This window comes from Sus scrofa, chromosome 18 (genome assembly GCF_054392235.1).
Source record: "Sus scrofa isolate SSC_HxYL_T2T_F1_AM1 chromosome 18, Sscrofa_HxYL_maternal_Yorkshire_Landrace_v2.0, whole genome shotgun sequence".
Lineage (NCBI taxonomy): Eukaryota > Metazoa > Chordata > Mammalia > Artiodactyla > Suidae > Sus > Sus scrofa.
Genome location: NC_139400.1, coordinates 41,822,391 through 41,894,479, shown reverse-complemented (window position 1 = coordinate 41,894,479; position 72,089 = coordinate 41,822,391). Strand labels below are relative to the sequence as shown.

Below are 72,089 nucleotides of genomic sequence, written 5' to 3'. Positions count from 1 at the left end.
TAAGAGAACACTTTAAATGAAAGGACAGATAATTTAAAGAAAGGCAGTGAAAATGATATACCACAGTTAATAGCAATCAAAAGAAAGCTGCAGTAGCTATATTAATCTCAGAGAAGGAAGACTTCAGAGCAAGGAAATTAACAGGGATTATTACAGGGATTATTGTAAAGAAGGGCATTATATAATGATAAAGGGGTCATTTCTTCAAGAAAATATACAAATCCTTAATGTCTACTTGCCTGACAATAGAGGGTCCACACACATGAGGCAAAAGTTGATAAAACTGCAGGGGAAAACAGATAAATCTATTGTTATAGCTGGAGACTTCAACACTGCTCCATTCGTAAGCAGTTGCAGCAGCCAGAAACTCAGTAAGGATGTAGTTAAACCGAACAGTACTGTCAATCAACTGGATCTAATTTATAATATCAAATATTTCATCCATCAGGAGTAAGATACATATTCTTCTCAAGCTCGCATGGAACATTCACCAAGATAGACTACATTCTGGTAATTAATACAGATAAAACACACCTCAACAAATTTGAAAGTATAGAAATCATGCAAAGTGTGCTCTTAGACCACAATGAAATGAAACTAAAAATCAATAACAGAAAGCTGGAAAATACCACAATATTTGCATATTAAACAACAGACTTGTAAATAAAACACGGGTTAAAGAAGGCTCAAGAGAAATTTTAACATTCTTTGAGCAAATTAAAAACAAACACAACAAAAATTGTGACATGCAGCAAAAGCAGTGCCTGGAGGGAATTTTATAGCATTGAATGCATATATTATACAAGAAAGACCTTTAATTAGTAATCTAAGTTTCTGCCTTAGGAAACTGGACAAAGAAGAGTAATATAAACCTAAAGCAAGAAGAAGAAAGTAAATGATAAAAAATTACAACATAAATCAGTGAAATTGAAGATAGGAAATTAATAGAGAAAATTAATAAAATCAAAGCTGGTTCTTTGAAAAGATTTATAAAAAATTGATAAACCTCTAGCCAGGTAACCAAGAAAAAGAAAAAAAGGGCAAGATACACATTAACATTCTTTCATTTCTACTATCAGAAATGAAAGACAGGCCATTACTGTCAATCCTGTGGCCATTAAAATGTTCTGTTTCTGGAGTTCCCCTCATGGCTCAGTGGTTAACGAATCCGACTAGGAACCATGAGGTTACAGGTTCGATCCCTGACCTTGCTCAGTGGGTTAAGGATCTGGCATTACTGTGAGCTGTGGTGTGGGTTGCAGACGCGGCTCAGATCCCACGTTGCTGTGGCTCTGGTGTAGGCCGGCAGCTACAGCTCCGATTCGACCCCTAGCCTGGGAACCTCCTTGTGCTGCGGGAGCGGCCCAAGAAATGTCAAAAAATAAATAAATAAATAAAATAAAAATAAATAAAATGTTCTGTTTCTGTGGTACAATCCTGAATAACACAGGAATATACATTAAGTTCATACATGTTTGTAAAACACTCTATGTGAAAGAACCAAGTCAACAAAATGGTTGTTTGGAGAGGACCAAGGATAGACTTTGAACTTAGAATTGGGTTTTAATCACTCACACACACACCCCCAAAGAAGATATTCATATATTTCTTGTGCAATTAAAAAAGCATTTTTCAAAGCAAAGAACAGTGGAAAGCCTGGATAACTGTCTAATCAACACCCCCCAAGGCAAAGGGAAGTTGCTGCTAACATCAGTGCATGCAGAACAAAGGTGGAAAAGAACAGTTTTCTATCAATTCCGAGAGCATAGTGGACCTTTGGTAGGTGCTTGAAATGGGCCAACAAGATACTAGGAGTAAAAAAGGAAGCAAAGTGGTGTCTGCCTTCCTGTGAGAGAGGGAGCCTCAGGGATGCTATGCTCTTCCCACCAGCTTTTATTCCTAGACATCAACATTTATTGGGCGCTAACCAAACGCCAAGCACGGCTCCACATGTCTGCCCTGTTTTACATGTGATTTTCCAGTCAATCCTCATGCAACCACATGGGCATAGGCATTATTTTTATTATTCCTGTTTTAAAGATAAGAAATTAAGCACGACGGGTGAGTTACTTGCTTAAAGTCCTTCAGCTAGAATCTGGGGTTCATCCCACCCAGGCCAGGAATGGAACCTGAGCTACAGCAGTAACAATGTCATATCCTGAACCCACTGAGCCACCAGGGAACTCCCAAAGCCTAGCTTCCTTTTGTGTGTGTGTGTGTGTGTGTGTGTGTGTGTGTGTCTTTTTAGGGCCATACCCACAGCATATGGAGGTTTCCAGGCTGGGGTCAAATCAGAGCTATAGCCACTGGCCTACACCACAGCCATAGCAATACCAGATCCAAGCCATGTCTGCGACCTACACCACAGCTTACAGCAACACCTGATCCTTAACCCACTGAGCCAGGCCAGGAATTTAACCTGCATCCTCATGGATGCTAGTCAGATTCGTTTCCACTGAGCCACGACAGGAACTCCAAGCCTAGCTTCTTAACCACTGTCTTTTGCCTCCAATACTCCTTTCTTATCTCATTGAATCCTCACCCAGACCTGGCCACACACTACTCATTGTGTATACCCGAGGAAACCGAATCCTGACAAGGTTGTAGATTTGGTGTAGGTTGGCAATGGTGGATGGCAGAGCCAGATTTTAACCCATCCCTTTCTCCAGTGTTCTTCATGAGGTTATCAAATAAGTGTAGTAATGTCACAGGGGTATGGGTCACAAACACCTCCTGGTGACTGTGCAGTGTCTTTGCCACAATTATTTCTCCTGTACCTTAGTTCCCTTCAGTGTCCTTCCCTTTGCTCCTGCTTTTCCTGCGGTTTCTCCGCAGGAATTTCTCTCCTCCTCTTGGTGGCTGCCGTCTGCCAGCCTTTCTCCCTTTCCCTTCTGTTTGCCCACCTCTCTTAACGCCTCCTTCAGAACACGTATATCACACTCTGTTAATAAACAAAACTCTTCTTAGTTACCCATCGAGAGAGGGGCAGGAGAAGAAGCCTTTATTCTCTTGGTTAAATTCAGGTCCTTGTTGATCAATTCTTCCCTGAGGGGTTAACAGTGTTTTTCTTCCTGTTCACGTTCACAATTATGGTGCGTACAGTGGCTTCATATGTGCATCTGTGTATCCTTCGACATGACAAACACAAGTGTTGACAGAACACGGCCTTTCTCGGTAAGAATTGCCAGCTGGTGCCTGGGTGCTAAGCCCGACTATTGCTCTTGAATCTTGTGCTGAAAACTTCATAATGAAACCCCCAAATCACAGCAGCATAAACACAGCTGCTTATGCCTCGAAAGTAAGTGGTTTCCGAGGGAAAGCCTAATCAGTAGAATCTAGTGTTTAGTCAATTACATTAACAGCAGACAAATAGAAATCATACATATTTGACAGGAGGACATTTTAAGAAACTGTATATTTGCATGCTGCCAATGTAATGAGACATCTTACAAGAAATGGGATCCATTATTCATGAACCTGAATAAAAGTCAAAGAACTCTCCTGAAAAACCAGAAAATTTAAATTCTGTTAAAAATGTGAGTTTTTTCCAATTGAAATATACTTGCTGTACAATATTATATAAGTTACAGGGGCACAATATAGTGATTCACAATTTTCAAAGGTTATACTCCATTTATAGTTATAAAATATTGGCTCTATTTTCTCTCACGTATACTATATCCTTATAGCTGATTTTATACACAATAGTTTGTACCTTTAAGGTTCTACCCGTAAAAGCTACCCTCCCCCACTTCCTTTTCCCCACTGATAACCACTGGTTTGTTTTCTATATCTGTGAGTCTGTTTCTTTTTTTTTGTTTTATTAAAAAAATGTGAGGGTTTTATTTTGGCAGTTCATTATATTTCTTAAATCGATTCATAGGTGTTTTTAGTAAGTGATTACAAGCAAAGAGATTTAATATAGCTGAAGTATGCAGAGATATTTTGAAAACACCATATTTTGGGAATTTCCAGGACTAAGATACACAGTCAATATCAGAACTTGAACTGAGTTGGAGGAGGGCCGTAGCAAATAGAGCCAGCAGAAGATGGCAGGTGATTAAGGCAGTTCTCTTAATGGATGAGAGACTGTGATCAGTGAAGACAGCTGGACCACTGGGGGAATCTTGTAGCACCTGAAGGTCAGAGGTCAAGCCAGAAAGCTCAAAAGACCCTTTGCTGGCTCATGGGTGGAGTTTCAGCCCTTGGAATCGGTGCCTGTTGAAAAACATCTGATGAAATTGAAAAGGAATCTGGAAAGACCCTTGTGCTGGGACACAGGTATGAGGATTCTGCTGTTGGAGTTAAGGCTCAAGGTAAGGAGTTGGTACAAGGACCACTTCCAGGACATCTAGACATAAGGTACAGTGGCGATCACGTGTTTCTTAAATTCTCTTTATGGACTGCTGTGAGAACCTGGAGTGTGGCTGAGTCTTCAGGTTCCAGGTACACTGTCATAGTTACAACTTCTTTGGGAAGGGGGGGAATGCAAGTTGCAAATGAAATTTATTAATCTGGTATAACTGCCATGGTGATAAATGAATAAATGATAAAGTAACAGTGTGAACAGCTAGTAACTGCAAATTTCATCAAGCATTTTTGAAAACATTCTTAGATTCCAATGATTACAAGACTGGAAGTCCTTAGGGTATCTGTTAATAAATAATAATAGTAAATTGATGGATAAGATGCACTGCTGTGTAATTCTGCAGAGTTCCGCCAGCACGGGTGCCTGACTCAGATGCATTTGAAACACCTGCTGGCGCTTTAAGATTAAAGTCTCAGGCCCACGGACAGCCTGTGGACAGTATCTGAGAAAGCCTAGGGATCTAAAATTTCTCCAGTCTTCCCAGGGAACTATAGCGTGGATGACACCTTCCCTTTAGAGACCTGCCAAGTTTATTCCACGTGGTGATTCAAGTGCTCCAAAGAATTGGGAAGTTTGAAGATATTGCTTTCACAAATAGGTTTAAGCATTCCTTTCCCCAAAGTATCCTATAAATACATAGATAAATACAGCTTCTTGTTAAACTCCAATGTGTAGTTCTAGTTCAGTGCTTCCTAGAATTGTCATGACATCCAATTGAATAAGCATTACCTGGTGCATTTTTAATTCCTGAAAATCATCCATAATCCTATTCCTCTGCAACTGCAGCACCCACCCCTGCTGTGCAGCTGCCCATGAGACAGTGTCCTTGAACAATCCAAACCGTATCTTTATTTTGTGTATCTTATTCCCCACTCTCCTCCCTAACATGCTGAAGTGAGTTTTGTCTGGGTGTCATTGAGATGGGAGGAGAAGACTTGATCCATTTCATCAGAAGGCAAGGTCTCTACACCCTGGCAGGTTATTGCCTCAGGCTGTAGATGAAGACACAGGTGCGTAAGACGTTGCCACCTGAGTCCATTTCCTACCTTTAGCCCGCTGGGCACGTCTCTCTGCCCTGCTGGAGGCTGAGAATGGTTTTTAGGTCTGTTCACAAGCCCAGACTCCTGGATGGGGAATCAAGAGACCATAGTCTTGGTTTTGCCTCCAGGACTAGCCAGCTGTGTGTCCTGACACAAAAGCATGACTTCTCTGAGCTTTGTTTTCTTTTAGTGGTAGGATCAAGGGTTTGACTCATGATTTCACTTTCTATTTGTGTCATTTGGGGCAAATTATCCAATGTCTAGTGCCTCAGTCTCTTCACTTGTAAAGGAGAGAAAAGGACCCATCTCAGAATAGTGGCAATTCGCGCAGATATTGCCTGTTAAGGACTTAATACAGTGCCTGGCACAAAGTAAATATTCTATAAATGTAAACTAGGAAGATGTGAGATAATAGATGGGGAAAGCACTTTGAAAGGGTTGAAAGTCCAGATGTACATTAAATAAGTAAGGAAGATACAGTATTAGCTGTCTACTGCTATATAACAAATGACCCCAGTAAGTTAGCAGCTTAAAATAGCAAATATTTATTATCTCACACAGTTTCTGAAAGTAAGTGGTTTTGGCTCAGGATTCTCAGCGTCAGGAGCTTAGCTAAGCTAGAAAGAGAGCTGAGCTGTCAGACATTGGAGTAGCAGATTAAAGCACAGGCTCAAAAGGAATTAACACAGAACCGTTTAATCACTTACTGCAAGGGCAGAAGGAAGAGTCCAAACCCAGAAGAGGTATCAACTGTCCTTATTCCATCTGCCCCCTTGGGGGATGTGCTGGTCATGCATGAGGCGGGGAGTGGAGAAGTCCAGGGTACTGAGTCAGAGGCAGAAAAGTGTCTTCCAATACCTCCTCCTTCTTCCACCCCACATAGAGGCATCTGAAGAATGCCTTGGCCCAAGCGTGCCTGGGCTGGCCAGAGGGGCTTGAGTCCTTGACTTGAAACTGCCTTCAGAGACTGAAATGCATTGATTGTGCACCAAGTCTGGCACGGAGAGGGCATCGATCCCTTGTGAGGCCCACCAAGCAAGCCTTGGTAATTGCTATAGTCAGGCCTCAGAGTCACATGTGGCTTTTGGTCAGGAACTGGACTCCTCAGCTACCCCAGAGTCGTAGCACTAGGCTCATGCAGAAGGCGGGCCTCTGTTGCAGGGCAGCTGGAGCAAGGACCTACAACCCAATTAGATAAAGGCTGCAGGGGGAATGGAGGGCAGGGCCAAAGAGAACAGATAGACAGACACAGGAGGTCAGGCAAGGTGAGCAAATACCAGAGGGCCAAGAGCCAGAGCAGCTCCACAGGTAGCCAGAAACAGGGACCTGAGAGTGTTTCTGCATGTGCAGTGCTGGGGTCAGCTCTCTGTCACCTGAGAAGCTCATGAAGTCCTCCATGCCCTTCCTTCAGTTTCTCACTTGCTAGTTTTAAAGTGGAACCAGGGCTTTTTTTTTCTGAAATGTTTCTAGGAAGTTCCCATGTGATCTTGATGCAGACAATTTGAAAACCACTAGATGAAGGGCTCAGGAAGGAGCAAGAGGGCGGGTCAGAAACAACCAGAGAAACTGAGCAAGGCCAAGGCCAGGCCAGAAGAGCTGTCTGAGCACCATGCCTGCCCTACCAGGTTTTATTTCCCTTTTCCAGGTGTGAATATTCCATCTTTAGTGAGATGGAGCCTAGAAACACACAGGAAAAGGTAATTGTATGGGGATTCCCATTTAATTCCCATTCAATGTAACTGGCTAAAAAATGGCTTGAAAAAAAAAATAAGGACAGGTGTGGCTCTTAGTACTGATGCCTGAGAGTAGCCCAATAATCCAAGCACCCAGCCTGGGCTTTGCCCTCTTTCTGGCCTTTTCACCACAGGTGGGAAATGCAAACTTTTATTGCTGTGTGAACCCTTTGGTTGCTTCTCGTGCATGATCTGCCATCATTGTGACAGGTTGACTTGATTTACGTGGTTCAATCTCATAGGAATATTTGGGGTTTCACTGAACCTGTGCTTACGCTAAAGCAAAGGTTGTATTGTGCTGTGAGAAAGCCATCTGGACTTAAGTAGTCTTCTGAGCTAGTCCATTGTTTCAGTGGTGTAGTGATGGTGGTTACTGGTTATGATGCAGCGAGTGAGTGATCGATAAAGCGTGCAAGCCTAATGATCAGTGGCTGTCTAAGCAAGAGAGGAGACTGCTCAAACCTTGAAATTCACAATTCTCATTCTTGGTAACATGCTGTAGCGCACCATAAGCATTTGGTGTGTTTGTGTCTCCCATCCCCACTGGCCATAATCAACAGTTTATAAAATAATCTAGAAAATAATCCTAGGTTATTCATAAAACCCTAAAGATTCTTAGAATATTAAAAAGCCCAAGGGCATAGTGTAGGGAATGTGGACAAGACTTCTACTCATCTACTGATTGCTTTCTGACCAGACTCTATGTTACAAAAGGGCCAGTTTAATGAAGAGATTTCCACTTTGAGCTCTTTTATGGGCCAGATATTCTAAAAAGCTATATTGCTGAAGTACACATATGTCCTGAATAACAAATATACTTTAAAAAATGACCAAGTTGCTAATAAGTATATTGCCAAGAACCAAAAGGAAAAACTGTGAGCTGAAATCAGGATTGCGAGTAAACATAAAATTCTGCTCTACCCCAAAGCAAATGCAGATACCTGGAATCTAAATTCTTAGGGTTTATCATATGATATCATGTGTATGTGGAATCTAAAATATGGCACAAATGAACCTATCTACAGAATAGAAACAGACCCACAGACATGGAGAACAGACTTGTGGTTGCCAAGGGGTAGTGGGGAGGGAGTGGAATGGACTGGGTATGGTCTTAAAAAAAAAAAAGAAGAAGTTTTTCCTCTTTAGCAACTGAAATACTATGAAAAGTTCTCATTGCATATTATTTTAGGAAAGAGAAATTAAGTGTGAAATGTATGCTGAGTAATAAAGGGTATAGAGATGAGTTCCTGGCTAAAAATGTGCCTACATTTTTAGGTACATTAGATGTGGGTCCTGATAGCTGCAAAGGGTCAAGCGTGCAATCTGTATCTTCCATCACCGATTCAGCATCATCTTTCATTTTATAATGTAACCCATTTGACTAATTTTTTTCCCCCATGCATTGCTCTTGAAAGAAGGCGTAGAAAGAGAGAAATGAAGCCTTCGTATTCCTATGGGACAGGTCCAAAGTGAAATGTCATGGGAGATACTGAGGCCTGAACATCTTCAGCACATGCATGTGCTACACTGGGTCTCACAGAGAACATGAGGAGTATGGGTCCATGCTTAGGCAACCACATGCTGCTGCAGAGAGTTATTAGCAAGTGGGCTGGGCACCAGTCCTTGATCTTGACTTTCCCACTCTTCAGCCTTCTCCCTGAGGAGCTCTCTGTTATCCCAGCTTCTGAGAGAGTCTACACTGTACATCCCACATTTTTAGTACCAATGCAACCTCTCTTCTGAGATGCAGTTGCATATAATCTCACTGCCTATTCAGCATCTCCACTTGAATGTCCCAGGAGGAAGCGGAGGCAACACCGAACAAGACAGGCAAAAAATATGTCATCTTGGAACTCACATTCTAGCCCATATTCAAAACTGTCCCAAGCAGAAATCAAATACCCTAAACCTGTGTAAGCCATTCAATTGCTTTGGCTCAAAACCACATCTCATTAACTTTAACTTTAAGGTATTTTTTTCCTCTTCAGTGCCAACCCAGTCATCCAAGAGATCCATCATTCCTCTCCTAGGCATCTATAAGAGGCTCCTAATAAGACTCCTTTGTCCATTCTTCTTCTCCCCTCATTCAAGTCAAAAAAATGTTTACTTATTTCATTTTCCAGGAGTTATCCTTTTAAAGTGTAAAGCTGATCATGGCAATCCCTTGCCTAAAAATATTTCAAATGCAACTTGACTAAATAAAATTCTAAGCCTACTAGACTCAGCAGGATCTGGTTTTGGCTTTCTGCAGCTTTCTCCCCTTCATGCTTGGAGTTCCAGTCACAGCGCTGTTCTGTGAGTTCTTAACTATGCCAAATTCCTTTTCCTTCTAGTGACCCACTTCCTCTTCCATCTGTCTCTGTTAACTGCAAATCATTTTCCGATCTCAGGCTGAGCATCATTTTTGATAGCCTCCAATTCCTGCCAAATTATTAGTTTCTTTATGTGTACATTTGAAGCATTTTTTTTCTCATGCTTGTTAGCATTGTACTTAATTACTTGTGTGATCTATTAAATGTCTCTCTTTACCATTAGGCTATAAGTTCCATCAGGGTAAGATCTATATCCATCATTTTAACCACAAAATTTCCAGTGATATCATGGTGAAAATAGTACACCCTTGTTGAATATGTATTATATTTATTGGATATAAGGAAAGGCCACAACTCCTTCAAATAAGCCAGTGTTATTACACAGCTAAGAAATGAAAACTCTTAATTATGGGTGTTGTTACAGGAAGGGAAGGAATTCTGGACTAATTAGAAAAAAATAATTTAAATAAAATTTATATTTTCTGGATACAGAGAGTGAATTAATACAAACTGCTGTAGGAGAAAATAAATATTGATGATTAATAAATAATAGGAACAAAGACAGACATTATAGCAGCTCCAACCAGGATAGAATGAGGAGGGAAATTAAGGATGAGAATTTTTGTCTGTATGAAAGGAACAAGCCGACCTACAGTGATGATAAATAGGACTTCTGGGGGCCTTCCTGCACCAAATGTCTTGGGAGCTATGATCTCCGGCATTCAGATACTCAGATGTGGTAGAACAGAGTTGTGAAGAGAATAGTATGAAATGCTAGAGGGGAATGGGTGGGATTCCAGGCAGCTGGCATGTGGAGAAGGCAGAAAGCACTAGATAGTTTGCCTGCAGGGAGATGACCATGAGGCATTCAGTTCAGGATGCACAAATATTTCATGAACTGAAGCTTTAAGGTTGGGAGTGGTCCTGTATTGGTTGTCTTCTGCCCAGAACTCCTACTGACTTCAGATTTTCAAAAGAACAGATTGGGCCAAAGTTACTTATTGTGTGGTAATGATTTCATAATGGGAATATTATGTCTCAGGGTTTACAATCTTCTAAATTATTCAAAAATCTTCTGAAAGTTGTATTTTTTTCAGCCTCATAGAATATGGCTTATTTTGTTTTGAAGAAGAGCACATGAATCTGTATTTCTGAGAGCTTGTTCTTTTATAGAAATAAATCAAGGTAAATAGGTTTACATATTTGGGAATGTAGGAAGTATATCTCCCAATTTTTAATCCCAAAATGCTGAGTAAAACATTCAGAGTCTTATCACCAACTATTTCATCAGTAGACCATGAATGTACTACTGATACTGAGCTCCCAGTTCAATGCTAAACATAGCTGTGAAGTTTTAAGTGGCTTTTATTAACAAGTTGCCTTTTCTTCAAAGGCACCGTGATAATAAGGCACTGCACCTTTTCTCATTAACTAAGCTCTGATAAGACAATCTGAATAGACTTCTAGTTTCCTATCCTGGTAAAAGACCGAAGCTTTAATAAAGACATATTTTCTTTGTTTTTATCTTGTCTGGTTAGTCTTAACAATAAACAGAACTTTTGATTTAATTTTTTAAAATTAAAATTTAATTTAATTACACTGTGTCAGTTTCTGCTATACAGCAGTGGCCCAGATAGGTATTATCTGTGTATATATTTATATAAACAATATATATGTTATTTTTTATCATGTTATCTTCCATCATGTTCTACTCCAAGAGATTGGAATGAGTTCCCCATGCTATACAGCAGGACCTCGTTGCTTATCCATTCTAAATGTAATAGTTTGCATCTACTAACCACAAACTCCCTGTCCAGCCCACTCCTTCCCACCTCCCTGTTGGCAACCACAAGTCTGTTCTCCATGTCTATGAGTCTGTTTCTGTTCTCAAGATAGGTTCATTCGTGCCATATTTTACATTCCACATATAAGAACTACCTTTTCTTTCTTTTTTAAAAATTGTGTAACTATGTCCGACTTGCTTGTTTCGTTGGTAAAGGGGACATGGAGTTAATAATATGAACATTGACACAGAAATTGACATGTTGTAAATCAGCTGGGGCCTGAGGTTGGGAAGAACACCCTCCCTCCCCCACACATGCCCACTGCCCCAAAGCAAACATCACCAACTTTGATTGGTGGGAAAGCTGCTGAGGGGCAGGAGTAGGAGATGGAACTCAAGGCGGCAGAAGAGACCATGTACTAACAAGTCTCTATTTCTTCCACATAGGTCTGTATAAATATATAGAGAGAAGTTATTTGCCTTTTCCCCTTCTCTCCCTTCTGTTCCATGCTGCTTGCTGCAGTTCCAGCTCCTTTTTCCAAGTAAGGGTGAAGGGAAGGGAGATGATAAGCAAGTCATCAGTGAATTGCAGTCAGACCCACATCCATTAGTTTCTGTATCTTCTGTGCTATTATAGGATTCTTAAAGTGTCTGCCGAGTACCTGGGGGGTCCTTCTGCATCTGTTCCAGAATGAACTGCATGACTGGGTCACTCATCTGCTATACCCTAGGATGCGTCTTTGGGGAGGTCTTATTGGTTGTACTAGACCATCATGTAGCCATAGTAACCTTCTGCCACCTCCTTACACCTCTCTCCACTGCCTGGCAGACACCTGTGGCCTTTGCATAGTCCTTCATTGTTAGGGCAGCTGATTTCCATGTATAACACTTGGTGAAGCTTGGTTCTACTTGGATACATTCCTCACAGTCCCAGAGTGGCAGCTGAAACCCCAGGAGTTCAAAGGAGCAGGCAGCTTCATTGCTGTACAACTTGGCATCTCTTGGGTTCTCATTTGATGGCTTCTGCATACTACTTCCTGGTCTGGGAATAGTCCCCTTTCTGAAAGCATGCATTGCCTTTGTTCTTCTCCAAAGCCAGGCCAGGGATATAGGCCAGCCACTCTGGCTCCTTGAGGATTTTCTCTGCCTATTAGCATTTCTTTCTTTTTTCCCCAGGAATTTATCATTATCTTTGTTATTGATTATAACAATAATTGTTACTCTTTATGTAACATTAACTTTGTGTGAGGCAGTGTGCTAAAGCATGTTACATGTACAATCTCTTAATTCTCACAACCTATCCTTGAAATAGGTATTGTTCATCCCCATTTAAAAGAGAGGTAAACTGAGGCTCAGATTAAATAAATGCCCCATAGTTAGTGGGATGCTGTTGGCATTTCTTGAGCACATCTGGGATTGGTGTTCTGCAGGGACTTGAAGAAATGGATGGCATCCTGGCACTTTTCTTCTGTGAAATAGGAGCTGCCAATTCCAACACAGGCTTTGGAACCTGTTGCTAATTATCTTCTTGGTTTTCTACCCACCTTTCAATGGCCTTCACAGAAAGCTCCTGGCATTCACTTAAGCACCTTTTGTGACGTACATGGCTGCTTGATTGGTCAAGTCATGTTGGTTGGGGTCCTGGGCATTGGCTTTATCATAGTGCTTCAAGGCTGCAAAATCTTTTTTTTTATAGGCATCATTCCACAACCCTTTTTCTTTCAGTGCCTGCTGCTCATTCTCTGGAAGATCTTCTTCCATTGGCTCTGGCTTGGTCTCCTTTTGGGAGAAGGTGACAAAGATGTCTCAATGTCATGCTCCTTATCCATACTCTCCAGATGGGCTTGGAGGGGGACACTGAGGGTAGTCATGGTTTGGGGATTTTGCAGTTCTTGCCCAGGTCAGACATCTTGTTTCCTGTTGCTCTATCAGTTCCCGGTAGGTAGGATCAACGAGCAGTGTCCTTGTCCTAGGATCATGCTTCAACTTCTGGAACAGACTGGGTACATTGAAAGGATTCATGGATTTTCTCTATTCAGACTGGGGCTCCGTTTTCTGAAAAGCTTTTTGGGGGTTGAGAATTGTTTGCTTCTTGTTTTCAACTCTCCCCATAGGTTCAAGTGAAATATCTTCAGGAATAGGCCTTGTCTCAGTCAGGCTTTAAGTCAACGGTTTTGCATCCTCAAAAGCGTCCTGGCGGCCTCCATTCTTGGCTTCATACTTAGGTCTGGGTATCTAAATTACTGCTTCACAGCAGCTCTGTAATGCACCATCCATGGCCTAGGGGCCTTACTGCCCTTCCTTTTAGCTCATTTACCTTCTCCATAGCCTGGCCTGAACTCCACTCAATAGACCTGATCTGCTACCTGTTCCCAGCCCAGAACTACTTTTCTAAAAGATAATTCCTAGCCACTGGGGAAAACAGTTGGCAGTGTCGTTAAAAATGAAACATGCAACTACACTAAGACCCAGCAGTTATACTATTGGGTGTTTATCCCAGAAAAATAAAACTTATCCTCACACAAAAACTTCTAAACAAATGTCTATACAGCTTTATTCCCCAAAATCTGGGGAAAAGAGCAAATATTCTTCAGTGGTCAATGACTAAAGAAACTGTAATTCCTATCCTGGAGTACTACTCAGTAATGAAAAGAAATAGATTGATACACGGTTTGAATGAATCTTCTGGGGAATTATCCTGAGTGAAAAAAGCCAATCCAAAACAATTATACACTATCTGTATACTTCTATAATATAGTATTCTTGAAATGATGAAATTATAAAAATCAAGGAGACATCAGTTGTTGCCAGCAGTCAGGGCGGGGAGTAGAGGTGGATGCTTAGTGGGGAAGGGAGTTGAGTGTGATTACAAAAGGCAGCATAGGTGTCCTTATAATGAATACATTCTGTATCATTGTTTATCCATCCACTAGCCAATGGACATTTGGATTGTTTCCAATCTTTGTCTACCATGAATAATGCTGTTGTGAATATCATGTGTGAGTCTTTATGTGGACCTAAGTTTTCATTTTCTTAGGGAGACACGTAAGGGTGAAATTGCTAGATAATGGTAAGTCAACTATGGTAATAGTACGTTAATGTTTAACTTTTGAGGTGGTTGCCAAAATGTTTCCCATTAGCAATGTATGAGGATTCCAGAGTCTTCTCATACTTGCCAACACTTGGTTATTGACAGTCTGTTTCATTATAGTTATTCTGATTGGTTTGGAGTGGTATTTCTCACTGTGATTTTAATCTGCATTTCTCTAATGAGCATCCTTTTTGGGGGCTTATTAGCCACTCATATATTTTTCAGTGAAATGTCTGTTCAAATTTATTTTCCATTTTTTTAAATTTATTTTTCTTTCTTCCCTTCTTCCTTCCTCCTTCCCTCTCTTTCCTTTTTTCTTTCTTTCTTTCCTTCCTTCCTTCCCTTTCTTTCTTTTCTTTGCTTTATTTTAGTTGTTTACAGTGTCATGCCCATTTCTTCGATAGAGCAAAGTGACCCAGTCCTATATATATGTATATGTATATATATATATATACACACACACACATTCTTTATCTCATATTTTCTTCCATCATATTCTATCCCAGGAGATTGGATATAGTTCCCTGTGTTATACAGTAGGACATCATTGCTTATCCATTCTAAACGTAATAGTCTGCATTTACTAACCCCAAACTCCCAGTCCATCCCACTCGCCCTATCCTCTTGGTTTGTTGCCCATTTTTAAATTGGGCTACTTAAAATCTTAGAATGGAGTTTTAAGAGCTTTGAAAAAATATATTTTGGATTTAAAGTCTTTATCAGACATGTGATTTGCAAATGTTTCCTGCTAATCTGTGGCTTTTTATTAATGATGCCTTTTGAAGAGCAAACATTTTTAATTTTATGAAGTTGAATTTATTAATTTTTTCTTTTATGGATTATGTTCTTGGTGTTTAAGAAATCTTTTCTAACCCAGTGTCACAAAGATTTTCTATGTTTTCTTCTAGAAGTTTTACATTTTTAGCTCATATATTTACTTCTATGATCCATTTTGAGTTTATTTTCCTCTATCATATGAGATGAGGATCTGAGTTCTTTTTTTTTTTTTAATATGGAAAGCCAATTTTTGTTTGTTTGTTTTTCTTTTTAGGGCCATACCCGTGGCACATGGAGGTTCCCAGGCTAGGGGTCAAATTAGAGCTGTAGCTGCCAGCCTGCATTACAGCCACAGCAATGCCAGATCCAGGCTGCATCAGCTACCTACATCACAGCTCAAGGCAATGCTGGATCCTTAACCCACTGAGCAAGGCCAGAGATCAAACCTTCGTCCTCATGGATATTAGTCAGATTTGTTTCTGCCGAGACACAACGGGAACTCTGCCAATTGTTTTAGCACCATTTTCTATAAAGATTTTCCTTTCTCTATTGAATTGCTTGACATTTTGTCAAAAATCAATTGAGCATAAATGTAAAGGTTTATTTCTAGGCTCTTCTATTGCATTGATATATATGCCTATTTTTTTTAATTTTAAAAACAATTTATATTCAAATTTCATTTTTAATTTTGCTAACAGACCATACTGAGGGATGATTTCTGGAAAAAATAATTGATTAGGAAAATGCATAATGGAATGCTATCTGTCCATATATGTCTACTAAAATACATAATGTTAACATAATCCCTTATGTGATTTCTGTTTTGTTTTTAAAAATCTAGATAGTTCTGTATATAGACATTAAAAAATATGGAAATACATATACAAAAAGTTCACAGTGATCATTTTTAAAGAGTAAGATTAAAGAAGTACTAACATTCTATTTTATTTCTGTATATGTTGATGTATATATGTGTGTGACTGGGTCACTTTGCTGTACAGCAGAAATTGACAGAACACTGTAAACCAACTGTAATGGAAAAAAATAAAAATTATTAAATAAATAAATAAATTCCCAATTAAAAAAACATATACATGTGTATGTATATACATATATATATACATTAAATTCTTTAAAAAATATATTTGTACTTTATCTCACTTAACCTTAATACATACTCATTATATGTCTATTCTTATGTCACTACTACAATATCTTGATTACTAAAGCTTTATAGTGTGTTTTGAAATAAAGTGTAAGGCCTCTAACTTTTGTTCTTCAAAAGTTTTTTAAACCATTCTAGGTTCTTCATATTTCTACATAGGTTTAGAATTGGCTTGTCCATTTCTACAAAAAAATTCCTAAGTTTTTGATAGGGCTGACCTTCACTCTATAGATCAATTTGAGGGAAATTGCCATCTTAACAATACTGAGTCTTCCAATCTAAAAAACTAAGTCTCTCCATTTATTAGATCTTCTTTACTTTTAGCAAAGGTCATGGGGTAAACTGTGTTTCTCTTGCTAAATTCGTTCCTATTTTATTTCTTTTGTAGCTATTGTGAATGAAATGGTTGATTTTATTTTCAGAATGTTCATTGCTTTCATACAGATACATAATGGATTCTTGTGTATTAATTTTATTTATATCCTGAAAACTTGTTAAACTGATTAGTTTTATTAGGGTTTATTTCTTTTTTTGTAGATTCTTTAGGATTTTCCACATATAACATCATGTTTTGTGCAACTAAAAAGTTTTATATCTTTCTTTCTAATCTACCTGACTATAATTTATCTTATTATGTTGGCTAAACTGCTCATAAAACATTGAAATAGAAGTAATTAGAGTGAATATCCTTGACTTTTTCCTGATTTAGGGAGGAAGCATTCATTTTTCTCCAGGAAGGATTATATTAGCTGTATGGGTTTTTTGTTTGTTTTGGGGTTTTTTTTTGTTTGTTTGTTTTTTGTGGTATAAAGCCTAAAATATCTCAGAATTATGGACTATCTTGACATCTGGTAAAAATGGGAAGGCTTCAAATGGCCAAACCACAGCTTCCCCTCCCAATCTGTTGCCATGAAGAAGGTCACATAGCCAAACAATTCTCCTTCTCAAACAGCCCAGGTGCAATTAAATTCCTGTTTATCTCTGAGTAGGGGGTTTCAGTTCCCTGCCAGCCCATGGAATTATTCAAATAAGCCACCCCATCTTCTTGCATCATCAAGGGTACCTCATTCTCTTGATACTACAAAGCCTGCCTCCTACAGTCCCTGGTTGTTCACTCTGTTCCCTAGTGCAACCACTGTATAGCCCTGCATGACATGTAGTGTCCTGGGCTGTGAGCATATATGACTAATAAACTACTGTTGCTCACATCTGCCAAGGACCAAGTGTTGTGTATCAGTCATCCCCAGAACCCTAGGGTAAGAATCCCTCCCTCACCAAGGGGGTAAATAGGAGGCAATTAATATATTTCTGTAGACTCTTTTATCAGGCTAAGAAAGCAATCTCTTTCCAGTTTAAGAGTTTTTAATTATGAATTGTTGGATTTTGTGGAATGATTTGTCTAAGTCAATTGAGATAATCATGTGATTTTTGCATTTATTTTATTGATACACTGTTTTACATTAGTTGATTTTCATTTGTTAACCAAGTTTGCATTCCTGGGATAATTCCTACTTTGCCATGGTTTGTAACACTTTTTCAAGTTGCTGGATTCAATCTCTTATATTTTGTTAAGAAATTTTGTGTCCATGTTAATGCTGGTCTCTTTTTCTCCTTTCTGGCAGTTTCTGTCTGATTTTGATGCCAAGCCTCTTAAAATGAGTTGGGACATTTTCTCTCCTCATTATTTTCCTCCTCATTGTTTTTTGTTTGTTTGTTTGTTTTGTTTTTCTCCTGCTTGTTTTGGGTTTAATTTGCTCTTTTTTCATTTGTAAAGTAGAAGGTTAAATTATTGATTTGACATTTCTTTTTAAATAATGGTATTCGGAGAGGTACATTTTCTTTTAATTACTGCTTTAGCTGCATTCTCTATTTTGAAATTTTTTCAGATTTTTTAAATTCAGGTCCAAAACTTTCTAATTTGCCCCATGATTTCTTCTTGGTTTCACAGATTTTCATAAGCATATTGTTTAATTTCCAAATATTTTGGGATTTCTCAAATTTTCTTTTGCAATTAATTTGTAATTTTATTCATTCTGGTCAGAGGGCATGCTTTGCTTTATGGCTTACTCATGGTCTATCCTAGAGAATATTCCATAGGTACTTGAAATGAATATGTATTTCACTGGTGCTGCATAAAATGTAAGTGGCTATATGCATCTTAATGTATCACAGCCTACACTAGTTAGGTTATATGGGTTAATAGCATTGTTTAATTCCTCTTTACCCATTTCTATTTTGTCTGTTCTATCCAATATTGAAGTCTCTAATTATACTTGTTTAATTCTTTTTCACCTTTGAGTTTGGTTCTATAAGTTTTTTTCTTATGATTTGAGTCTCTTTTGTTAGTATAAATTAAATTTGCTTTCTCTTCATGATATGTTGACTCATCACTATGAAATGTCTCTGTCTCTTGCCTAAAAGTCTATTGGTCATAATGTAGCCTCTCCAAGTATATTAATATTCTTTTATTTTTCAACAGTGTGTCTTAGAATCTGTGTTGTGTCTCTTAAAAACAGTATATAGTTGATGTCGCTTCTTTATCAGTCTGACAATCTCTGCCTTTTGATTAGAAGGTAATAATGTTAATGCAAGTATTAATTTCACTGAAGATATATCTGCATTTTGTTATCTATCCTTTAGATGTCACATGTATGTTTTTTAACTTGAGATAAAATGGATAAATATTACATTAGTTTCAGGTGTATAACATTCAATATTTATATTTATTATGAAATGATCACAAGTTTATAGTTAATATTTGTCACCATAGTTACAAAATTTTTTCCTGTAATGAGAACTTTAAAGACCCACTTTCTTAACAACTTTCAAAAATGCAATGCAGTTTTAGTAACTTTAGCCACCCATGTTGTATATTACATCCTATGATGTATTTATTTTATAATTGGAAGTTTGTACCTTTTGACCCCCTTCATCTAATTTGCCTTCCCTATCCCACCTCTGTCAAACACCAATCTGTTCTCTTCATCTATAAAGATGTTTGTTTTTTTTTTGTTTTTTTTTTAGTTTTTAATACTCCACATATAAGTGAGATCACATGTTGTTTCTGACTTATTGCACTTAGTGTAATGCCCTTAAGGATCATCTATCCATGTTGTTACAAATGGCAAGATTTCCTTCTTTTTTCTGGTCAAAGAATATATTTCATTGTATACATATGGCACATCTTCTTTATTCATTCATCTATTGGACATGTAGTTTGCTTCCATATCTTGGGTATTGTAAATAATGCTGCAGTGAATATAGGGATGCATATCTCATTTCAAGTTAAAGTTTTTACTTTTTACTGATAAATATCCAGAAGTGCAATTGCTGGATAATATGGTAGTTCTATTTTTAACTTTTGCAGAACCCTCCAAACTCTCTTCTATAGTGGCTGAACCAATTTACATTCCACCAGCAGTATATGAGGGTTCCCTTTTTTCCACATTCTCACTAACACTTTTTGTTATTTTTTATCTTTTTGATACTAGCCATTCTGACTATTGTATGAATGACATATTTCCTGTTTATCTGTTCCTCTTTTACAGCCTTCTTTTTTGTTAAACTGTATTATTTTAATTCCTCTGTCAAAATTTTAAATATACTTTTTGAGTTACTTTCTTAGTGGTTGTGCTAGGTATTATATGCATCACAATGTATCACAATTTACATCAGGTTAATACAGATTTAATTCTGATAAAATATAGCAGCTTTACCCCAATATGGCTTTTTCCCCTCCCTTCTTCTTTGTACTAATATATTATCAATTTATATTATAAACCCAATAATACAATGTTATATTACTGCTTTATACAATCTTATGTCTCTTAAAGCAATATAAGAAGAAAAGAAAAGGAACATTTATACATTTTGGGGGGGGTAGTTACCCATATATTCACCATTTCTAGTGTTTCTTCCTTTCTTCCTGTGGATTCAAATTACCATCCTGAGTCATTTCCTACTTGTCTGAAGGAGTTTCTTTAAAATTTCTTGTTAGGCAGATGTAAGTTCTCTCAGAATTTGCAGGGTATGGAATTCTTGGTTGATAGTTTCTTCTTCCAGCATTTTAAATATGCTATTCCTCTGTCCTCTGCTCTCCACTGTTAAGGTAATTCTACGTAAGTTTGGCTCCTACCTTCTTTTTGAACTCAAAATCCAAGTCCTTTCTGCCTCATAATCTTGGCATTTATTTTGTCCTTTTTTGGACTCTCTTGGCCATATATTTCCTTATCTCCTGAAAACCCGTAAGCCTTTGTGATTGTGTTTTCTTACTATTAATGGACTGATCTCCGGAAGAAAAATTGAGCTTTATTTTACTTGTCCATAAAAACAATACTATTACCATGATTTGCAAGCTGCTAAAAGTTAAACTTCATGTAAAAAATAATCACTGTCTCTTGATATAATCATTTCCTTCTTTATAGAACTAGCCATCTTTCTAGCAACTTTTGTGTGTGTGTGTGTGTGTGTGTGTGTGTCTTTTTAGGGCTGCACTTGCGGCATATGGAGCTTCCCAGGCTAGGGGTACAATTGGAGCTGTAGTCATCTGCCCATGCCGTAGCCACACAGAATCCGAGCCAAGTCTGCAACCTACACCACAGCTAACGGCAATACCCTATCCTTAACCCATTGAGCGAGGCCAGGGATCGAACCCACATCTTCATGGATGCTAGTTGGGTTTGTTAACCACTGATCCACGACAGGAGTTCCACTAGCAACCTTTTAAATATTTTGTTTTTAAATATTCTGAGAGCAAATCATTAAAGAAACCAGATTTCCATTTGGGTTTAGTTTTTAAGCTGCTAGGACCACCATCCTTATTTTATTTACCAAGCTATCGCATATAGAAAAAAGCCCTGGTGTGGGGCTTTTCTAAACCAGATGTGAATCATACCATCAGGGATGTGACTAATTTGGTTCATTTACACATTCAAAGGAAACAAATTACAAGCTTTACAGTAGCATTTTACAAAAAAATTAAAAGGGAATAAAACAATGCTTCATAAGCTTCCTTAATAAAAATTGTATTTTACAAAAATTGGGTATCCTGGAAAGGCTTTTCCATTAATAGCTCAGAAAGAGTGTGTGACTGTCATTAGGAAGCACACCACTTCAAGTATGTGAAGCTATGAAACACGGCCGGGTAGTCACTGTATCCATTAAGATACAGTTGAGAGACAGCAGTCAGACTAGTCATTTAACAGAGAAAAGAGAACATAAAGAATTTTTAATTAGGTATAAAGTTGGTTGGTGACTGCAAAGGCAAAAAAAAAAAAAAAAAAAAAAAAAGAGAAAATAAGGAAGTAACTACCTCCCCTAGGGCCGGAGGAATTAAGGAGAGATGTTGGATATATATAAAACTTAAAGGCTTGATTAAGAAGCCTCATGGAACTGAAACTTTGATCTCTGAAGAGGAGTGTCCAGGCAGCTGGTATGGTGTTGTTGCTGAAACTCAGCCTCTATCCACCAGTACTGAATAGAAATGCCAAGACAGAGTTTTTGGTGAAGGAGACAAAGACAGCTTTTATTGCTTTGTCAGGCAAAGGGGGCCACAGCAGGCTAGTGCCATAATAAGTGAACCCCCTTCAGAGAGTTTGGGAGGTTTTATAGTTTAGAAGTGAAAAGTAGGGCTACAGATAAGGATCGGGGTAGATGCAAGCTTTCATTGTTTTTCAAAGCTGGCAATCCTTCTTTCACGAATGAAGAATGCTTCATTAACATCTCCCATTTGTTGGGGGTTTTAGTTCTGCGGAAGATCTCAAAAGATATTGTTATCCATATTCCTTGAGTAGGAACCAGGACCCTGCCCCAAGGCTGCACACTTTTCTCTTGCCTGTTCCTCCCTGGTCTCTGCATCCCCACTCTTCCTTTATTAGCAACTGTTTGAACCTGCCCTTTGGAACTCAGGGAAGGTCATGGAGGCTGAAACTTATTCTTAAAAACAAGAATTGGAGGACACAGAAAGCCGTAGGGCCCTGCTCAGTTTCAGTGTCTCTGAGGAAGTGCGAAAAGGCTGGTTCTACAAGTGTACTTACTGGGTAGGATTTGCTGTCTTGGGGTGCGATGAAGTGTTTGAGGTCGAAACTCCCAGGAAACAGACAGAAAGCAAGTAGCTCCTTCTTCTGTCTTCTACTTTGCTCTCTCCCTCTATTAATTCCCCCCACACACAATCTCTCTCTCTCTCTTTTTGCTTTTCTTTTTTTAAAAAATGATTTTTATTTTTTCTATTGTAGTTGGTTTACAGTGTTCTGTCAATTTCTGTCTCTCATTTATACACACACCACGATTAGCAGAGCTTAATGGAGAGCCAGCTGGCAAAGCAGAACTAAGGTTTGCTAAGTCCTCACTCCAGTATCAGGCAACATGATTGATAAGGTAGATCTGATGCTGAGAGACAAAAACTTAGTAACTGGCACATTCCTTTAATCCCAAATAAAATCTTTCCCTACCTATCCGGTTTCCCTTTGCCTGATAGCACCAGAATGTTCTGATACGAAACAAACAAAAGTTAGTGTGGCCTCTGGTTTCCTAGAATTTCGACAAATGTTGATTCAAAGTTGACTTTTACTTTTTTTATTATTGGGATGGATTAGTACAAAAGAGGGGAATTTTTAAAAAATTTATTATTATACTTCTTATTATGGACATAGTTTTATTGTTGACCACCTCAAATGTTGGCAATACATGGAGTATAAATTGTTGTGCCAACTAATAAAACTCAGTTGTGCCAACTAATAAAACAGATTCCCAGCAATTCCTCAGTTTTCTAACCTGAGAAGAGGAGTGAAGTTTTAATAGCTGACCTTTCAAGCTAGATAGCAGGACTTGGTGGAAGACAGAGCAGTTTGATCAGACACAACATTTCCTCAGTCTCAACTGCATTTCTCATTCACCTGAGGGTCACCCACCTAAGAGCGTGCCTTCCAGTTTGGGGATGAAAAAACTGCTTGGGAGACATAGAAAATTGTCGACAGAGTACATACATATTTAAACTAAGAGAGCTAAGATTTCTTTAAAAGCAAAATGGAAATAATTTTACTCTGAAAACCTTCAGAGAATTAGGAGGAAACTTTACTTCTTTTCAGATTTTAAAAATTAACAGCATCTTTGTCAATTTAGATATGAATCTTGAAAATTGCTGCAGGAGTTTCCCATCTTGGCCCACGCAGCAGAAACAAATCCAACCAGGAACCAAGAGGTTGCGGGTTGGATCCCTGGCCTTGCTTACTGGGTTAAGGGTCTGGCATTGCCGTGAGCTGTAGTGTAGGTCGCAGACGTGGCTTGAATCTGGCACTGCTATGGCTCTGGCATACGCCAGCAGCAACAGCTCTAATTAGACCTCTAGCCTGGGAACCTCCATATGCCATGGGTGCGGCCCTCAAAAGACAAAAGATTAAAAAAGAAGAAAATTGCTGCCAAAAATACATACGGATACAGCTCATGCGATAGTATTTAACATAAAACAGGATGCTTTTACTTTCTCTAAGGAAAGTTTGTTACATAAGTGCATTTAAACATAGAACCCTCCCTTCCATTAAAAAAAAAAAAAGTCTATAAATTCCTAATGATCCAGAAACTCTTGTTTGAGTTTAAAAGTTTCGAGGAAATAGGGAAACGTAGTTTAGAATCCATTTTTTTTTTTTCTCCCAAGAATGGTGATTTTCAACACAACATAGTCTTACAAAGGGGAAGGGTAGAGCGGTATGAGTTGTTTAAAACTTTTCCTTGGTGACTTTGATATTCTCCCTTCTCGCACGCCAGCTTTAGAACCTGGGGAAAAGGCAAACATGGAGGTAGAGAATTGCAATATCTGAAAACATGTTACATTTAAAAAAATATTTTCCACATGATTGTTTATGATTATTTTATTGCTTTACATTATAAGCTAGTGTACATCATGATAACCAGAGCACTAACAACTGCTACCACTACCAAAAAAAAAAAAAAAAAAAATCCTTATTCTTAACTGAGGATTAAAATGGCCCATCAAGGAAGGCAGCTCAGTGTGGCTGGAATCTGCCACAAGGAATATTAGATTGCACAAAACAATAGACTAGGAATGAGGACAAAATTTAATTAAGCAAGGAGTAGTCTTGGCTAAGACAAAGAAATCAGAGCCTTTGGAGCTGCCCTCACAACAGACACAGGAGGCACTGGACCTGCCAGAAGCCAAGAAATGCTCCAGGCTGGGGTGCCTCTCTGGGGAGATAGTGGTAGGTATAGACTTTTGTTGCAAAATTTTTTGAAATACAGCTAAAAATTCCTGTTGCCAGGTCACCAGCCCAGCTGAGGTCTTTTTCTCTTCCTTTTTCTATTTCTGCAATTTCAAATCCCCTTGACCTGAAAAAAACAGCCTTGAACCAACTCAGATTCCACATTATCTGAACATCAGTACCCCATATTAACTGTATTAACTTTCCTATGTTAGAAAAACTGTTTAATGGATAGACCTAGAGATTATCATACTGAGTAAGCTAAGTCAGACAGGAAGACAAATAGCATATTTATCACTTATATGTGATAGCTAAAAAAATTACAAATGAATTTATTTACAAAACAAAAATAGTATTACAGACCTAGAAAACAAATTTATGGTTACCAAAGGGGAACGGGGTGGGGGAAGAGTGAATTAGGAGTATGGGATTAGTAGATACACACCTCTACATATAGAGTAGATGAATAACAAGGAGTTAACTGTAATCACAGGAAACTATATTCAATATCTCATAATGACCTATAATGTAAAAGAATCTGAAAAAAAATATAAGCGATTCGCTTTGCTGTATACCTGAAACTAATACAATATTGTAAACCAGCTATACTTCAATTAAAAAAAAGAAAAGAAAGAAGAAAAGCTTTGTTATAGAGGACCAGACTATAAGAATAACTGTTGATATTTGTGGTCTCAAATTTGTAAAGCAAAACTTTTTTCGCAAATATATGAACGTGTTGTAGAACTATATTAAACCCTTTTGGAATATTTGTAGTGTCCTCTGCCCTCATTTTCACAAAAGTCCATGTCATGTGTCAATTTAAATGAAAATAATAAATCCATCGCCATCTGTGGATGTTGTGAGGATTAGATGAGATACTGAAAGAGATCCTGTGCACTGAGCAAGACTTTAAATATCAGAGGCTGAAAGTCTGCCGGTCTGCCTTCTCTTGGAGAAGGAAGAACCTACTGATGATCCACTAAGCCAGTTAGTGACTGGCTCCATTTTGAAGATTCTTTGAGGATTCCTGCGTATATTAGAATCCCTGGAAATATTCTTCTCTGCCTTTGAAGAAAGAAAACATTTTTCACTCAATCCGAGCACTTCAATCGAAGAGAGAGCGCAGTGGTTAGAATCAGTCTTTAGAACCAGACCACCCAGGTGGCATCCTTCCCTTGCCTACCCAGTGATCCAGGTGACTTATTTTACCCGCTGCCTCATTTTCTCATCCCTGAAATATTATAGTAATAATACCTCCTTCACAGAGTTGTTGAAAGGATTAAATGAGTTAATGTATGTCAAGGCTTACAACAGAGGTTGGTTGTGTTAGCCAATATTGGGAATAAATTCAAAAATATGTCCCAAGTTAACCTGGCTTCTGGAATTTTTTTTTTTTTTTTGTGGGGGGGAGGCCTACGCCTGCAGCATATGGAAGTTCCCAGCATGGGGGTCTAATTGGAGCCAGAGCTGCGGGCCTACATCACAGTCATCGCAAGGCAGGATCCCAGTCACACCTGCAACCTACACCATAGCTCCTTCAACCCTGGATCCTTAACCCACTGAGAGAGGCCAGGGATCAAACCCACATCCTCATAGATATTAGGTGGGTTCGTTACTGCTGAGCCACAAGATGAATGCCTGGAAATTTGTTTTTATCTTAGTTTCAGTAACAGCAAAGCTAGCCTTATCAGCTTTTTCTCACCACTGACTAAGTAAGCACACTAATGAAATCATGTTTAAAGTCAGATTTTGGATTGTGATGATCATTGTACAACTATAAATGTAATAAATTCCATTGAGTAATAAAAAATAAATAAAAATAAAATCAGGTTTTCTACTTATTTTTTAAAAAGGGACTCTATTGAAAAAAAAAAAATGATTCCAAGCAACTCAAGAAAGCTCAAAGGATTATTTACTGCATCTGTGGGATTGGTATTTTAGAACTCACTTTGAAACTGCCTTTCACTCACTTTAATCTGATTTGTTTTGATGTGCATCAGTTTCTAAATCTGTCACCTGTCAATGACAAATATGTTGGTGATATGTATGGCCTCATTGCAGTATTGTCAGAAACCTTGGCTGAAAGATGCCATGAATATATAAAAAAAGAAAGCAATGTTACTGTGCTTTTCCAAAAGAATCCTCATGACATGTTGGTGATTTTTAAGGTCATTTAGAGGAGCAATTATAGCTGCTACATTAAACATCTAATAATTAGTTATATGCTTCACAAAACAGTACTAACTCAACAACTTTGTTTCTTCTCTTTGAATTATTCTTGAAGATGTGTTGTATAGATGGTGCAGTAAGCGTCACAATGTAACTAATTCACTTTTATAAAGCTTAACTTAACATGTATAAAAAGAGCTCATAAATGATGAACATAGGCATTAAAAGTCCATCAATGGCGTTCCCTTGTGGCACAGCAAGTTAAGGATCTTGTGTTGTCACTATGAGGACTTGACTCGCTGCTGTGGCATTGGTTCTGCCCCTAGCCGGGAACTTCCACAGGGAAGCGCAGACAAACAAACAGAAAAAACCAATCACTGATAGAACTTAGGCACAAAGTTAATGAGGCAGTTCATGTTTTCTGACAACTTTTTAATCTATTGCATAGGAATTTCCTTTAGAAATGGAGTTTAAGGTCCAGGGTATCATTTATTTTTCTTTTTTAGTGATTTTTTTTTTTTTTTCCAAATTGTTCTCTTGCAATGGTCTTGGGACAAGCCACATTCACCTCAGTATTATATTGTATACTATTAAAACATAGTTAACAAATCAGTATAGAAGTCATTAGGGATCAAACAGTAAAAAAGGTGATGGAAATAAAAGTTATAAATAAATAAAAGTGAATATACCTGGAGATAATGACTTGAAGGAAAACAATCAAAGTCTTCCTTTTTTTTATCATTTGAGCCACAAAGTTCTCATTTTGTGGTAAATAGATAATGCAATTCTCATTTCTGAAAGAGTATAAAAATAGATTGAACACTTTTAAAAAGTAATGTGGTTGGAAGATAAAAGTGCTGTGTAAAGAATCATAACCAACACCAGTTTCTTCCTGGGAAGTCATTAAAAAAGAATTGATTAACAGGTTTGATATTCTTTGGCATAAATTAGATTTTATTTTGCACAAATCTTGGCTGGAAATGAATTTGCAAATTAAAATGTCTTCTAATGTAATTAAATTGTCCTCCGGTATAAATCATTTCAGAAATGAAAACTCTACTTTTAACAAGAAATGAATGCATATTCTTAGAAGAATTAAATGGAGATTAAAGTAGAAACTGAAATGCATATGCAGTGTGGGCCACGGAATGGAAAAATATAAGATGCATAACATCTCCATAAATGCTTGCTTTGAATACGAGTAGCTGTGCACAGGATTATAGGCTAAGTTTGGTAAACTTGTTTTAAAGATCTGTTTATTTAACTCGAGGAGTCTCAGGAATTTTACTTTTTAAAAGTTAGGTTTGTTGCAAAACATTTGTCCATCTGTTTCTTCTGGGCAGTTAAGAACTTAAGATATATTTAAACAACATGACTAAACTGTGTTTATTAAATGGTCGAAATTGTATCATGATGGATGAGTTTGAACTGTCTTGAATCCTGTTTGGTCACTTACTGTCTGAGCATCCTTAGGTAATTCTCACCTCTAAATTGGGTGTACAAAACCTACCTTGCAGGTTCATTGTGAGGATAAAAAGTCAGGATGGATGCAGTGTTTCGCTGGTGCTGAAGGTATCTGAAATATTCAAGAAGTAGCAATTTTTTGTTTTTTTCTTTTTTGGCCACGCTGAGGCATATGAAATTCCTGGGCCAGGGATCAGATCAGAATCACAGTGATCTACTCCACAGCTGCAGCAATGGTGGATCCTTTAACCCACTGTGCCAGACTGGGGACTGAACCTGAGTCCTGGCCCTGCAGAGATGCCCCTGATTCCTTGCATCACAGTGGGAATGAGAAATTTTTAAACTTCCATTTATGGGAACTTATTAAAGGTAAAATAATTAACTAGGTCATTTACTTTCTTTTCTATCACACTCCCATGTACTATCCTCAAAAAGTCTTAAATCAGTAAATGTGAGTTTAAATCTACCATCTTACTGCACTTTCTATTTATCCTGCCAGTTCTATGTTCTGGTTTTTTTTCCCTTTCTTGCTTTTTTTTTTTTTTTTTTTTTTTTGCTTCACCTGCAGCATATGGAATTTCCCAGGTTAGGGGTTGAATCAGAGCCATAGCTGCCAGCCTATACCACAGCAATGCCAGATCTGAGTGACATCTGGGACCTACACCACAGATCATGGCAACACCAGATCCTAGGCTAAGTTTGGTAAACTTGTTAACCCATTGAGAAGGACTGGGGAATCAAACCCATATTCTCATGGATACTAATCAGGTTCATTACTGCTGAGTCACAATGGGTACTCCACCATTTTGTGCCTTTTATGGAATCATTCTTTTTAACTCTACTTTTCCTCTGTTAGTCTGAAAGTTGTGCAATTTTTTACCCTAAATAATTATAAGCTAATTAGTACTTTAACCCTCCAAAAGGAAAATATAACCAATATGCTATTATTTACATATACTCTTTAATTCTCTCTATACTTTAAATCCCACTTTAATATTATTACAACTTTACGTAGTCAATGTTCATTTAAATTTACCATGCATTGATGACTTTCTTTGGAATTCTTTCCTTCCTACATAGCTAACCTTCCAACCAGGATCATTTACCTTCTGCCCAAAGAATATATTTATTTCCTTCCTGAAGTTTCCTATTGTTGGGTAGTAAATTCCCTATTTTTTTTGCTCAACAATGAATTTGTTTCATCTTCATTCCTGAAGGCTGTTTTTGCTGGGTATAGAATTCAATGTTGGTCATTATTTTCTTTCAGAATATTGATTGTATAATTCTTTTGTTTTTTGTTTTTTGGGATTTTTTTTGTTTTTCTTGCTGCAGGTGCTTAAGTAGAGTTGTCAGTATACATTTTGCCTCTTTGAAGATAATTGATCCTTTTCTTAAAGAAAGATGTAGTGGCTTTATATTTTTTCCCCTGGAATTTCACTATATATCTAGTTGTAGATTTTTTAAAAAAATATCTTGATCAAAATCCACCACTAAAATAATTCCTTTTCACATCATAGTTAAAGTTATAAGATCATTCCTACTTGGAAACACTTTACTTGCAAAAAGCTAGTTGTAAGCATAATTTTCTACAATCCTAACACACTCTACACTCAAAGAAAACAATTATTTCTGGACTTATAACATAAGAGAACATAAAAGTATTTTTATTTATTTTCCACCTCTTTCTGAATAACAAACTGTGAATATAACAGATTACTTTTTTTTTTTTTAGCTTTCCATTCCTCTAAGTATGAGGTTAAAAATGAAGGGTAAGTGACTGCCCAAGTATTCAAGGAAGGCAATTGAATGGTTTTAGTGAAACTTCTTTTGAACTTCCAAGTCAACTGGTCTTGAGAAGGGGGTGGGTGGGTTTGAAAACAAATTATTTTGAAGAATTTTGATGTTTAATTTAAAAAATTTTAAAATTACCCTGTAGCTTTATCTTTGACCCAGCATATGTTTAGAAGTATGTTACTTTACAATATTTGGGAATTTTTGTAGATTGTTTTCATCATTGATTTTTTTGTATTTTTTTATTAGAGTATAGTTAATTTACATTGTTGTGCCTTTTTTTTTTTTTTTTTTGTCTTTTTAGGGCCATACCCACAGCATATGGAGGTTCCAAGGCTAGGGGTCGAATCAGAGCTATGGCTGCCGGCCACAGCAGCAGCCACAGCCATGCAAGATCAGAGACCCGTCTGTGACCTACACCACAGCTCACAGCAACATCGGATACTTAACCCACCAAGCGAGGCCAGGAATCGAACCTGCAACAGCATGGTTCCTAGTTGGATTCATTAACCACTGAGCCATGACGGGAACTCCTGTTGTGCCAATTTTTGCTGTGCAGCAGAGTGACCCAGCCATACATGTATACATGTTCTTTTCTCATATCATCCCTCATCACCATAATTGATTTTTAATTTATTTGTCATAGAAAATATTATTTGATTGCAGTCATCTGTAATTTCTTTTTCTTTTCCTTTCTCCCCTCCCTCCCCCTCCCCCCCCCCACTTTTTAGGGCCACACCCATGGCATATGGAGGTTCCCAGGCTAGGGGTTGAATCGGAGCTATAGCCACCAGTCTACGCCACAGCCATAGCAACACAGGATTCAAGCTGCGTCTGTGACCTACATCACAGCTCACAGCAATGCTGGATCCTTAACCCATTGAGTGAGGCCAGGGATCCAACCTACAACCTCATGGTTCCTAGTCGGATTCATTTCCACTATGCCACAACAGGAACTCCATCATTTGTAATTTAATAAGACTTTTATTTTGTCCCAGAATATGGTCTATCTTGGTGAACATTCCAGGTGCACTTGAAAAGAATTGTTTACTTTGCAATTGTTGAATGTGATATTCTAAAAGTATCATTTAGGTCAAGTTGGTTAAAAGTGTAGTTCACATCTTCTATAACCTTACTGATTTTCATTTAAGTTATTCCATCAATTACTGAAAAAGCAGTATTTTAGTCTCCAAATATGATTATAGATTTGTCTGTTTTGTTTCTGTCAATCCATGCTTTATGTATTTTGAAGCTCATGCACATTTAAGCCCTGTTGATAGGTAGATCTTTTTATTATTATGAAGTATCTCTTTATCTGAAAATGCACTTTGTCTTTAAATCTGCATTATTTGATATTAAAATAGTCATACTAGCTTTCTTATAATTAATATTTGCATCCTTTTCCCTTTAAAAGTATCAGTGTTTATATTTAACATGTATTTGTTGGTAAGCAGCATATTGTTAGATCTTGATTTTCATCTAGTCAAATGGTTCTCAATTAGGGGTTATTTTGTCCTGTAGGGCACATTTTGAAATACCTGGAGGTAATTTTGGTTGTCATAATTGAAGGGAAAAGGATGGCATTACTGGTATCTAGTGGGTAGACACCACAGATGCTGTTAAATACCCTGCATTGCACAGGACAGCCTCCTGTAACAAATAAATATGTGACCCAAAATGTGAATAGTGCTGAGGTTTAGAAACTGATCTAATCTGACAATCTCTGACTTTAATTGAAGCCATTAGCTGATTTACATTCAATATAATTAACAATAAGGTTAATTTTAACTATGGCAACTTGCTATTTGTTTTCTATGTGTCTTATGGGTTCAAATTTTATCTCCTCTATAGATTTTTTAAATTATGCCTCTTTAATGTAACTATCTTGTTAATCAAAGTCATTAACCGTGGGTGTGTGTGTGTGTGTGTTTCAATCTCTATGGGTACTTAGTTTCTTAATGTTCAGATTGTCCAAGCTCTGGCCATTGGAGGTTGCTTCAAGCTGATTTTTGTGCCTTTTTGACTTGTCCCCATTTTTTTTTTTAGGCCTGCACCCATGGCATATGGAGGTTCACAGGCTAGGGGTCAAATTGGAGCTATAGCTGCCAGCCTACACCACAGCCAAAGCAATGCAGGATCTGAGCACATCTGTGGCCTACACCACAGCCAAGGCAATGCAGGATCTGAGCACACCTGTGGCCTACACCACAGCTCAAGCAACACCATATCCTTAACCTGCTGAGTGAGGCCAGGGATCAAACTGCGTCCTCATGGATGCTAGTTAGATTTGTTTCTGCTAGGCCATGATGGGAACCCCTTGTCCCTATTATTCTTAAGCATTGTTTGCCTTCTGAAACTAGCATACATCCCAGGCTCACCTTGTTCTTTTGATGCTCCAGCAAAAGCAGTCAGAAATAATCAGTTATTTCTACAAAAAGCCCTTGGTACTTTCAGTAGAGAATAATATTCAGAAGCCGCCATGATCTGGGATGTAGGTGTGTTCATTGCTATTGGGGCACTAATAATCTCAGACCTTCTTAGTAAACAAAGCTAGGGATTATATGTATAAAAATAAATACACATATCCTTACACATATTTACATCTGAGTTAGAGCTGGGTTGAAGCTTTAGATTGAGTTCATCTTCAGTTAGTCCTGTCCCTCACCTCCCCATACCTTATCTGCAATTTGATCATTTTAGTGTTTGAACTGAAATATGTCTATTTTAGATAGTTGGGACTCCAGTTTGGTTCCAAGTCTGGCAATTAAGTCAGATGTGCAAGGCTGCATGAATTCTCTGTTGACTAGGTCCTCATCCACTGCCAATTTCTTGGCAAAATTCCAAGGAAAGGGGGCACAATTTGGGGTCAAGAACTTAATGCCCTTGCAGACCCATCTCACCAGCCCACAATGCTGTCAAAAGTTTGGCTGATTTCCCCTTTCCTGCCAAATTTCCCAATCTGTGGCAGCTCCAGTTTTAACCCACTAGCACCCAGATAGGCATTTGCCCCAGGTACAGATGCTACTGCAGTTTCTGCTTATTTATAAAGAACATTGCTATCTGGGATTTATTTCATCTGGACTTGCTAGTATAAACCACCCTGCAACAGCTCCAATAAAGAATATATTTATTTTATTTGGAATTTTTCTAATGTTTCCACTTAAAGTTATTTTGTATTTTATATTCTACCCAAAAGTCAATTTCATCATTTTTTTTTAAAAGGAATTTATGTTGGCTTTGAGTTTAAGATAGTTAACATATTCCTTTATATCTTCTCCAATTCCCATTATACTAATAGTAAAGGAATTAACAAGTGACTATGCCATCAAGATGTAGGGAATGGGAGGACTTATCCTCAGACCAGAGATTTCAACACATATCCAGAAGATAAAATGAATAGAAGAGTATGAACTGGGGAGCAGAGAAAAACAAGTAACATGCCTGGCAGAAGATGCTTCTAGGAAGGACTGTCTAAGCAGTCCAACACAACCCCAGAAAGGCTCTAGCATCAGAGGTTGCTGGAATATCAAGGAAGGAGCTGAGAAGTGGGGCTATTGGTGCAATAAGTAATTGCAGGTCTTTATATTTGACCAATTGTCCCTCTTCCCTATGCTCATAGGCAGGCGTTTATCCCTTTGACAAAACACCCAAACATTTCTCTAGAGGGCATGCAGATATTTATACCCTAACTTTTCCTGGTATATAGGTGTTCCCACAGCATAAAATATGGTTCAGGGCTGAGTTTGAGATGCAATTTCTCAGCCGTAGCTTTGCCAATGGGGAAAGTTAAGTTCACTGCTTTGTTCTCCTCACTTATGCAGTAAAAGTATACCTATCTTAAAAGTTGGTTGATGATTTAATGAAATCGTGTACACAGTCATGAATACAGAAGTGCTTAGGACAGTGCCTAGAATATAATAAACATTCAATAGATAATAGCCATTGTGATTTTTATTGTCATTGATGAGTTGTTTTATGTGGAAAGGAAGAAAGGATCCCAAGTTTAAGTTTTGGAAAGAAAGCATACTATCTCTTTTCACCAGGTAGAAGTAGGTGAGAATGGGTATCAGTTCACATGAATATAGATTATAAATCAAAATCCCCCCCCAAAAATTCCCCACCTACTTTTCTTACCAATATCTAGCTGTGTATAACAAGAAAGCAGTATGTATAACGACTCCAAAGATCCTAGAAATATCTATTATAAAACTGCATTAAAATGTCATCCATATGAATTTCTATATATATTCAGACAAAAGTATTTGTTTAGAGAAAATTCATGGCACTATATGCACTTCCAAGACATAAGACAAAGGCTTTCTTTATTCTTTTTTTTTTTTTTTTTTTAATATTCTGTATAGGGTGTCATTAACATCCCCAAATTGTCACCCAAACCTGTCAGTGTTCTGGGGTGAGGAGAGACTAAAGGATCCACTGCAAGATTAAAACTGCTTTAAAGTCTTATAATTTACAGTAAAAATTACCGCAAATATTGCTTATCAATACATTGGTATGTTTTAATATAAAAATATTTTTATTTCATATGGAGTAAACATTGCTGGTCTAGGAAGATGTGCCATTTTCCTCACTTATTCCTTCCACATTGATTTAGGATAGATCAATATTTTTAGGTCCAGACCAAATAGTAACAACAAAAGTTTGATAAAATTGTCCACTTATTCTAAGTTCATACTTATATTCTCCTGTCATCACAGATGACTAGCCAATTGGCTTGTCAATCAAAATGGTTTTTAGTGGGAGTTCCCGTCGCGGCCCAGTGGTTAACGAATCTGACTAGGAACCATGAGGTTTCGGGTTCAATCCCTGGCCTTGCTCAGTGGGTTAAGGATCCAGCATTGCTGTAAGCTGTGTTGTAGGTTGCAGACGCAGCTCGGATCCTGCGTTGCTGTGGCTCTGGCGTAGGCTGGAGACTACAGCTCCGATTTGACCCCTAGCCTGGGAACCTCCATATGCCGCGGGAGCGGCCCAAGAAATAGCAAAAAGACAAAAAAAAAAAAAAGGTTTTTAGTGATTAGCCTACAGTTTTCAATTCAAATCAGGTTTGGTCTAAATATTTCCTAATAAAAAAATGTAAATTACTTTATCAACATAATAGTTGCTCAAAACAATTACTGCTTAAATTTAATTGCTTGATACTTTATCCCTATGTATTGCAGCTAGTGAGGACACTTCAAAGATACTTTGTTTTCCCTAGCTTGTCCTGAACCTACACATGTTTACATGCCCCTTTTCTTTTCTTCTGATTTTACAACCTAATTGTCACTGATATGCACAGCCAAATTTCTTCTTTATCAATAAAAATTTCTTTTAATAATTTTCATTTGTGATAAATCTCCAATCTGTCTGTATGTTTCCAGTGGGAAATCAAAGATTAAATCTTAATTATATCAGAGAGACATGATATAATGGGACTCAACCCACTGAAAGCCACTTTTTGGTGGTATCAGCTGTTTTCATTCCAACCTATCTCAAAAGTTTTCCCTTCCCTAATCTTGACCTTTATTGCTCTTTAACTACAAATGTGAGATTTGTTTTCCTTTCACTAATTCTGTGATAGTCTTTGGTAATTCTTAATGAGGATATTGAAATGATAGCCACTTAAACTGTCAAGAAATATAATAATTTACAATCAAGTTATTCCAATTTCTCTTTAGGGTTCTAAATTCATTCACTCAGTCAAAAATACTGTTTTACATACCTCTTAGGAGCAAGGCACTCTTCTGAGTAATTGTGTACCTGAAATACCAGGATGTGTAAGGCTCTGCCTGAAAAGAGATGACAGTCTAGTAACTTTGCAATGGAGGAAACATTAAAAAGTACCGCCAAACCAAACCTCTTTGAGCATTTACCATCAATATGCCTGACCACATGTTTAAATTAAGCTATTTTCATCTGGCATACATATTAACTTTATGTCACCTGTGGAGTGGTAATGTAAAACATTACTTTGAAAGAGACTAAGCTCTAAGTGTGAAATAATACTATAAAAAGGTAGTATCCAAAACAGCAAATATATTTAAACTGAAATTTATAAACAAAATGTACAGTTACAAATAGATTGTAATGAAGGTTTTACTCCAAAAAAAAATGTACTCACAAATGAATTAAATATAAATGCATTTTACTAGCAATGTAACTTTTTAAAAGCATATAACTTATGAAAACACTCATCATAAAAATGGTGTTCTGAAAAAGTTCTTTTCTATAGGATTTTCTATAAATTTATTAAGAGTGAGATAGAAAACTATGCAAAGATAACACTAAATATCTCAGGAAGAGTTTAGTCAGAGCAAATTAAAACAAAATTTGAATGAAATAATAGCATAATTGGAAAGTTATGAATAAAACTTGGCTCCTTAATTTATCATGTAACAATGTGCACTTTTTTGTCTTGGGTTTTTTTTTTTTTTTCTTTTTAGGGCCACACACACAGCATATGGAAGTTCCCAGGCTAGGGGTCAAATTGGAGCTGCAGCTGCCTCTATACCACAGCCACACAGGATTCAAGCCGTATCTGCGACCTATACCACAGCTCATGACAATGTCATATCCTTAACCCACTCAGAGAGGCCAGGGATTGAACCTGCATCCTCGTGGATAGTGGTTGGGTTTGTAACTGCTGAGCCACATGGGAACTCCCTTAAAAAGATTTTTCAAACAGGACTGCTTCTGTGGTTTTAGTAAGGTATCATATAAGGAAACAAAGTCAACATTACGTTGAAAAACATCTCTATGTTATCTATTTCTTTTTAGTGGAATGATAAAATTTTGCCCTAACATAATTTCTATCACTTCAAGTAACTCCTTCCTAAATATATGATATATAAAATGGAAGCCATAGAAAATTAATCTCATTAATTACCAGAACTGTTTTTTAATCTTTAGATAAAAGTAACCAATCTGTCCTTCTTATAATATTTCTTCTCTATATACATTTACTTTCATGTTTTAAAACTGGCATCTTTAATTTAGGATGCCATCTCCTAAGAGTCATTTATTTATAGTTTCTTTTTTGTTTGGGTAGGAGAATTTGTCAAATTTAGTAAATTGGCTCATATCACATTTTTAATCCAGATCTTTTTCAGCTGTACTTTCATACAAAATATACATCAAACCATTAGCTTTGTGAGTGTAAAAAATGTCCTGCTACCTTTTGATTATGCCTTTTAGTAAAATTTTAATACCACTTTATAAAGAATGTAAGCTATACTTTTATATTTGGCTTTCTCAGTAAAGAGATATAAGCTTTTGTTCGAGTGAATTTGCTCAGGAATTTAAATGAGATTTTAATTTAACCACATCTTGTAGCTGTAAGCTCATAATTTTAACACTTGGCTTTTCTGCTACACTATTTATGAATAGTAATGAAACACTATACTGTTTGATTTGGTTGATGTTAATATAAACATGTAACCAAATATTGGAAAAATCAACCTGCTACTTACTAAACATGAACTCTAGTTCATGAACACTTTTGTGACCATCCCTGTCAGTACAGATAGTGAACAACTGTTATTTATTTGCACATTATATGTCAAAAATTAATTTTTGACAAAATTTTATTCAGAACATTAGGAAAATCATACTCAAAACATAGAAATAATCAGACTATATAACAATGCTGCATAGATAGTGGTATACAAGTTCCCTGACGCTAAGTGACTTCCTAACTAAAACTTCAATTTTCAAGTCACCAGGTAGAAAATGGTAGAGGCATTATTTCCTCTCTCTGAGGCTAGAAAAATGGCTTTTGATGGTGAGAAGTCACACCATTTAAACAACAAAGATTAGATTATCCCCTAATGTAATTTTTCTCCCTTCTTGTTATTTCTCAGAGATGAAAACTTAGAATGTAAGGATTACTGGAAGGGAACAGAAGGTAAATTACCTCTTAGGAGATACTCTGATCCTTGCTTGCTTTAATCAGATAAAACACTGAATCAAGTTTTAAAAATTTCAACCACACCATTCTGCTGAACTAAAATCATCAATACGAATACTTTTTTTTACATAATACATGTATACAAGAAAAAAAAAAAAAATGACCTGTTTCCAATCCTTTGACCTTCAGTTGAAAAAAATGTTACCACTAAAGAGGATTTGAAAAATAGTTTTCATGGCAGAGCATTAACTCTGAAAAGATTAAAATCGCTTCTGAATACAGAAAATAGCCTAAATCAATGACAACGTGCTAGATTTCTTTCCTAAGACTAATTTTAGAAGGGAAGACAATTTATCTGGAACGAATTTGTAGCTGAAAACATTGTTACCCTGAGAAAGACTCTTTGCCAGTGCTTTCAGAGGCCCCCAACAAGGCTTGAAGGAGCAATGTGTAGGCTCTAGCTTCTTACAGTTACCCACATGAAGAATGTTTTGACCTAAATAGTGATTTGGGCTTCTCTGTGATACCGGTAACAGGTCACATCCAAGAATCTAAATGTGATGGACTATAAGCAAATTTTGCATTCATTTTAAGCAGACTTCTTCCTTTTTTCCTTTTCTATGAAAGAGTCTGTAATGCTTCAAATGGTCTTGGACCCAAACCTACTGTTCACAAAAAATAATCTTCTATAAGCAAATTGGTAGTTTTCTTATATAACAGTAAACAAATTGTCCGGTTTACATTCTCTAATCTATGCCTAGAAAATAAGGCATCAGTAATTCTTCATTGGCCACTGCAGAGCAGAGACAAGGGTCTCCTTTCTAATCAGAGGCATATGCAAACATTCCTCAAAGTGCATTGTAATTATTTTTAACATCTCTTATACATGTACAAAGTCAGCATCTGTGACTCCCTACATACTTTTAGTACAAAATAATGCTTATTTCCAACACCTTACATACACCATAATTACTTGAGAAAAGATAAAATGAGAACACAACAGAAGTAGCAAGATTTTTTTTTTTTTTTTTTTTTACAAATAAAAATATACAAAAAAATGGCAAGTTAGCGATAACTGGTAGTACGTACTCTCAGTAATATTCCACTCTGGGTTCCAAATTAAGATTTAACAAGTTTGAAGCCTTGTCCTGTGTCCAGCACAGTAGGAAGAAACCAACTCATTTTTAATCTTTTCAAGCACCTAAAACAAGTTTTGCAGATCCAAAAGAGGTTCAGACCACACAACCAATTTGCCAAATGCACTAGTGGATATGTAATACGAGGAAAGTGTAACATCCAGTGTTTGGCCACATCACTTCCTGTTGGCAAATGCAGGGTGTAATCACTCCACCGTTTTGACACGCCATACACTGCTTTCACTGTGCGTCCCTTTTCAGTCCAGCAGATGTTATTACTGGAGTTGCAGTTATATTCTACCCAGTCCTTTGTAAAGTCACCCAGCTGTGGCGGGTCAGCTTCTTCAATATCTACTGGCTTTGTCAACTCTGCTCCTTGCACTGCGATATACTGGTCATTGATTTTTCTCACTTCTTTCACCCAAGGAATTGAATTCTCACTGTCTAATATGATAATGAGTCGGGAACAGAAGGAACCATTCTTTTCTCGCCACCATTCTAAAAGTGTGTCAAGGCGTAGTATGTCTCCACCTGAGAAGAAAAGAAAATTCAGTACAGCAAGAATTTCTGACATCTCTTACTAAGAAGACTCTTTTGTGTACTTTTTTAAAATTACAGTTGATTTACAATTGTCCGTAAATTTCTGCTGTAGAGCAAAGTGACCCAATCATATATATATATACACATTCTTTTTCTATCTTCCATCATGTTCCATAACAAGTAATTAGATATAGTTCCCTGTAATATACAGCAGGATCTCATTGCTCATCCACTACAAAAGTAATAGTTTGCATCTACTAACCTCAAACTCCCAGGCCTTCCCATTCCCTCCCCATTCCCCTTGGCAACCACAAGTCTGTTCTCCATGAGTTAGTTTCTTTTACGATAGAAAGGTTCATTTGTGTCATATATTAAATTCCAGATATAAGTGATATCATATGGTTTTTGTCTTTCCCCTCTGACTTACCTCACTTAGTATAATTACTGTTTCTAGTTCCATCTATGTTGCTGCAAATGGCATTCTTTTGTTCTTTTTTATGGCTGAGTAGTATTTCATTGTGTATATATACCACATCTTCTTAATCCATTCATCTGTCAGTGGACATTTAGGTTGTTTCCCTACCTTGACTATTGTGAATAGTGCTGCTATGAACAAAAGGGGGCATGTTGTATCTTTTTCAATGAAAGTGTTGTCTGGACATATGCCCCAGAGTGGGATTGCTGGGTCATATGGTAGTTGTGTTTTTAGTTTTCCAAGATACCTCTATACTGTTTTCCATAGCGGTTATACCAATTTACATTGCCATCAACAGTGAGAGGGTACCCTTTTCTTCACTCCCTCTCCAGCATTTGTTATTAGTAGACTTACTAATGATGAGCATTCTGACCAGGGTGAAGTGGCACCTTATTGTAGTTTTGATTTGCATTTCTCTAATAATTTGTGAAGTTGATCATTTTTTCAGTATCTGTTGGCCATCTGTGTATCTTCTTTGGAGAAATGTCTATTCAGGTCCTCTGCCCTTTTTTCAACTGCATTGTTTCTTTTTTTGCTGTTGAGTTGTATGAGTTGTTTGTATATTTTGGAGATTAAGTCCTATCAGTTGCATCATTTGAAACTATTTTCTCCCATTTGTAGGCTTTTTTTTAAAATTGTTTTCTTTGCTATGCAAAAGCTTGTCAGTTTGATTAGGTCTCATTGGTTTATTTTTGCTTTTATTTCTGTTGCTTTGGGAGACTGACCTGAGAAAACATCTCTAAGGTTGATGTCAGAGAATGTTTTGCCTATGTTCTCTTCTATGGGTTTTATGGTGTCTTGTCTCATCTTTAAGTCTTTAAGCCATTTTGAGTTTATTTTTGTGCATGGTATGAGAGTGTATTCTAGTTTCATTGATTTACATGTGGCTGTCCAGTTTTCCCAGCACCACCTGCTGAAGAGACTGTCTTTTGCCCATTTTATATTCTTGCCTCATTTTCAAAGATTAATTGACCATAGGTATCTGGGTTTATTTCTGGGTTCCCTATTCGGGTCTGTTGGTTGGTATGTCTGTTTGGTACCAGTACCACACTGTCTTACACTGTAGCTGTGTAATATCGTGTGAAGTCTGAGAGAGTTATGCCGCCTGCTTGGTTTTTGTTCCTCAGGATTGCTTTGGCAATTCTGGTCTTTCATGGTTACATATAAACTTTTGGATTGTTTGTTCTAGTTCTGTGAAAAATGACATGGGTAATTTGATAGGGATTACCTTGAATCTATAGATTGCTTTGGGTAGTATGACCATTTTTACAATATTAATTTTTGCAATCCAGGAGCATGGAATATCTTTCCATTTCTTTACATCCTCTTTAAGTTCCTTGATAAGTGTTTTATAGTTCTCAGCATGTAAGTCTTTTACCGCCTTAGTTAGGTTTATTCCTAGGTATTTGATTTTTTGGGATGCAATTTTAAAAGGTATTTTTATATTCCTTTTCTAATACAGAAATCCAACTGATTTCTCAATGTTAATCTTGTGTACTGCTACTCTGCTGAATTCATTGATCAGCTGCAGCAGTTTCTGTGTGGAGTCCTTAGAGTTTTCTATTTCTATATATAGTATCTGTCATCTGCATAGAGTGGCAATTTTACCACTTCTTTTCCTATTTGGATACCTTTTATTTCTTTCGTTTGTCTGATTGCTGTGGCTAGGATTAACAATACTGTGTTGAATGAACGTGGTGAGAGTGGGCATCCTTATCTTGTTCCAGATTTTAGTGGGAAGGCTTTCAGCTTTTCTCTGTTGAGTAGCATACTGGCTGTGGGTTTGTCATAAATGGCTTTTATTATGTTATACCCACTTTGGTAAGAGTTTTTATGAATGGACGTTGGATTTTTTTTGTCAAATGCTTTTTCTGCGTCTATTCAGATGATCATGTGGCTTTTGACTTCTGAGGGTTTTAATGATTTTTATTTTTTTCATCATAGCTGGTTTACAGTGTTCTGCCAATTTTCTACTGTACAGCAAGGTGACCCAGTCACACACACATATATACATTCTTTTTCTCATATCATGCTCCATCATAAGTGACTAGATATAGTTACCAGTGCTACACAGCAGGATCTCATTGCTTATCCATTCCAAAGGCAATAGTTTGCCTCTATTAACCCCAGATTCCCAGTCCATCCCACTTCCTCCCCGTCTCCCCTGGAAACCACAAGTCTTTCCTCCAAGTCTATTCTTTTCTTTTGTTAATGTGGTGTATGGCATTGATTGATCTGCATATGTTGAACCATCCTTGTAAACTTGGGATGAATCCCACTTGGTCGTGGTATATGATCTTTTTTATGTGTTGCTGGATTCGGCTGGCTAAAATTTTGTTGAGAAATTTTGAATCTATATTCATCAAGGATTTTGGCCTATAATTTTCTTTTGTGGTAGTAACTTTGATTTTGGTATTAGATTGATGGTGGCTTCATAAAATGTCTTTGGGATTATTCCTTCTTCTTCAACCTTTTGGAAAAGTTTAGGAAGGATGAGTATTAGTTCTTCTTTGTATGTTTGGCAGAATTCACCTGTGATCTGGTCCTTGACTTTTGTTTGTGGGGAGTGTTGTTTTGTATAACATATTCAATTTCATTTCTAGTGACTGGTCTGTCCAATTGATCTACTTCTTTTTTTGTTTTTGTCTTTTCGCTTTTTCTAGGGCCACTCCCGCAACATATGGAGGTTCTCAGGCTAGGGGTCAAATCGGAGCTGTAGCCACTGGCCTATGCCAGAGCCACAGCAACTCGGGATCCGAGCCTTGTCTGTGACCTACACCACAGCTCACGACATTGCCAGATCCTTAACCCACTGAGCAAGGCCAGGAATTGAACCCGCAACCTCATGGTTCCTAGTTGGATTTGTTAACCATTGAGCCAGAGTGGGAACTTCTGATCTATTTCTTCTTGATTAAGTTTTGGTGGGATGAATGTCTCTAGAAAGTTGTCCATTTCTTCTCGGTTGTCAAATTTGTTGGCATAAAATTATTCACAGTATTCTCTGTTTTTTTTTTTTTTTTTTTTTTTTTTTTTTTTTTTGTGGTATTTCTGCAGTATCCATTGAGATTTATCCTTTTTCATTTATTATGTCGAGTTCTTTCTTTCCTCTTCTTGGTGAGTCTGCCAGAAGTTTCCCGTCAATTTTGTTTACCCTTTCAAAGACCCAGCTCTTGGTTTTACTGATTTTTTTTCCTATTTTTTTTTTTTTTGAATCTCTATTTTATTGATTTCCTCTCTGATCTTTATGATTTCCTTTCTTCTGCTGATTTTAGGTTTTGTTTGTTCTTCTTTTTTTCTAATTAGGTGGTGGGTTAAGTTGTTCACTTGAGATTTTTCTTCTTTTTTGAGGAAGGCTTGTGTTGCTATGAAATTCCCTCTAAGCACTGTTTTTGTGGCATCCCATAGATTTTAAATGGTTGTGTTTTCATCATTTGTCTTGGCGTACTTTTAAATTTCCCATTTGATTTCCTTGTTGATGTATTGCTTTTTAGTAGCGTGTTGTTTAGTCTTTATCTAGTCAGTTTTTTCTCATTTCTTTTCCTGGGGTTGGTTTCTAGTTTCATGAGAAGATACTTGAAATAATTTCTCTACTCTTAAATTTGTTGAGGTTATTTTTGTGTCCCAGTATGTCGTCAATCCCGAGAACGTTCCATGCGCACTTGAAAACAATGTATATTCTGATTTTTTTTGGCTGTAATGTCCTGAAAATGTCAATTAAGTCTAATTTTTCTATTGTGTCATTTAGGGTCTCTGTCACCTTACTGATTTTCTGTCTAGAGGATCTGTCCACTGATGTGAGTGGGATGTTAAAGTCTCCTACTTATTACTGTATTCCATTGCTTTCTCCTTTTATGTTTGTTAGTATGTATTTGGGTGCTCCTATATTAGGGGCATGTATATTGACGAGTGTAATATCCTCTTCTTGAATTTTGATTTTTATCATTAAATGGTGTCTTTATCTTTCTTTATGGCCTTTGTTTTAAGTCTATTTTGTGTGATATGAGTATTACAATTCCTGCTTTCCTGTCTTTTCCATTCACATGAAACATCTTTTTCCATTCCCTCCCTTTCAATGTATGTATGTCCTTTGCCCTAAGGTGAGTCTCTCATAGGCAGCGTATTTCAGGGTCTTGTTTTTTAATCCAGTCTGCCACTCTATGTCTTTTGATTGGAGCATTCTGTCCATTGACATTTAAGGTACTTATTGATAAATACATATTTCTTGCCATTTTAAACCTTGTTTTCCAGTTGATTCTATGTTTCTCCTTTCTTCTTTCTTTTTTTAAGTGTATTTTCTTTAAATTCTTAAAATTAAATATGTAAGTAAAACAACCCCCCCAAAAACAAAAACATAGAAGGAGCCTGCCTTTCAAAATATCTTTTTAGAAGAATTTTTAAAACCAGAAAACACTTTCAGCTTCAGGTAAAAAACAAACAGAAAACCCTGAACCCCTAATCATCCTGTCAATCACATTATTATTTTATAAAATTAAATTTAGTGAACAAAATTAAATTTAGTGAACAAAATTAAAATTATACAGCAAAGCTGCTCTACATTAGGGGCAGGATATTATGGCTTGGAGTCAAATCCAGTCTGCCACCTGTTTTTGCAAAGGCCTGAGAACTAACAATGAATTTTACATTTGTAATGTAATAGCAATAGTTATTTCTGGGTGTTTGGATTTCAGGTGGTTTTTGTTATACTTTATTATTTTCCAAAATTTTTGCATTGAGTATATTTTGCTTTTATAACTAAAAAAAAAATATGCTACAATTTATTAATACAAGCTCCAATAATCTGGCTTCAAAATATATATTTCTATCAAAAGCAGTCATTCTCTTTGTTAAACTATCAAACTGACAATTTGGAGAGAAAGAATCCTTTAGAATCTTTAGGTCATTAAATAATATGACCTCTGAAGCCAGGTGTATCACATTCTTTATGAATAATTAGTACTCTTTTATTCATCAGCCTGCCAGATCTTAAGATTGTGACAATGAAAAATTTGTTTCATGAATTGCTCGTAACGTGCATATAATCTCAGAGGCACTATTTTAATGTTCTTCACATATTACTAATGTATTGCTTCACAAAGACCTCCAGAGATATCTTTTTAAAGACATCAAGCTCACTTTTCATTACTGCCAGTTTTATTAAACTTCTCTGGACATGAGAGGATGACATAGATTACAAGAGTTATACAAATTCCATCTGTCACATAACATCATTGTCTAACTTGCCTTCCACAACTGTTTAAATAAATATTCTTTACCCCTCTATACTAATTCTCTTATATACATGCTCTTTAGATATCAACTAGAGACTTAAAGCAGCATTAAAGTCTTTTACACTATTTCTCTTCTCTTGTTTTGTTTTGCTCCACTTTCTCCTATGAATAGATTCTATGTTGCACTTGGTTTTTGGCCCAGATGCAAAGTACTTACATTTATCTCAGATAACAGCCATCTGATGCAGTTCAAGAGTTTGAGACTGCTTTTTAAAGGCTTTGTTTATCTGTGATAAACTGCTTTAAAGGTTCATCTCCATTTTTTCATTTATTTCTCTCTTGTTATTACCATAATTGTTTTTTACCTTGAAGAAAAGAGGCAAAATTATCAGGTTCTATATTATGAAACCTCATATATGTAAGAAGACTACATATTCTAGGAAGTACTGTGAGTAAAAGTATGGGATAAAGGGCACATACAGATTCTCTTTCTCAATAAGTTCTGGACCTGCTCTTAACTTTCTAGCTCACAGAAAATCCAGTCATGATGTTTCTATTTAAGAGGTTTTTAGAAAGATACTTACTAATACATTTTTAGAGCTTAGAGTTCTGTCACTTGGATTGTAATGAATTAAAGCATTTTCTTCAGAGCAGGGGTGCTTAACAATATTTCTGAGATAGAATTAACCTTCAAGGGCCATCTCAGGCAGGCCCAAGAACTGACTGTAAAGAGGGCTCAGCCTATGGGTCTGGTTTAACTTGCAAATGGGCCAGGTGCCTCAGGCTGTGGGGGAGTATATAGTTGCTAAATTATGGGAGAAAACCTATTTCCCTTGGGAAAGGGGAGGCTTGTCAAGCTATGCTTTCTCCATTGTTTTCTTGTTTGTTTTCTACTTTTACAACAAAGTCTCTCACAAAAAAAGTTACATAATACAGGAACAAATCTTCCTGGCTAATAGAAGAATTCTATAATGGTCAACTTATTAATGACATACTTCCAAAAATGTCATAAAGATACCACTGCAGAATGTAACTGCTAAATATTTACCTAAAATAGAATGCTACTTTAAAGTTTAGGTCTTCATAAATTATTCTTAACTCATAGTGAATAAAAATTTAGGAACTCTAACATATATGCTATTTATCTTGGTGTCTGTTACTTTTCCCAGGAAAAGAAAAATCTAATAAAAATATCAGTAAATCTGAACATCTAGAATTTATTTCCAAAGCTATCTTTAGATAGTTGAAATAAGTTTTAAAAGATTTAAGAAAATGCACCTGTAGAAAAACATTTATGTTAATAAATGTTTAAAATGGTGCTTTTAAAATTATTTTCTGGAGTTCCCGTCGTGGCGCAGTGGTTAACGAATCCGACTAGGAACCATGAGGTTGCGGGTTTGGTCCCTGCCCTTGCTCAGTGGGTTAACGATCCAGTGTTGCCGTGAGCTGTGGTGTAGGTTGCAGACGCGGCTCGGATCCCGCGTTGCTGTGGCTCTGGCATAGGCCAGAGATTACAGCTCCAATTTGACCCCTAGCCTGGGAACCTCCATATGCCGCGGGAGCGGCCCAAGAAATAGCAAAAAGACAAAATAAATAAATAAATAAATAAATAAAATTACTTTCTTATATAACTGAAAACTATGGATATATGTAAGACCATCAAAATTAAGCCTTTTTTCTCCCTATTTGATTTGGGAATATTTTATTATTATAAGCACTGCCATAGTTTTCCCTGCTTTAGGTCTGATATTTATTTCTGTAAAGATTTTTGAATTGACTAGAACTTTTTCCCTTGTGCTCTAAAGTATACAGAATGCTATACTTCACCTGGAATTAAAATATCTTTAAAGGTTAAAAAGTTATTTTATACATGGTGTTATTAAAAAATTATAGGTCAAGTAAATGATTTTACAAACTGTTGAAGTAGATTTAATGTTGACTAGCTTCCTCTACACCACAGTATTTGAAAAATGGGTTTACCATGCTAACAAAATACCTACTTAACTAGAACGTTTCTTTACCTCCATGGTTTTCACCTTTGGTGGCAACATGGCACAGTGTGGGGGTGTGTGCGTGTGTACTCATGTATGTATGGGATTTTAGGGGTCAAGCTGATGTGGGCTTGAATCATGGTTTCATCACTAAGTAGTAGTCTGACCACTGGCTTTCATTTCATCCTTTGAAAAATGAACATAGAAGTGATAGTATTTACCTCAAAGAATTAAATCTAATAATGTGTAAAAAGTACCAAGCAGAGTAGCTGTGCTTCAAATGTACCAAGTACTAATTTGCCTTTACTCCTTCTAGACAGCCATTGAGTTACTCAATACTTATTAGCAAATTCAAAAAATTATAAAAGTATTTTTATGACAAAACCTTCATCACCAATCTGGAATGAAATTAGTGAGACCATGATGGTTTGACATCATCTCTATTTTAATCCTGGAGTTTGTTTCCTTTTCTGTGGAATTCTTATATTGGTGCTCTGTAATGCTTCTGTTTATATTTTTCTTTGATATGAATATCTTCTTATACTTTATGATTATTGTTTGTGTTTGTGGTGTAAAAATCTAAATTATCTTAAAGAAAAAAAAGTAGAGTATAATTAAGTCTAAAAGAACTATTTTTTTTTTTAATTGTTATTTAGTATTTTTAGAGCTACACCCATGGCACATGGAAGTTCCAGGCTAAGGATCGAATAAGAGCCACAGCCGCCGGCCTACACCACAGCCACAGCAACGCCAGATCTGAGCCATGACTGTAACCTACACCACAGCTCATGGCAACGCCAGATCCTTAACCCACTGAGTGAGGCCAGGGATTGAACCTGCATCAATCCACTGAGCAAGGCCAGGGATTGGAACCCGCATCCTCATGGATACTAGCTGGGTTCATTACTGCTGAGCCGCATGGAACTCCTAAAAGAAGCATTTCTAATCTAAACTAGAAAATTACCCCCCCTTTTTTCATGATTCAATGATTCATTCCATCTATCTATTACTTAAGTATCTCCTATTACATGCCAGGCTTTCCTGTAGGCACCGCAAGTAATTCATAAAATAAAGCCTTTGACTTACAGGCTCTCTATTCTAGTTTGGAAGACCAACAAAACAACTTATATATAAATTTCATCTTTCCCTTAGCAGGGAGGTTTAATATTACTCCCTCTAAATGCAGATGAAAGAACTGAAACTGAGAGAAGAAATTTGCTTAAAACACTGTTGGGGCAAATTAGGGCGAGAACCAAGTTCTCCTGTCCTAAGCACTACTCCGACCATAACATATCACTTACTGCTTAAAATCATGGTGAGTTTTCTAACATAAATAAAACTGCACATGTGAGGAACTACTGAAATCAACATCCTCAAGATTTAAAGCCTTAGAAGTTTAGTCTGGCAAGTCAATCAGCTTCTGAAAAATGTAACTATATTTAATAATTCTGAAAATAGTTTAAAGGGAAATTACTTATAAGTCTCATGTCAAGCAGTCAAGCCTTCTAATACAAAACATAATTCTGAAAACCTTTAGCAATTACTAAAATTATGCTAAACAAGTATGCTAGAGAAAAGGAAAACAAAACAGTCATTTGTATACTTGGTAAACTGTGAAGTAGGAATTGAGAATTCTGGAAACTTAAAGTTTCAGTGTGACGGACAGAGTTCCATGAATAGGTATATCTTCACAATAGTGAAACTGCCTGCAAGTGGACTTACCTGCAAGAGCCCACTCTCCTGTACCATGGGTATGTCCACTGTAATACAAAATGTATGTATCGTGTCTAGGGCCATCCACAGTCCGAAGTTCAAGGAAAGCTTTCAGTTTGGAATGCAGAGTATCAAAAGACAGTCCACTTGTGGAATAGTCACATCCATATGTCTCAATCATGTGATATGCAAAAAATCTTTGGATAGCATTCAGCATTCCAGTAGACCTCAAATTTAACTCTTGTACATGTTCTGGTGGAAGAAGTGTTGGCTGACCATCAGGACTGAAGAAGGAGGGGAAAAAAAGATTATTTTGATATTTAAGAAGTATACATTCTATGTCACATTCCCATTCTTCGTTTATAATAAATTATCTAAGAATTCTAAGTTGCTGCAAACTAAATGGCAGGATTTAAAAAATCTTTCCTAAATTTCCTGTAGTGCCAAGAATTAAGCTTGGAAAATCAAAGCCTCATTTCTAAAAATTATGTTTCTTATTGATAAAAAAATAATAAGCACACTGAAAGCTGGAGGAGTATCTCCAAATATAGGTAGTACTATTCTTCATTCTTTATTCATATCTTCTTTCCACATGACAGATATTAACCAAGACTTTAAAAAGCAAGACTGTATTAATTTTACCCCAAAAGTGTTTCAAGAACATCTTGGATGGGAATCATAATTACTTTGTCCTTGAGAAAAAAAATTTGCAAAGTATGGAAGCAATATTTTAAATTATATTTAATTTTGCACTGAAAAAGACAATCTTTATAAAGCTGTATTTAGGAGTTCCCATTGTGGCTCATCGGAAACGAATCTGACTAGGATCCATGAGGATGCAAGTTTGATCCCTGGCTTCACTCAGTGGGTTAAGGATCTGGCATTGCCGTGAGCTGTGATGTAGGCTGCAGATGCGGCTTGGATCAGGTGTTGCTGTGGCTATGGTGTAGGTCGGCAGCTGTTGCTCTGATTTGACCCCTAGCCTGAGAACCCCTATATGCTGCGGGTGTGGCCCTAAAAAGCAAAGAAATAAATAAGTAAATAAATAAAAAAGTTGTGTTCAGGTTTTACTAACTGATAAAAGAACTTACCTTTTAATAAATGATAGTTTAAAACAATTGTTAAAATTTAGGTCTCTTGCTTTATACTATGTACTAAATACTAATTGTAGACTTAGACCTGATCCCAGAACACATGCAAAAATGCAAAACAGTAGTCTAGTCAAGATGATAAATCAAGTCTTAAACTACAGAACCAAATCAATTTTGAGGAAGAAAAAAATCAATACTTCTATCCAGAAACAAGATTTCTGCTAGGAAGTTTGAAAATTTTGTTTCATATATTATCAATACTATAAAATTTTCATCAAAAGAATAAAACATTTTGTCCCATATTTGTGTCATTTGATAGCTACAAAAAAGCAAAAGAATAAACAACACATAATCAAAAATTATAATGGAATAAAAATCTAACTGTGCAAATTACTATTTCCACATGTTCTTTCTGCAGAGTTATCACATCTTACTCTATGGGATACTTTTAAATGTATTTCTTTTACTTCTCATGAGAATCTTCAACTTTTTAATCAAGCCTTTAATATGGAAGAAAATATTTACTACAAATAGTCTATTTCGTATTTTTATGTCAAATATTTGAAATCATATAAAAACTTGATTTCAAGTCTTCCCCCACCCCGCCAAGGAAATCACAATGAATACTTATTTGGTCATCAGAATTCATTAATGGCAAGGAATTATTTTTTTCTATTTCAAAGGTACTTAACTATAAAATAAAAGTAAAAATTTGGCAATACTTACAGATTCAAAAGATTTGCCATACATTTGGGTTCAAAATTATTATGAAATAAAACTGGAATTGAACATGTAACTTCATTGCCATTGTTTCTGAATTCCTAGTATTTATATGACATTTTCTAGTGGACAGTGTTTTTAAATTCATATTCTCATTAGCTCTTCATACCATTCCTCTGCTATGGGCAGAATGATAGTTTGTATTTTATTTCATTTTTGCTTTTTAGGGCCACACCCGCAGCATATGGAGGTTCCCAGGCTAGGGGTCTAATCAGAACTACAATGGCCGGCCTGTGCCACAACCACAGCAACGCCAGATCCAAGCTGCGTCTGAGACCTACACCAGAGCTCGTGGCAACACGGGATCCTTAACCCACTGAGTGAGGCCAAGGATCGAACCAGCAACCTCATGGTTCCTATTCAGATTTGTTTCCATTGCTCCCTGATGCGAACTCCTATTGTTTGCATTTTAGATAAAGACACTAAAGTTCAGAGAAGTTATGGTTTACCCAAGGTAACACAGAACTAGAATTTAGGATGCTCAGGGCCAGTGTACATTCTATAATACTTCACCATGTTGTTTCATAGGACATTTTCTTAAACAAGATATCCTTCTCTAAAAACAAAGTATATTTTCTGATTTTTAGTTAAAATACAAGCTAATCACATTTATCAAAAAGTTTTAATTGAATGTTTAAGATTATATTGTTACTCAGAATAGATAAGTTTTTAAACATTTGGAATAAATTAAAAAATGCAAGAGATTATATTTTGAGAATATTACAGTTTTGAAAAAATGAGCTATCATCTTATATTCATACAAGTATTTAAGAGTCAAGTAGCTATTACTAAATAAACTAGGTTACTGTACCTGCAGAAGTTGGTGGGAATCACAATAGCATATCCAACAGATGTTCCTCCTAAACAGTTACCCAATTCATGGAAGAGACCATGAGCCATGGATTCCAATGGTAAAACAATTAGAAACATGCTCAAGAAGATTCCATTTGTTGGCTAAAAAAAAGTTTAAAATAGCATGTTTACAAAGTATGTGACTGAACTTATGTATGTATGTGTGTGTGTATATACATATATATATATATATATATACTTACATACATGTATATTTATTTATCTTTTGCCCATACTTCCAAAAAGGATAAAAGGACAATGACCTAAAAACCATTATAAGTTGAAAGAGCAAAGAATACATGGATAAAAACAAACCCTAAATTTATCTCTAAGCTCTTTGGAAGTCGTGGCAAAACAAATAGAGCATATCATGCTTTTTTAAATTTGTCAAATGACATCCCACCCAAAAGAAGACAAAATAAAAATACAACCATTCTTGAATGACAGAGAAAAAGCCAGAAACAAATCCTTTCCTGTTAAAACCGACATGCTCTAAATTGTTTTTCAAATAACACAATTACTTATGAGAAAATATATTTTAGAAGGGTTTTCTTTTTCCCTGTGAAAAGTCTAGAAATTAAAAACCTTCAAATCCTAAAGCTATCAAAATGAATTCCACTCATATTAAATTTATAACAGTTTTCCTTTGACAAGTTTTAGACTTTCTCTAGAGTAAATTCAAAACTATAAAAAAAAATTAAGGATATTTAAGAAAACTAAAAACAGAATGGAAAGAGGCAGGAGAAATATTTTAACAGCATTAGGTAGTATTTGCAATGAAAAGAAACAAACAAAAAGAACTCACTTAAATGAAAAAAAAACAAAACCAAAAACGAAAGGATTAGAGTCATTCAGTCCTAATCTATATTTTTACAGTTCAGATTAATATTCCACATTCTTTGTATTGCTACTGCACATACTACACAGTTATGTGCCTATGTGCATGAGTAAGAAGTGGTTCATTTGATCAGCATTTCAATAAAAAAGATAACTCCCCAAATGGAAATATGGATATAATGCCCAATTTAGAGTACATTTTGTGTTACCAAATATATAAATTATACATTATATGCTCAATTTAGAAACAAAATAAGTAAAAAGATATGATTAGAATGATTCCAAGTAGCATTATCCATACACAGTGAACTTTTAAAAATGTGTCCAGACGTCATGCAATTTATATTCACAAATACTTATTTTTATCAAAGTGGGATTACATAATGTTCTGCAAACTTTTAAATATATTATAAGCCTACTAAATCCTAAATTATTTGTTCAGACCAAATGGTGTTCTTAACATATTTATAATACTTTAATTAGCTGATTCCCCACTGTTTGTATTTAGATTCCTTTTAATTTTCCTCTATGATAAAACCAGTATAAATATCAAGTTCTCTGATTATTATGTTAAATATCATTGATCATTTGGGTTTTGTCTTTGGTTAAGTATTAAATATTTTGCCATGCGGCTGCCTTTCCATCATTGATTTGAGTTTCATTGCACTGTTGGTTCCACAGTTCATTGAGTTCATTGCAACGTAAATACCTTCCCCACTCTGACTTTGTTAATGCTGTTACTGCTTCTTAAGTGTAATGTAGTCATTTTGTGCCTTGTTAAATCTTCCTCCATCCAAAGGTCAAGAAAGTATTTTATATTACCCTCAAAAGGCTTTACTGTTTTGCACTTTGCATTTGAATCAACACAAACTGAACTGATTTTTATGCTAATGGTCCAAATTAAGTCTTTTATATGAACGTCCAATTGTCTAATTACCAGTAACTGAAAATCTCAACCATTCTACCTTACTGTACCATCTCTGTCATAAATCAGGAATTCTGATATTTGTTTTTGTACTGTACTGTTTCACTGACCTATCTATCCTTTCAAATATTTCCTTGTGCTTTCATTTCTTGTTTTCTTTCTAGGACTTCAGTAAAACTCACATGAGATCACAAGGTATTACCCTCTTTGAATCTTACCCTTTTCTTCTGTGTTTTCCCTATTTTTTCCTTCTTTGAGCTTCTTCCATTGCTTCTTCTGAACTATATTTTCCAGTTAACTAATGCTCATTTCTCATTTGTCTAATCTGTTAAATTTGTACAGTAAATGCATTTCAGGTATTTTATTTTCTTATTCCACAACTTTCCTCTAGTTCTTTTTCAAATCTGCTTTGTAACTTTTTTATACTTTCCAACTTCCTATCATTATGCAGTATCTCTGCTTTTATTTTTCTTCCACTTACCAAGTATGATGGCTTTCTCTGTGTTTGATAATTCCAGTATCTCAAGACTTTTCAGTCTATTTTCTTTTGGTTCTGCTACTCCTGGCTCTTAATTCTATGTGTGTGTGTACGGTTACATTTATTAGCTGAACACCATATGCAAAAAAAGTTATATACTAATTTCAGACCTAGGATAATTATACCTCCTCCAAGAGGATTTTTGTTTCTTAAAGGGTGCTGGGGGCATTACCAGTCTAGATATCTTACTCCAGATTTGACCACTTACTCCAGGTTAGATCACTAGGATGATCCAATGTTAGGATGTAAATTCATGACTGATGTCGTGTACATGGCTCCATCCTTTTCCTTTAATGTGCCATCTTAAATTGGGAGGTAAGTTACCAGGGACCCTACCTCTGAAGCTCCTCTTGATTTTTGCTCCTCTTGACAGCAGCATAAGTACAGATCAGTGTGAAAACTGTTTCCTCTATAACAATGTCTGTAAAGCATGGTATTGAGTTTCGTATCCCAAAAGGGACAGTATCATTTTTTCACACATCTTCTTTCAGTGGAGTTTTACAGTCTTCATAAAAATTTCCTAAATTTCTTTTAAACCAATTTATAGCCATTTTATGTTTCTGTTGTTCTATGAGTAGAATTATTTCCTTACATTTTCTAACTGATTATTGATTTCCAAGATACTGATTTGTGTAAATTTACATGTTATCATTTGCCACCTAAATGGTATTAAAATATATTTCCGTTATCACTTCTTTCCTCATATTCAACTTATGTAAGTTCAAGAGAATTTATATAGTTTTTATACTGGTTGGGTTAATGATAAATGTATCAATGAGCAAAATCACCCTTTTATAACATAGTTTACAACTTTCAAGATGCAACAATTCTCATAATTATTACTATAGCAACTTCAAGGGTTTTTCAGTTAACCCTTAGGCTTACCAGGTAATCATCTTATCTATAAATATTGATAATTTCATTACTTTCTTTTCAATTTCTAAAACTTCTATTGTCTATGTTGTTCTGCTTTAAAAGAAAATGCTTTGACCAATTAAACCTTTGTTTATATTAAAGTATTTCAGTGGACAGGGAACTCTCCTATATTGATGGCCAACTGTACTACACCATGAATAGAAAGGACTGCAAATTTTGTTATTCACAGGGGGTACTGGAAGCAATCTCCTGGAGATACTGAGGAAGAGCTGTACTTTCAAATTACATCAGCCATTTATAAAAAATAATCACTAAATAACATCACCAATACTTCTACCTACAATTTTACATAACTAGTGTTTCTCTGATCCAGGTAGCAATATAAGCAATATAAAAAACTAAGTAATTCACTGTGTTATAATTTATAGCAAGGGTCACAAAAGCTTTCAGGAGTTAGAAAAGCAAATATGTGAAGCAGCTGTAGAAGTAACAAGCAGTGGTAAGGATTGTAAAGGCAAATGCATTGCTACCTAAAAGTAAACAGTTCATTTTAAAAAAATGTTCTGGACAAATAAAAATGTGTCTACTCAATAATCTTACAGTCATGCCTGTTTACTGTGGTATGAGGACATAATTACAAGATTAAAAAAAAAAAGCAGAAACAAGGAAATACCATCCTTAAAAACAAACAAACAAACAAAAAAACTCTGCACATTAATCCTTAAATAGGATAGTTTTTAGAAGCAAGAATGAGAAATTCAGGTTTATAAATAGCCTTTTGTACAAGAGTGATCAGGAAATTTCATGACAGGAAAGAATGTATATATCAAACAAAATTTATAAATATTAAGGAATTTGATATTCTACTTAAAGTGGGAACTAAATTTACCATGTAAATGGTAAAAGATTAGAATGCTGTACCATCAAAATATATTATTTTTGTTTTGTTTAGTCAACCCATCTTTAAAACTTATTAATTTGCTACCTATCGATTTTTCTTATTTCATACAGAAATGAGAATGAAAATTCTCATTCCTGAAAGCAGGCCTAGAAATATTTATTTTAAACTTGGATCTATTTATCTAAATAGGTCAATTATAGAGACTAGCCTTTCTATATTCATATGTATAGAATACCAATGATTATTACTGACTTCTGCATTAAAGAATCTTATAAAGCTACAAGTACTAAGATTTTTGTTGTGAAATTAAAATACAGTTTCTACCATTAGAAAAGGGTATTAAACAGTTTATAACTTCGCAGTGAACTGCCTAAACGATAAAGTTAATTTCTAATCAACCTGCAGATAACTCAAGTAGTAAGTCTAATTAATTTTTAAAAAGCAAATGTATCAGGAACAAAATCATTAAATACAACTACTTTTAGTGAGTTTAAAGAAACAACATTAAATATACTATCAAGAAAACACACAGACAGAAGTGGACGGTTTAACTATACAAAAAATTTGCATTGTTAACTGACGGCAAGTATGTCCAAGGGAAGCCAAAATAAATTTATGATGTTTTATCCATTCACTACATTCAGAAAGCTTCAATTTTACTGGCCTGCAACCCTTTATTCAAAACTTCAACCTAAAAGTCATTTATGACGTTGGAGTATAACTTACAGTTCAAGCAACTCCCTATAACAAATGAGATCAACTTACTTGATCAAAACTAGTTAAGTATGGTACTTTTCTTCCTTTGCTTCTATAAATCACTCTAAGCTCACTATCAAACTTTAAGATATGGTTCAAATTTCAAAGCAGATATAAGCTGAACATAATAGCAGACTAATAAACAACTTTAATATTCACTGCATAAAAGTAGTTATTAGTTAATGTCTATTCAGGCTGGGCTTTCAACTCATGGTCAAGATATTATTTTCATACCCTAAAAATTTCTCAGGTAATAGGAACAAAATCTGTTTACCTAACATTGGAATCTCATTGTTTTAAAAACCTAGCTCTTACATAAGAGATACGAATATTGCTTGTATAGAAATATTTCTGTATGAGTCACCTTAAGTAAGCCAGGTTTAGGAAACATTATACATAGAAGTCTAAGAAACAGAATATATAAATGTATGTTTTAAAGCAATACATAAATGTGGATATTATGCTCTTCAACATAAGAAACCCATATCTGAGAAACAGGCAACTTCCAAAACTTTGCTTAGTTCAAGAAATTTAAGAACATTAGAAAAGCTACTTTAGTTTTAAAGCATGGATTTCCTTAGGTAGCCAATAGGATGCAGAGGAAAGGACTCAAGCTTTGGAGTTAAGACTTTGGTTCATTCCTAACTTAGCCACTTACCATCTGTGTGTACATGAACAAATTAAGCTTTTGAGTCCAAATCTATAAAAGAGGGATATTTTACAAGCTTATTCCATAGATTAGAAATATGTCTAACAGTAAAATGGTAGTTTACAATGAAGCATTTTTAAATCAAAATGAGATATTATGAGCAGAATGACAAAATTTAAATGATGGTTAATTTTTTATATTGTCAACTGAAAGAAAAAAATGCACTACATGAGAGTTGTCATTTGGGATAAAATGAGGATTACAGCCCAGAGGGCAGCATTTCAGCTGGCTCTGAGAAACTGCTCCAAAGAGGTAGGGGGAAGGAAGGTCAGTATATATGCGATTTTGGTGAAGGGGATATACATGCAATTAAGCACACATTTTGCAAAAGGTTGCTGCTAGTCATGAAGAGCAGACATTACCATGAAGGATTTTAGTGCTTTTCTAGATATGAGGTGTAAGAATTATGCTCATAAAAATCTGAAAATATCTTGAGACCTGTTCTAATTTCCCAGAGCAAAGAGTACCTCACTCCTGATCTCCAACCTCGACTTTTTCAGGGGTGTTGAAGGTCAGCAGCTGCAGCAGCTCATGATTTAATCCCTGTAGAGGGAGACGGCAAGTGCCAATCTCCAGTTGGCAGTGTAAGTGATTACAGCTATTTAGAAGACCTTGTTGTAGAGTGAAGACCTAAAATATGCATTAGAAAACAAATTTCTTTTTTTAGTAGTCTTAACTGAGATAGCAAAATTAGAATTTTCTTTAGACCACAATCCTGATAAAGGTGAAACACTGACATGGAAATCAAACTTGGACAGTCTATTGAAACTTACTTTTCCCCATGGGCAAAATAAAGAGTTTACATTAAATCTCGATGTGCATTTCCAACTCTAAAACAAGGACTTAAGAAAAATGATTAAGAGTGAATGCCATGAAGGCAGACTGCCTGGATGCACACCAGTCATGTAGTCTCTCAAGCATGTTTCTTCTCTACAAAATGAGAATAATAATGGTACCTATTTCAGAGTGTCATGAGGATTAAACACACAAAGTACACAGAATTGTACCTAACACATCGAAAAACAAATAAATGTTGTCTTATTATTAAAATAAAAATCTCGTCATTAAATGTTTTAATTTTTAAAAGCTAGAAAGTCAGGGTAAAGAAAAAATTCACGTTCTTATTTCATGAATAAATATTCAGATCACTGTTGCTGTTTTAGGGGAAAAAAAAAACATTTCATAGTGTTCTGGCAGAATAGATAAGAAATTAAAAGTACACCTTCAAGCTAACAAGACAGTGTCTTAGGAGTTCCTGTTGTGGCTCAGCAGGCTAAGAATCCAACTGGTTCCATGAGGATGTGAGTTCAATCCCCAGCCTTGCTCAGTGGATTAGGGATCTGTTGTTGCCATAAGCTGTGGCATAGGTCACAGGTGTGGCTTGGGTCCTGTGTTGCTGTGGCTGTGGTGTAGGCCAGCAGCTGCAGTTCCAATTTGCCCCCTAGCCTGGGTACTTCCACATGCCATGGGTGTGGCCCTAAAAAGAAAAAAAAAATAAAATAAAAAATAAAAATAAAAAGACTTAGTGTCTCCCAACTAATCTAAAATATCTCAAAACTTTAGGAAGACAAATGAAACAAAACCAAAAATTACGAAATGTGTACTTCTAGTTTTGGCAAAAGTTTTGAAAACTCCCTACTCCCCATGCCACGTGAAATAATAAGGCTGATTCAGCCATCTTGCTAGAAATGAAATCATGCAGTATCTGTGGATTCCCTCCCTTCCTTGGATGTGAGGTTGATCTTGTTCTGTCAAATCCAGTGATTACTATGGCTTCCCCTACAGAGAAATTAAATGTAATTATGGTTTTTTTGGTTTGAGTCAAAGGGGTCCTCCAAAAAGCTGTTGCATCAAAGCCCCAGGGAATCTGCAAATGACAGTGGGTGGCAAGGAAAGGCATATAAAATCTCAAATCAAAGATTTCAGAGAAAATCACTACACCTAAGAGGCAAGCTATGGGTATGCCTCCTTGGGTATTTAGACATTCTCCTCTCTTTTTATCCTTATGTGAATAGTCAAGTATCAATTTCAGAAAACCCTGTAGTTAAGAAATAAAACTAGCACCAAATGGCTATGGTACTGGGTAAGTACTTCTTATTGACTTATTTAAGGAAAAAAGTACTAAAGACAAAAGCAAAAAGCATATTCAGTGAACACCATACAAACTGCAGGACACAGCAGCTGTAATGTTGCATTTTAAAACTGAAATGAGATTATGAACAAAACACTACAGAAGTTAATGGTAAAATTCGAGCTTTTTAGTGTAAATAACTTGGAATGATAACAACTTACTCATTCTGAAAATGTTATTAAACTCAGTAAAACTAACAAAAACCAAAGCTATCCATGTGGGGTTAGCCAGAGATTCTTCTCAAATGAGGTCAAAGATTTCTTAGATATGACATCAAAAGATGATTCATATAAGAAAAAAAAATTGATGAATTGTACTTTTTCCAGTGGGCATCCATACACTGAAGGATATTTTAATGGGACAATGGGGAAGATCAGTTTAACATTTTAGTATTACTCTTACAGAAATGTGAAACATGAATCTAGATTATATTATTAAAAAGCTAACCAGGGGAGTTACTGTTGTGGCTCAGGAGAAACAAATCTGACTAGAATCCATTAGGACACAGGTTCAATCCCTGGTCTCACTCAGTGGGTTAAGGATCCAGTGTTGCTATAAGCTGTGGTGTAGGTTGCAGATGTGACTTGGATCTGGCATGGCTGTGGCATAGGCCAGTGGCTACAGCTCCGATTCAACCCTTAGCCTGGGAACCTCCATAGACCATGGGTGTGGCCTAAAAAGAGACAAAGGAAAAAAAAAAAAAGCTAATCAGTATCAATATCATTTAGGAATGTTAAGCAAAAATTGCATCAAAGACATAATGCCTATACCACAGGCAGCAGTTACCAAATAGCAACTAATGCAGACAAAACTCTGGTAGATACACATTAGTCTTGAATAGGTAACTTAAAACCTTACCACTCAACGGGTGTACCTCTGACTAGGACTTTCCGCATCACCTTTAAGATTTCTGGAAATGCAGAGTTTCAGGATCTTCCCACAAATTACTTAATTCTAGTCTTCAGAATTTTAACAAGATCCCCACATGATTCCTATGCATAATAAAGTTTGAGAAGCACTGGTCTAAAACAGAAGTTGGCACACTTAGAGCCAGAGAGTTAAAATGTAAGGCTTTGCAAGCCATTACATCTCTATTGTAACTATTCAACTATGTTGCTGATCATAATAATAAAAAGGTTGATATATTCAGAAGGTGTAACCGAAGAGGTATATACACACAGGAACAGAGCCCCAAAATGCATGAGGCAAGAAAATGACAGAATTGAAAGGAGAAATATACAATTTAGTAATTTTAGTGGAGATTTTCAATATCACTCTCTCAGAATTAGAAAATCACCAAGCATATAGACACATGACCAACACCAACCAACCAAACTAGCTGATCTTTATATAGAACACTGTCATTCAACAACAGCAGAATACTCATTCTTTCCAAGTAAATATGATATTCAACTCCAGAGTAAAACATGCTAGGCCACAAAAAAAAAAGGCTTAATAAAAGACTAAAATCATACAAACTATGTTCTCTGATTACATGGAATTAGAAATTAATAACATAAAGAAATGTGGGAAATCCTCCAAATATTACAATACCACACAACAAACTTGTAAATATTGCATAAGTCAAAGAAGAAATTTCAAGAGAAATTAGAAAATATCTTGTGAGACAGCACAGTTATTTGGAACAAAAAAGAGAACTCAGAAACTGATTTTGGACAAAAGTACCAAGGCAACTCAACAAGGGAAAGAATAGTCTTTTCAACGAATGGTTATTGGAATGATTAGAAAGCCAAATTAAAAAAAAAAATCCTTACTTTATCCCAAACAAAAATTGACTCAATTACATACCTAAATGTAAAAGCAAAAAAAATGATAAAACTACCAGAAGAAAAACTATAGGAGAAAAATCTCTGTGACCTAGGGTTGAGCAAAGATTTCTTAGATATGAACCTAAAAGCACAGTCCATAAAAGAAAAAGTTGATAAACTGGACTTCATAAAGCTAAAAACTTGTAAAAGGTATTATTAAGAAAAAAGATAAGCTACAGACTAGGAGAAAACATTTCCAAGTCATGTATCTGATAAAATGCTTGTATTCAGAATATAAAAAGAACCCTTATAATTCAACTGTAAGACGAGTAACACAATTTAGATCAAAAAAAGATTTTCATAGATAACAAAGATAAGTGAATGACTAATACACGTATTAAAAGATGTTCAACATTGTTAGTCATTAGAGACATGCAAATTAAAACCACAGTAAGATACCACTCCACGCCTAAATTGAGAGGCATTCTCAAGTAGATAAACTTTAAGAAAGAGTAGAGTGAAAGGTGAGAATCTAGAAACTGATCGACTTAAAATTATCTGCGCTGACATATCCACTGGAAAGCTCCTGTGTACCTCCAGTGGTACACAAACCATGTTTGAAGACCACTTATATAAGAAAACCAGAAATTGGTGACTTTCAAAATACTTAGTTAATAGGATTTGACGATCTGGAAAGGTATGGAGCATGAATGAGGATGATCTGGAAATGAAAAAAAGCACAGCTGGGAAAGGAGCTAACAGGAAGGAGCGAGGTGAGGAAGAGGAAGGAGAACCCTTGGTAAAGAGTTTCCAACTTCATCCATCATCATCATTCTGACAGGACCTACCAGAGGCAAGCACAGTACATACTTAGGCAACAACCCAGGATGTTGACTCCCACACAGGCTCCATGCCTAGCCCACAAAAAAAGCACCATGCCCAGGCACATCTCCTTTTCAAACACTCACATCTAGAAATCACTTTGCTGCAACTTGGGCAAAGCAGAGACGTGCACCAAGCAACATTCTTCTCCATTTTGCCCTGATGTACCCAAATCACATATAGCATTTGCCACGCTGTAAATAATGTTTGTTTACATGCATGTCTTTTTTGCTTCCCATTAGAGATTGTGCCTTCTTTAATGACAGACATTTTATTATTCATCTTGAGATCTTCAGCATCTGAACAATACCTGATACACAGTATAGTCAATAAATGTTCAGAGAATGGAATATAAACTACAAACTCCAACCATAGTATCTGAAAGTCTTTGTCTATAAAAGACTTTATAAAAAACATATTGTGAGCAGCAAATACATTGTAAAAGTTATTTTCTTATCTTAGGAGAGGTTCTAATCTGTAATTAAGAACCTGATTTGTTATTATATATCTAATCACGTTTTATATAAAATTTCTGAGGAGATGGCTGTATGAAAGAAATGCAGCGAGAAGACCGATAACTAGATAGAAGCTAGGTAACCTAGTTCTGGCTAGTACCAGTGACCCTGGCTTTCAATTTCCTCGTGTAAAATTAAAGTGCAATCTCTAAGAACTCTTCAAATGTTAATATTCTAAGGATCTTTAATCTATGAACATTTCATTAATGAATAATCAGAAAGTAGGAGGCATGTCACATGCTGGGTAATCCCAACATTTTGGTATCTCTTGCTAGAGATCAAATGAAATTATCCTGTCAATATTCATATTCATTAAGTACTTCAATTCCAGGAACGAAATTAAATAAGTGCCAAAAAAAAAAAAAAAAAAAAAACTTCTGAAATCAGGAACATCAATCTTCCGATTCTAATAATTCAACCACTGAAGCAAGCATTTAATCACATATCATATACATTCACATAATAAACAAACTATAAGCTTACCTGCCAGGAAACTGCTCCCAAAATTGCTGTTGCAAGAAGACTGAAAAAAACTAACTGCTCTGAAATTAAGCAAAAATGACGCATCCCTTTGGATGCCATGATTCTGTCGAGGCTATTATTATCTATCCTATGGGTAAAATATACTTTATGGCAGTCATTTAATTTAGTGTGGAATCCCCAAAGAGTTAAAAGGAAAATAATATGGCAAATCATCCAGAAAATTCCAAAAATGGAAAAGCCTGGTATTACAAAATACCAGAGATGAGTGTCTCTAAGTTTAAATGCTGAGAGAATAAAAAATGTAAGCTCAATCATCCCAGTGAAAACAACTGAAAGTCTTCTGCAAATTCTTCCACGGTACAAAAAGGGTTTCCACCTTTCAGTTACTGAAAGTCCACTAAAATAAATGTCAAGGAAAGGATCAGTTATCAGGCAAATAAAAAAACATGCAAAAGCAACCGGATTTTTGGGAGTTTCCAATGAAGAGAAAAACAACAAGACTGAAAAAATAACTAAGTTTGGAATAGCTAGAAAAGACTTCATTCTCAGGTCAATAATCAGCATGGCCAAAGCTACAACAAGTAAAATGACACTCAGAGACTTTTCCACCAACATCGTTGTGCTGGCAATGGCAAAGCCAACAAGTTCCAGAAATTCAACTGTGGTTAGTAAGGTGGGTCGATGACGGACATAACCAGAAATTCTCTCCACCAAAGAGCAGAGTATCCTTAATACTATGGATGTTAGAAGCAAATATTTGGTTGATTCTTCTTTCACGTCATTTTTAAAGGACGAATTATCAAGAAAACATAAGAGGCCAAGCAAGAATCCAAACCAAAGATTGGAGAGACTTAAACTTGCTGCTTCCATTGAAAAATAATAATAGAGTATGCTGGCAATTCCAAGAACAAAAAGACCAAGAATAAAAATGACCAAAATTAAAGAATTTGCTATTTTTTCCCATCTTACATAAAGACCTAGGCATATGGCAACCAGTAAATTGATTCTGGCTAAATAGCCAAGATAACGCACTGAAGAATGCATGTTTACTTCTTTGTTTACTTCTCCCAGTCTTGTCATTGCTAAATAGAGACAATGACTAAAGCAATAACGCAGTGATTTACACATTAATCTGTTAATTTGGGCTTTCTCCCCACTTTACAAAAATTAACTGCTTGTATTTCATCCAGCAAATCCAATGTATCTGAACTCCTATTTCAGCATTTTCTTGGGTGGGATTTGTTTATAGCGATCTAAAAAGAAGAAAAAATATTTCATTGTTAATTTTATGTAATTTACCTTTCACATATGTCTTCTTTATACAAAATAATGAGTAAGTGAGAAATAAGGTTTGTTCTGATTTGCATGTACCTTAATGGTAACTATCTCTGTCTCTGGCTTAAAAACTCTGCAGTTTAGCTGAACAAAATGGCAGTGCTTTCTACCATCATACACTAGAATTTTATGACTAAGCATCAATGAAAGTGTTCCTCCAGAGATAGTGAGGGATTCACCTAATCCATTTTAATTCCAATTATCTGGTTTTTCAGTAACAGGGAAAGATGGGATATTCAAGTTAGCGGAGCTGTAGCTGATGGGTTTGTCACAATAGAAAGCTATTCAACGCTTAAATGAAATGAGGGACTTCATCATCACTTCTAATTTGTAAAGCATCAGTATCCAATAATAGCACCATTACTTCCTGCCAAAAATCCCATACATCTTTTCACAAGTCACTTCTAAAATGCTAAAAAATCTTAGTCTTGCCATTGTTTAATAAACTGACTAGAAGTTTAACTGTATTAAAGTTAGCCATTAAGGTTGATGTATTAATCCTCCATGAGCTTTTATCTCTACTAAATTACTTTGACGATCAAACCTACTTCCTAAATCTAAATACAATCTCTGCAGCAAACCAATTCTGGATGTTTCTAGTCAAAACTGTAAAGCTGGAATGCAGACCAGTATTTATTATAAAGTAAATTAAAAACTATAACTTTAACTTTTAAAAAGTTACCACAACAATTATTTGTTAAAGGACCCAGATAATTATTTCAACCTTAAGTGCCCTTTCAAGTTGCAATTCAAACATGACAGTCAAAAAACAATTTAAATATACTGTGTAATTCTTCAAATTTTCTAGTGTGCTATTTCAGAAGAAATGATCCATGCAAAAGCTCATGGTTACACTGAATATCCATAGAGAACTATCAGATAAAAACTCAGAAAGTAACTGGTTTGTGATTAGCTTATTTATACTTTCTAATAGCAGGACACTAAAAGACAGACCCAACAGAAACATGAGATAACCTGAAATTAACCCTTAATTACCTATTTGGCTGGAGAAAAATGGCACTGGGTGACAACTTTAGGGTCTCTGAGAGGTTCCAAGTATTATTACTAATTTTACATGTTCAGAAAGTATATTTTCTATAGCTGTTTATTAACTAACTTGGAATGCTAATTTTCCTCAATTACATTTTCATTCAATCATCTCTTACTTGAGGATACCACACACCACTGAAGAAAATACCTTCCTTCAGTATATTTAGGTTTTATCTTTTCACTTACATATAAGAAACTGATAGTATCTAGGGTGCACTGCATTTTTTAAAACATCACTTCTATGGGTTATATAATCATTCAACAAATATGTTGGAATATATATCCTCCAAGAATTGATAGTACAGTTTGGGCTCAGATGACTGAACACTGTTGGAGAAAACACACAAACACACCCCTGGCTAAATGCTTGCCACTTAATTCATGAGACATACTTCTGTGATTCTCTGGTCAACGTTCTCTTATTCTCTGTGACTGTCCAAACATCTCTTACCTATCCTCAAATCTTTGACACCCACTTCCCACCAAATTCTCACCAGATGACTTTGCCTCCAATGGAGTCATCAAAACAGGGGTTACTTGAGTTTTCAACACTACAAACCCACCTCTTAATACATCTCCTGATTCAAGGAAAGAAAAGCTTCCCTTCCCTAAGGCTAACTCTTTTTTTATTTTTTTGCTTTTTAGGGCTACACCCAAAGGCATATGGAAGTTCCCAGGCTCGGAGTCGAATTGGAGCTACGGGTGCCAGCCTACACCACAGCCAGAGCAACATGGTATCTGAGCCTCGTCTTCAACCTACACACACACACACACAACTCACAGCAATGCTGGATCCTTAACCCATTGAATGAGGCCAGGGATCGACCCTGCATCTTCATGAATCCTAGTTGGGTTCATTAACTGCGGAGCCACGAAGGGAACTCCAAAGGCTAACTCTATGCCATAGGCATATCTCTTCCCCTCTGCCTCTTCCAGAACTTCACACTCTTTCCTCTCTCTTCCAACTTTCATTCTTCTCTTACCCATTAGCACTTAAACAATTACAAAGCTCTTTTTAAAAACTATACCCAAAAACACAGAAACAGCAAAACTAAAACAATCCTCACTAATCCTCATCTCCTCTTCCAGGTTTAATCCTCTGACCTCTTGACAGCCAATATCTGATGGCTTTACTTCTCATACCAAACCAACTAAACCAGGGTTTTAAACCACACAACAACAAACTGCCCTGCCAAGTTCTTAAATAACCTGTAAATTCCTAAATCCAGTGGGTACTTTCCACTTACTATCCTGCACATTTTTCAAACAACCTCTAACATTTTTGACTCCTCTCACCTTCTGAAACCTGCTCTTTCTTTAGCTTCCAAAGACCAGTCTCCAGATTTCTTTCCCTAACTCAGTGGTCTCTCCTTCTCCATCACCTCACAGGTTCTTCATTCTGAATCTATCCTTAGGATGTTCAATCCAAAGCCCAGGCTTTTCTCACTATACACTTAGTAACTGCCAGAGTCTGTTTTATAAAATCCTCTATCCTACTCCAACTCTCCTCTCCTTCCCCACCTACATTTAATTCTCACCAAGTCCCGTCCACTCGTCTTCCTACACACCTCCTATATGTTTCAACTTCTTTCCATTACCAGAGTCACAATTCCAATTTTGGCCGTCATCATCTCATGCTTGAATGTCTTCCTGTATTCACTCTTGCCCTTCTCCAAGAAATATCCTTTTTTATAACAATTTGTCACATCATTCTGCTACATAAAACCCTTCAACCGCTTCTCATCACTCTAAGCAAAAAAGTCTAAACTTAAAATGCCTTACAAGGCTCTCCTTGTTGGATGTGAGTAACTCTCCTGCCTCATTTCTTTTTGTTTTTTTTTTATTTTTTAATAATGATTTTTATTTTTTTCCATTATAGCTGACCTTACTTATTTCTTAACACTTTTCTTCTTGAACTCTGTATTACAGCCATACTGACCTTTCAGTTGTGAACTGCACTAATGCTATTCCCTTCCAGGTGCACTCCTTTCCCTCCTCCTGGCCCCACCCCATTCCTCACACCTGGCTCTTTCCTCCCTTCAAGTCTCCGCCTAAACCATTTTCTTAGGGTGATCACCCTAAACCCATTTATTTGATCCCTGTACTTGGTCTCTGAAAGTCTGTCTTCAATACTGTACATCCACTGTTAAGCAGAAAGTTTGGTACCAAGTATCTGTTGAAGAAATAGGGACTTATACAGAAATAACTATTTCATAACAGTGCCAGCTATAGAACACATATTAATAAGGAGAGAATAAACAAGTTTTCTAATACCCCACAGTTAAGAAGTGACAGAGCTAAGGGAGTTTCCATCAATGTTTTGTTTCTCTGTCCGCCTTACTCCAGCCTTCACTTAACTCATCCAACTTCCCCCAAACCAACAAGTTCTCTTTCTGTCCTACTTCGGGAGAAGGGTTTACTGAGTCCGAGACACACTCTATCACGTGCAACATTTTTTGACTCTGAAACGATTTCCGTCCCATCTATGCGGAGTGCCAAAAGTTGAAAGAAGCTACTGTGCACGGAGTCGAGGAACTCCAGTGCTTTGCTTCTATGAATTCATGATAATAACTCTTTGGACTCATCTCAGACAAGAAGAATGGCTCCGTGAACATTAAATTCCTCAGCAATAGGGCAGCAACTGCAATTCTTCTTCCATTCTGCCTCCTCCTAACAAGATGTGGAAGGCCCAAGAAGGAGCCTGGCTGTCTTCTACTTTGGGAGAAGGCAACCAAAACTGGGCGCTCAGCTGACTGGGGAACCACTCGCAGCTAACGAGAGGCGCCCAGCCTTCCATTCTCCACCCCTCACCATCGACATCTCCTCGGGCCGGTATCCCTATCCCCGCCTCGGGAGGCCGGCTGGGCGGAGCTTGGGACCTGCACCACGCGGAGCCCTGGGCAGTATCTGTGCCCAGGTCTCGCCAACCTGCCGATGACCCCCTTGGGCCCCCTTCCTGACTCGACCGCCGCCACCAACACTCTCTCCTACCTCGGAGTCGTCTCTGGGGCCAACACGGAAAAGGGAGAGATTTAGGGCTGAGCCCGCTACTCGGAGCAGGGAGGCGACACGCCAGGGGAGGCGACGGCCCGAGGCTGCACGTTCTAGCACAGGCCCCTCTCGTCGGAAACTTTCTCCACGACCGGCCCGGCCACGGCCGCCATGTTTCCGCCGCCGAAGCCGCGACGGTACGGAACGCCGCCGGGGTCAAGCCGCGCGACGCGCTTCCTCCCGGAGACCCGGCCCAGGCCCGGCCCCCTCCCCGCCCCCGCGGCGGACCCAGGGGCGCGGGACGCTGAGCGAACGCTTCTGGCCTTACCTACGGCGCCAGCTGAGCCGGTGTTCCGAGCCCTGGCGAGACCTGAATTCCGCGGGAAAGCGGGAGCTGGAAAACCGCAAACGATCTGGCCGACCGTGTCCATCAAGCATCTAGGCCGCCGCCTCGGGCTGGACCGAAACTGGGACAGGACGGGCGGGCTACTTGAGTACTGTAAATACTGCAGGAGGCGTTGCTGCTCTTTAATATGTATCGCATAATCTATGCCTTTGTGTCCGCGGTCTGGCTAAAGCTCAAGCTCCTTAGGCTCTCCTTCAGAGCCCTTCATGCCTCCTTTTCTTATTAAGACTCCCTTTAATACACCTCCCGGTCTTGACTCCACCGCGCCCTGACTTTTACCCACTCACTGGCCCCGCTTCCTGAGGGTCCTTCAGATGCCGGGGGTGATTCTCATTTGTATCTAAAACCTACCGAATGAACGTCAGGGGATGTTTTTCGGAAGCAGCGTTTCACAGCAGCTGTGGAGCTGATGGTCTTGGGATTTGAAAGGCAGTTTCTCCGCTTTCTAAGGGCGACCAAAATTTCTCCATCTAAAAAATAGTAATGAAACCTTGCTTGCAAAGTTGTGAATATTTGGTGACACACTGTTGTTTTTTTTGTTTTTCTGGCATCATTAAAAAGTATGAATTCTCCCTCCCTCTCCGAGAAGCCCTTTCCTGCCTGCCAGCCGTCTGCCCCCACTATCATTTCCTACTATTTATAGCATTTAGGAGGTCAGTCTTTCTGAACTCCAGTCTCTGCATATGAAAATAGAATGCTAATACTGCCTTACAGAGTTGTGTAGGGATTAAATGAGATGATGAATGTAAAAATTGCCATATAACCTTTACATAGCTTAACCCCTTTGGCATAAAGCTCAAAATCTTTATACAAGTACAGACAAATTGCTGTGTCTTCTACTTCCTTTTTACCTTTAGCTTAACTTGACCTCTCGCCACATTTCCCCAACTCTGTGCACTCCAGCCTGTTTCAGTTTCTCCAGCTGCAAGGACACGTCCAGTTTTGCTTACCATTAAGTTGGCCTAGCATAGTGCCTGACATATAGTTGGCACTTAAATCTTCATTTAAAAATAAAAAGCACAATAGGTCCCCAACAATCACTGGTTCTCTTCTTCCACTAATTTTCTATTAGTGTTGTCTATATTCTTATCCTATTTCCTCTAATATGAATTTTTTAATTTTTCAGTTAATAAATGTTGGGGGGTTGGGGTGGGCAGCACATTTATAGTGATAAAGCACTCTCAGATGCAGATTCCTCATATGCAAATGAAAAGTTTGTGTTTGAATCTCTCCAGACTCCCAACTCACAATTCAATCAGTACCCAACTCCCAAATCTGTAACTCTAGCTCTCTGGGGAATAGTGTCACATTTCCACCCCACCTGCTAGATGTTTCTACTTGAATATATTGTCATTCATTTCTAATTCAACTTGCCTTTAATGGACATTTATCTACTTATTTTCTGCATTCCACCACTTGGGAATTCTACACACGCACACACACACACACACACACACCCCACCTTAGGAGTCTAGTAGCTGAAACTGAAATGCCAAATACTTACTCAGTTAATCATGTGCACCAGCTGGCAGCTATTGACTCAAAAAAGCAGGCACGAAACTCCACTCCCTGAGTAACTGCTGGAGTGTAGCAAGGTAAGCTCCTGGGGCAGTAGTGAGAGTGGCTCTAGCAGAGGCATTCAGTATGAGTGGTCATTGATTCAAGATGCCTGTGCGTAGTGAGGGCAACCCCAGAGCTTTCTCCCATCAGTTCTGTTATCTGTTATTAGTTGTAGGCTTGGCCATGCAGGCCTAAGCCTCAAGCTCCAACAGTCTTTGAGCTACCGGATATTTTCTAATCAACTTATTTCCCATTTAAATCAGCCATAGCTATTTTCTGTTCCTTACCACAAAGACCCCTCATTGAAAAAGCTTTTTGTCTTCCTCAAACATGATATCCTCTGCCGTGTGACCTTGAAACCATTTTCAATGCTTGTTATCTTGTCGGTATATTTTAGAATACTTAAGTGAGATGTGTATATGTTTCACAGTTAACTTTCATCTGCACACTCTAGGGTAGGTAATTAGCATTTGAAAGACATTAATCAGGAATCGTCACTACAGAGCTGGATGCACAAGTGCACTAGGGGTATATTAATTAGCATAAAAGATCAGAATTTTTCATTGTGGAAATAACTGGTGATCACGATAAATGTCTGGCTAGAATATTGAAGAGGCACTTCTGTCCTTGAATAAATATATCTGCTGGGTCTAGCAGACTGACTCCTATCAAGAAACTAGACTGCTGTTTAGTACTCTGTCACAAAATATTATTTGTGTACTTTTTTTTTTTTTTTTTTGTGCCTGCTTCTTGATTAGCATTACGTCGGAGACTTGCTTTCACTCTAGGACACTACCTAGTACCAAGGGAAGAGATGGGTAGTGCTCATCAATCCTTAGTTGTTGAAGCCTACCAGTATTTACTAAAAGGACCTGACAAATGTAAAGGCCAAATGTTTATTTTCATTCACTGTATTTCTCAGATTTGTGATTTCCTGTCAACTTCCATTGTTTCTACCCTAGTTGTGGTCCTGACCCTGAATTACATCAGAAACTTCTATACCGGTCACGGATGTCAGCCTCACCCCAGCCTAATCTATCACATGGGACCCCGACTGATATACTCAGGGTACCACTCTGTGACTCTGTGTCACTACTTGGATTCAAATCAACAACTTCTACAAACTAGAGAATAAAGTCTACAGGCCCTCCAGGGTATGACCTAACTCCTCCCACCACCCCCTTTGCCTGGTGCATTTCTCTTAAAATTAGAAGTATTAGGGTCAGTTCCTGACAACTGGTGCATAGACAGCCAAACACCTGGATATAAAACAGCCACCTGGGAACCATCTCAGTGACAGATTTCAAGCTGCAGTTATTGACAGTGTAATGCTCCTAAGAGCTGTACCCTCCATTCTTCAACACTTGCTTCAAAGTCTGGGTGCTCCAGGCCAGGAATTTCACCAGAGGACTTATTTCAGACTAAGAACACCTGTTGAAAATATAATCATGGAGTTCCCCCTGTGGTGCAGTGGATTAAAAACCTGACTGAAGCAGCTCAGGTTGCTGCAGAGGCATGGGTTCGATCCCTGGCCCGGGATAGTGGATTTCTTTTCTGGTGTTACTGCAGCTGCAGCTTAGATTGAAGCTGTACCTGGCCTGGAGAAATTCCATATGCCATGGGTGTGGCCATTTTAAATACATATATATATATATATATATATATATATATATACACACACACACACACACACACAAACAATCATGATAAAAAAACCAGGGAAAGGATGAAGGGGCAGCACCTGTGGCAAGAGAAATGGATGATCGATTTCAGTCCTCCATGGCAGGGGGTCACAGATGACTTCTACAT

General features: G+C 36.9%; 1 protein-coding gene and 1 pseudogene across 5 annotated transcripts; both read right to left on the bottom strand.

The window, feature by feature from the left end:
* Nucleotides 1-11,815: 11,815 nt before the first annotated feature.
* Nucleotides 11,816-16,524, bottom strand: LOC100737268 (stress-induced-phosphoprotein 1-like; annotated as a pseudogene).
* A 20,919-nt stretch (nt 16,525-37,443) lies between these two features.
* On the bottom strand, nt 37,444-68,819 carry TMEM168 (transmembrane protein 168). Of its 5 annotated transcripts, none has more exons than XM_085005756.1 (6): nt 68,315-68,517; nt 62,939-64,191; nt 57,626-57,788; nt 51,576-51,718; nt 48,903-49,177; nt 37,444-39,477 (listed from the first exon to the last, which is right to left on the bottom strand). In XM_085005756.1, exons 4-6 carry the CDS (start codon nt 51,692-51,694, stop codon nt 38,930-38,932), a joined length of 942 nt encoding a protein of 313 aa, XP_084861882.1. In that variant the 5' UTR covers nt 51,695-51,718; nt 57,626-57,788; nt 62,939-64,191; nt 68,315-68,517; the 3' UTR covers nt 37,444-38,929. The 5 variants fall into 5 exon arrangements, 4 of the variants coding, with proteins under 4 accessions (XP_084861882.1, XP_005673292.1, XP_003134813.3 ...); XR_014834202.1 differs by having other exon boundaries at nt 38,817-39,477; XM_005673235.4 differs by lacking the exons at nt 57,626-57,788; nt 68,315-68,517 and adding an exon at nt 68,643-68,819.
* Nucleotides 68,820-72,089: the final 3,270 nt, after the last annotated feature.

Bases quoted from the DNA above. Each gene is read 5' to 3' on its own strand.
- TMEM168 (XM_005673235.4), bottom strand. From the start codon at position 64,066: ATGTGTAAATCACTGCGTTATTGCTTTAGTCATTGTCTCTATTTAGCA. The intron at 51,719-62,938 runs GTAAGCTTATAG...ACTTTTTTTTAG, and splicing joins TGGGAGCAGTTTCCTGGCAG to CCAACAAATGGAATCTTCTT. The intron at 49,178-51,575 runs GTACAGTAACCT...CTCCTTCTTCAG, and splicing joins ATTCCCACCAACTTCTGCAG to TCCTGATGGTCAGCCAACAC.